We start from the raw sequence: 72,089 nt of genomic DNA, 5'->3' as shown, positions 1-72,089 counted from the left end.
AGGAAGATGAAGCTCCCCATCAAACAATGAAAATGACTCTCTGCTGTAATGAACTGTGTGTGATCTCATATTTTATCTATGCAATGAATTTTAGATTTTAAAATGTTTTATATGGCATCAAGAATTTTAATATAATGGGCTAACCAACATGCCCCCACAGTATTAGGAAGTGTAAATGTTATAGTACATTTAAAAAAACCTTTATACTGGAAAGCCGGGGGCTTAACTCGCTAGCATTTTAAAAGAGTGCATTTGAAAATTATTTTGGTGGCATTTGATTTGTTTTTTATGTGAAATTTTTAAAATAATGGAAAGCCTCACCTTCTGATCACGCCGCAACTCAACCGTGCTCCCAGCGCTGCAGATTACATGCTGACGCTGTGGGAGAGAGTTTAGTTCAGCCGCCATATTAGGGGGAGGAAAGGGTAGCGGTCCAGCTGCTGGCCGCCTCCCGCCCTCCGAGGTTACTTAAGGAACATCTCAGTGCGAACGCGCCGACTTCAGTTTGGTCTCACCCCTGAGAAGAAAGCCGGGGGGCTTAGCTCGCTAGCATTTTAAAAGAGTGCATTTGAAAATTGTTTTGGTGCATTTGATTTGTTTTTTATGTGAAATTTTTAAAATAATGGAAAGCCTCACCTTCTGATCACGCCGCAACTCAACCGTGCTCTCAGCACTGCAGATTACACGCTGACGCTGTGGGAGAGAGTTTAGTTCAGCTGCCATATTAGGGGGAGGAAAGGGTAGCGGCCCAGCTGCTGGCCGTCTCCCGCCCTCCGAGGTTACTTAAGGAACATCTCAGTGCGAACGCGCAGAGTTCAGTTTGGTCTCACCCCTGAGGCGGAAAGCCGGGGGCTTAGCTCGCTAGCATTTTAAAAGAGTGCATTTGAAAATTGTTTTGGTGGCATTTGATTTGTTTTTTATATGAAATGTTTTAAATAATGGAAAGCCTCACCTTCTGATCACGCCGCAACCCAACCGTGCTCCCAGTGCTGCAGATTACATGCTGACGCTGTGGGAGAGAGTTTAGTTCAGCCGCCATATTAGGGGGAGGAAAGGGTAGCGGCCCAGCTGCTGGCCGCCTCCCGCCCTCCGAGGTTACTTAAGGAACATTTCAGTGCGAACGCGCCGACTTCAGTTTGGTCTCACCCCTGAGGCGGAAAGCCGGGGGCTTAGCTCGCTAGCATTTTAAAAGAGTGCATTTGAAAGATGTTTTGGTGGCATTTGATTTGTTTTTTATGTGAAATTTTTAAAATAATGGAAAGCCTCACCTTCTGCCCAGCCGCAACTCAACCGTGCTCCCAGCGCTGCAGATTACACGCTGACGCTGTGGGAGAGAGTTTAGTTCAGCCGCCATATTAGGGGGAGGAAAGGGTGGCGGTCCAGCTGCTGGCCGCCTCCCGCCCTCCGAGGTTACTTAAGGAACATCTCAGTGCGAACGCGCCGAGTTCAGTTTGGTCTCACCCCTGAGGCGGAAAGCCGGGGGCTTAGCTCGCTAGCATTTTAAAAGAGTGCATTTGAAAATTGTTTTGGTGGCATTTGATTTGGTTTTTATGTGAAATTTTTAAACTAATGGAAAGCCTCACCTTCTGATCATGCCGCAACTCAACCGTGCTCCCAGCGCTGCAGATTACATGCTGACGCTGTGGGAGAGAGTTTAGTTCAGCCGCCATATTAGGGGGAGAAAAGGGTAGCGGTCCAGCTGCTGGCCGCCTCCCGCCCTCCGAGGTTACTTAAGGAACATTTCAGTGCGAACGCGCTGACTTCAGTTTGGTCTCACCCCTGAGGCGGAAAGCCGGGGGCTTAGCTCGCTAGCAATTTAAAAGAGTGCACTTGAAAATTGTTTTGGTGGCATTTGATTTGTTTTTTATGTGAAATTTTTAAAATAATGGAAAGCCTCACCTTCTGATCACGCCGCAACTCAACCGTCCTCCAAGCCCTGCAGATTACACGCTGACGCTGTGGGAGAGAGTTTAGTTCCCCTCCAATTTCCGGCCGATATCATTGCTGCCAGCTCTTGCCAAAATCTGCGAAAAGATCGCTTTCAATCAACTGGATAAGTTTGTTGAAACCACTCAGGCACTTCATCCAGCTCAATCTGGTTTCAGAGCGGCCTATAGCACCGAGACTGCCTTAGTTGAAATATCCGAGGCTATCCGGGAATGTTTGGACGGAGGTGGCAGAGCGGCTCTGATTTTATTAGACCTCTCTGCTGCCTTCGATACGGTACCCCACTCCCTTCTGCTTTCTAGACTAGCCGCTATTGGCATCACTGGTCCTGCATTTGACTGGTTGACATCATTTCTAGATAACAGGTCGCAACAAGTCTGGATGCCTCCCTTTGCTTCTTCCCCTAAGAAACTTACTACGGGAGTCCCACAGGGTTCCACTTTGAGCCCCCTGCTTTTTAACATTTTTCTTACCCCTTTAATTTACCTTGCAGAACAGTTATGGGCAAAAATTATGGCCTACGCCGACGATACCCAACTTTTGTTCACCTGGCCTAAGAACAATTTAGACACGTCGGCGGCCCAACTTTGCCTATCTTCTGTTTTCCGATGGTTAGCACTCGCCCAGCTAAAGTGTAACGAAAGTAAGTCTGAGATTTTGCTGTATGGCTCCTTTCCTGAGAATTTTAGTGACCTCCTCTGGCCTGCTGACCTGCCCTGTCCTAAATCCATTGGCGGCCCCGCAAAAAATTTAGGAGTCTAGTTCGGAAATGACCTCAAATTCGAGGATCATTTAAAAAAACTTACGGGGTCTGTTTCTCCACTTTGAAAACTCTACGTAGGTTTTTTCCCCTCCTCCCGAGAGAGGCCAAAGAGACTGTGATTCGCGCTCTGATACTCTCCAGGTTGGATTACGCGAATGGCCTGTTCTGTGGACTACCGGCCTATCTGATCCACCGTCTTCAGGTCATACAAAATGCCGCTGTGAGACTCCTGTTCAACATACCTAGGTGCTCCAGTGTTCGCCTTCTACTTCGTGACCTCCATTGGCTCCCAGTTGCCCATAGGATTATGTTTAAAATTCTTGTCCTTTCTTATCGTGCGGTTCATCAAATTGGCCCAGTTTACCTGAGGAAAAGGTTTTCCCTCTATGTCCCTAACCGCTCCCTCCGGTCGGCCAATTTGTGCCAAATGTCCGTGCCTAAATTTAAGTATTGCAGACTAGGCGGCCAATCCATCGCAGTCAGAGCCGCAAAAGCCTGGAATGTTCTCCCCCTTCACATTAAAACAGTGCCTACCATCATTGCTTTTAAGAAAGGACTGAAGACCCATCTTTTTAACAATACTCTGTAGGTCTCTTTCCTTTTTCTGTTATTCATTCCAGGAACTCCTTTCCTCTGCCTTCACTTTTCCGCGCCAGGATACTATTTTTTTAGTAATAGAGCGCGCTACAAAAGCCTTTATAATAATAATAATAGTTCAGCCGCCATATTAGTGGGAGGAAAGGGTAGCGGTCCAGCTGCTGGCCGCCTCCCGCACTCCGAGGTTACTTAAGGAACATCTTAGTGCGAACGAGCCGAGTTCAGTTTGGTCTCACCCCTAACGCGGAAAGCCGGGGGCTTAGCTCGCTAGCATTTTAAAAGAGTGCATTTGAAAATTGTTTTGGCGGCATTTGATTTGTTTTTTATGTGAAATGTTTAAAATAATGGAAAGCCTCACCTTCTGATCACGCCGCAACTCAACCGTGCTCCCAGCGCTGCAGATTACATGCTGACGCTGTGGGAGAGAGTTTAGTTCAGCCGCCATATTAGGGGGAGGAAAGGGTAGGGGTCCAGCTGCTGGGTGCCTCCCACCCTCCTCTACACCGGATATAAGGATGATGTCATCTCGCCCACGCAGCGGGCGGGCGCAGCGGGCATGCCGGCGGCAAGCCCGTCTGCGCCCGTCCGCGCCGGGACCGGGCTTAGGGCCACGATCCCTGGTCCAGGCAATACGACGACCAAGACGCCTTATTCTCACCACGACCTCATTCAGCTGAGGTCTGCCTATGGTGGTGCCTGCCCTCAGTATGAGCCGGAGACCTTTCTACGCACCACAATCCTTGGATGTCCCAGCTGCAAATCCGTCCTACCCCTCATTGATAACAAAGCTAATCTTTTAAAACGCACGAACAACAAAACCAAGAAAATTATAATGACACTTATTAATGCCCGTTCCTTGGGCAGGCATAGGCAGGATATAGTAGATCTAATCCAAAATTGGAATATAGATATACTATTCATTACAGAGACATGGATGGACGACGCGTCAGATCCAGATTTAGTGGTCGCAGTGCCGCAGGGATATAAGATACACCGACTGGACAGACAGGGAAAGAAAGGAGGCGGGCTGGCAATAATCACCCGAAATAGCTTCTCGGTAAGAATTTTCCCTATACCTTCTACCACATGCAAAGCTCTCCAATTTGCTATCATGTTGACCCCCTCGTATAATTTAAAAGGAGCACTTATATACAGACCACCTGGCCCCCGCTCTGAATTTTTATCCAATCTTAATTCATTGCTTGAATCCCTGTCAATAGAAGACTCCTTCATGGTCCTGGGTGATCTGAATTTCCATCTAGAAAAAACGGATGATACCGAAACTCAAGCCCTAATGGCTGACCTGGAAACTCTAGGGCTCGTTCAATTAATAAAAGCACCCACTCATGAAGCCGGACATACCCTGGATGGCATTTTTTCAAACATAAAAGAGATAATTATACAAGACATCCTTCCCCTTACATGGTCTGATCATTCTGCTATCTTTGGTACCATCTTGATCACAGACGTTCCCATTCCTAGACAGATTCCCTTAAGTCAAAAGCCTTTCAAAGTCTGGAAGGATATAGATAACGTAGCACTAAGAACGCTACTGGCCAGAACCCGCCCAATTATCTCTGCAGACGCAAACATAGCTGCGAAACAATTTTCTGTTTGGATAGGCAGTGCGATGCACTTATTGGTGCCATCCAAGACCATATCGAGAAACAGGACGCTGCCGTCTGCACCCTGGTTCACGGAAGAGCTAAGAATACAAAAGCAAGTTTGCAGGAAGCACGAACGACACTGGCGTAGGTCTTATGACCTGGACAGTAAACTGCGATTTAGGGAGACATTGGTCAGCTATAAAAAGATGATTATCGAGGCGAAAAAGAAGTTCTTCAGCGAACAAATTGATAATGCAAAGAACTCCCGTAAACAACTGTATGATGTTGTGAAACAACTGGCCGGGAAATCTCCAGATTTAGTTCCCGTGCCCTCTCAGGCCTTCTGTGACTCCTTAGCCAATTTCTTTTTTGACAAAGTACAAGACATCTACTCAGAGTTCTCAGCTAAGAATAAGTCTGCTATTTCCACAACTAACTTCACCCCTCCTGATTGCTCACTAATCCAATTTAAAGAAATGAAGGAGGAACATATAACGGACATCATGAAACTCATAAAAACCGGGTCGGCGCTTGACCCTTGTCCGCCTAAAGTTTTTCCTCCTGTAATGGATTCTATAAGTGAAGTCATTACACAAATTTGTAATGTGATGTTTAGATCAGGGATTTATCCGGACATGTTGAAGAACACCCATTTGAAACCACTTCTTAAAAAACTTTGTCTGGACAAAGATGTGTTGAAGAACTATCGACCAATAGCCAGCCTGCCGTTTTTAGCCAAGGTGGTTGAGAGGGCAATGAACCGTCAACTTTCTGAATACATCGAACAAAACAACTTGTTGGATGATTCACAGTTTGGGTTTCGCAAACTTCATGGTACAGAGACTGCCCTTATTAAAGCCGTTGATGATATTAGAGTCATCAAAGACCAGGGGGGGACAGCAGTGTTAATACTGCTGGACTTATCTGCGGCTTTCGACACGGTTAATCACTCTACTTTGATTGACCGTGTCGGAAATTTGGGCATCCATTCCAAAGCTAAAGACCTGCTTGCTTCCTTTCTGTCTGATAGGACACAGGCGGTAACGCTAGGACCATTTAAATCGGCCAAACTGGCGTTACCCTGTGGGGTCCCCCAAGGCTCATCCCTAAGTCCGACACTTTTTAACATCTATGTGTCGGACTTAGCAAGAGTAATTAAAACCTACCGGATGAGCCTTACCTCATACGCTGACGACACCCAGCTGGTGCTTGCCATAAATAACGATGGAACAGAGGTAGCTGCACACTTTCAAGAAGGCATGTTAGCGATTAAGGATTGGATGACCAATAATTGCCTCAGGCTTAATACTGAGAAGACGGAGGTGGTCATCTTTGGGAAAATTTCCCCTTCATGGTCGTCAGTCTGGTGGCCTCCGTCATAGGGAGCTTTACCAAGTCCCGTCAGAAAGGTCAGGAACTTGGGAGTAATTTTCGATGAAAAGCTCAATTTTGTCACCCATGCAAACCAAACAGTATTCTCTGCATTCCACAAACTTAGGCTTATAAGAAAAATAGTCCAGTTTCTTCCAGATAGTGCTGGAAAAACTGTGGTGAGTTCATTGGTGCTCTCCCCACCGGATTATTGTAACAGCCTATTTGCCAATGCCCAAGCTTGGGTGGTTGCCAAATTACAAACAATTCAGAATGCGGCGGCAAGACTGCTCTCTAGGACTCCTAAATTTAAACCGATCAGGCAAACAATCAGGAACTACCACTGGTTGACAATCAGAAATCGGATTAAATTTAAAACTCTATGCTTGACTTTTAAAGCGTTTCACAAACAAGGGCCAGAGTTTCTTAAAGAGCAGCTCATTGCCTACCATCCAACCAGACAATTCAGATCTTTGACACGGCTTCAACTTGTGGTACCGCGCACTACGACTGTCACTTGGGGAGACAGACGTTTCACGGTTACTGCAGCAAGACTTTGGAACTCTCTTCCATTAACGATCAGATCAAGTCAATCTCTTCTCCAATTCAGGAAATTGTTGAAGACATGGTTGTTTGACCAGTAACTCGTTTGCCCCTTACCACTCTTGACAGGTGTTCCATCTTCCTCCTCTGAGATATAAACTGAACTCATAGCGCCAAGACGCCCACGGGCATTCGTTGTGCTCTATAAATTGTAATAATAAATAATAATAAATAAATAAATAAATAAAGCATTGCACATGCTATTTTATCAAGTCAAATATGTGTGCATGTGATATCAAAGCGGTCAATCACTGTGGATCTGAACCGGAGGAGTTGTTCAGCATTAGTCCATCTTTTTAATTGTTCGTAGCTAACAGTAGTGGAATTATGATATTTTATAGGATTATTACTTTAATTCACAGGTCTCTTATATGTGATAGTGATCGATAGTAAAATTATTGTATATATCTGTGAAATTGATTGAGGTTTTATGGTTTTTGTAAAAATGGAATAAAGATATTTCTACTACTACTAGAGCTGGAGACTGAACGGGGTTCCAATAAGTATACATTAGAGGTCGCTCAGAATCATTGATCTCTTTTTATTACTCCATATTAAAGTCAGGAACTATTCCTCAATGATGGAACGATTTCATACTTCATCTAACATATACGCGTGACCCATAAAAACAGGCAATCAATTATTGCATCATTATAATAATTTCGCTAAACCAATCCAATAGAGGATAGAATTTAGAGTTCTAAAATAATACTTAATTCCCTTTTACATAAATTATGTGTAACTACAGACAACATTATGACCCTAACAATGTCTGCAAGACATTATTTTGGGAAAAATCTATAGTTTGCTATGTCGATTATTCATGTTTATGGGGACAAGGTAACCCAATTATAATGCTCAGGGCCAAGGTTTATATGAACCTAACACTCCATTGCAAACAAATGCGTTTTGTTTAATGAATATTGATGGCTTTTCAGTAAATGTAATTCACAACTGTCTTCTGACTTTGCTCTGCGAACTGTCCACCTCTAATTTTCTTACATTTCAGCCCAGTGCGTGTATCCTCAGCATAGCCACACCACTCTAAGAAGGCCCCCACTAAATTGATGATGAGCACACATTATACCTATCATGTGACAAGTCACATGATCATGTCCAAGTAGTATCGTCACCCACTGTAGCTGGTTCACTCACTCATCAAGTCCACCCTGACACTAAAGGTTAACCAGGTAAGCCTCCAAACTAGTGTGGGGTATGCCAGACCATGCAGCCACCCCATGCTTATTATTTCCTCCCTCCTCCACAGGTCACGGTCGTAGCTAGAGCTTGTGGCGCCCGGGGCTATCCCTCAGATTGCCGCCCCTTGGGGGGGATGCGGGGGGGACGGGGGTGCTGGAGAAAAAAGGACGGTGTGCACTTGAAAGATGTCCGAGTCTCCGAGAGACACGTAGTATTGCTGCTAATAGCTGGAAGTGTACACATACACTGATTTGTATGGATTTCTGTGGCTCATTTTTATGATCATAAGGCTCTCCTTTGTAGCTTTGTCACTAGGTCTGGGTTACATAAGAAGCATAGATGGATATTGCTTTGCAACATAGGTTTCTCACAATCAGGTCTAAAGTATCAACATGTAAGTAATTCTGCTTTATTTGTCTTCAGTGTGTGAAATAAATCTGTGCACAGGCCAGTCGAAGTCTGAAAGGGTTTATTAAAATCTCAGTTTAGGTCAATCAGGCGTCTTCCAGCAAACCATATGCGAGTGAACTCCATAAGCAAAGCATAGGCCCAAATATATGGAATTTAGTATGCAGGCCTCCAGTGAGGTCTGTGGGTACGGGATCATGAGAAAGGAAGAAGATTATCATAAGTTGCAATAACGGTATACACGTTTGCAGTCGGGTAAGCTAATCAACACTATCTCGCCTTGGGAGCCAAGATGTGAAAGAGGGCCTCAAGTGCGTCAAAGATGGGAACTTCCCGCAGGCAGCGTAGCATGAGCAAGAAAATACAGCCACTGCAGCTACATGCTACACTATGGCAATAACTTGTATTATCAAATGGGAACAGAAGATAGTGAGTTGTAGGTGTACTTTGCCACAGTTCTGGTTCTAATTATTTAACTCATTCATGCCCTATTTCATCCCTCCAATGCCTTTGTCCTAGCAAAAAAATAAAGCTCTCCATTTATTTGTGATCGTAGTGAGTGGTGAGCCTGCTCAAGACCTATTGATCCAAGGAATCTAAACCATGTACTTCAATTATTTGAAGAGTTTAAGGCTGATCACGACCCGGCTAGCGTACAGGTTGTGAGATCAGAGCTGGACCATTGGCTCACCTCTCGATCGGCTCTCCTTGTTAATCTATTGGCTCATCCATTAAGCTGTTCTTCATTGCAAATAAATCCTTATTTGAACCTACGTTTATTTGGAGCATTTTACTACACACCTCTAGTGAGAAATATAATTGTTTGTGGTTTTTCACCTTTGGGAAACTGTCATGACCACTATCTCTGTATGCCCCAGAGACCTAAATCACTTTCTCTTCATTAATACAGCTCTATTTAATCTTATATCGTCCAATGATGCAGCTGCGCCTCCTGATGAGATATCAAGTTTATTCTTAAATAATTAAACAATAATGAATTACGCACATGGCTGCATTGCATGCACAAAGCTGCTTGAGCAGATGAGAAACCTAATAAATAAAAGCTACATAACTGGAGAGAGCATGAAAGATAAACATCACATTGTATATACCCAAAATATTATCTGTCTTTGTAAGAAGCTTCACTCACACAAGTATGTTCCATATCCCGAAGTTAGCCTGCTGTGACGTCAGCTTTCAGTTACAGGGAGTATTGAATTACTTGACGCTTGACGTGTAGAATGCTCTCAGTGTGACGATTTACGTTCCCTTCGCTTGAACAGAGCCAGGAAGACAGGCAGAAGGAAATGACCTCGGGGACGAGTCTAAGAATCTTTTGGGACTCGTGGCTCCTGATGGGTCAGAATGCGACAACGATCTTCCCTCTTAGGAACCCCATTTAATGTTGCCCATCAAAACTACATACTGTAAACGTTTTAAAATGCTAGTTTTTATCTTTCACTTAACAGCAATAGAACGTATTTCTATAGCATTACCCCCAAATGCTCTGAAGTTTAAGCAATATTAGAGCTGATCCTTTTAACTGGGGCGTGGTGGTGCTCGTGCAGTTTATTTTACAAAAAATCCCAATTATGGAAGCAGTATTGCACACTGCAGGGACTGAGGAAAATACGTCTTAGTCAATCCACCCCCCTCTGGTCTATTCAACACACACACAAATATCCTCCCCCTCCTTTCCCTTATACATGTACATGCCTGGCTGCATGTGCGCTCCGGCCACGATATTATGGTGCGCTCCCACCGGCCATGAAAACAGGCCTCCCTCCGGCCAGGATAAAGTAGCCGGCCGTCTTTATTGGCTCCTTTAAACTCCTCGCGCTCCAGGAGCAGGATGTGACGTCCCTACGTCGACGTCAGGCTGCTATGATCCGCGGGATTGGATCTCCATTAATAAAATATTGTAACAGTTGAGTGAGGCTGCTCGCTGCTATCAGCTTTACTTCAGCTGGGCGCCTCAAGCCTGCTGGAGCAGCCTGCGCAACCGCAACCAAAACCGATTCTATTACAGGACCGGAGGCTTCGGATTATGCTTCTCTTTCTTATATTTGCCACTCACAGCAGCCAATGAAAAACGTTTTGTATGCAATAAAAACTACATTTCCCATGATGCTTGTACATACATCACATCCTGTATAGCCCCATAAGAGCTGCTGCATCCTGTGTCTCCTCCTCTTTCTTTGCTGCTCACGCAGACAGTTAAGTGCTCTGAACATGATCGTACTTGATTGTTGATTTATCTTGATGATGTGTCGATTATGTTTGCGCTTATATCGCGCTATGTTGCATATTATGTTTGCGCTTATATCGCGCTATATTGCATACTGGTGTTTGGTATGGGTATTGGCTGTCTAGGAGCCATTATGTTTTTTCCTTGTAAAATGCCTTGCTTTATCGAGTGGCGCTTGCTAGCGCCGTTGTTTTAGGCTATTGTTGGCTTTGGAAGCTCCCGCTGGGAGCAGTGTGATTTCGTGGGGGAACTCCCGCTGAAGCATGGTATGTGGTTACCCGGGAACCCCTCCGGCACGTTTTCACTTTCTCGAGTGCCGCTGGTGATTGAGAGGGTTCCCGCCGGGAGCGCCGTAATGGCGATGTGCTCCCGCTCTGAGCAGAGTTTGGAGCTTTCATCGTCGGCCCGTTCGGTTTTCTTTCATTTCACTCCCCGCTGCCTCTGACTGCCGCGTTGCGCTTATGGCCATTTAGACCTTTAGTGTGCGAGCGCCGCCATGTATTATTATTAACGGTGGTTTTTGCCTCTGACTGCCGCGTTGCGCTTATGGCCATTTAGACCTTTAGTGTGCGAGCGCCGCCATGTATTAATATTAACGGTGGTTTTTTTTTCGGCGGTGTACATTCAGCGCGGGTGGTCTAATCAGGCGTAGTTGTGTCCCGCTGACCTCACACCCGCGCTGCACTCGGTAGCCTTTCCCCATTGACAGGGTCCACAGACCCTCTCAGACTCCCGTGCCTTTTGGTTGCACTGAGTCTATGTGGCCGAGGGGCAAGCATATTGACTATTATCCGGAGGTTCAGGGTTCGATTCCAGGTTCTTCAGGTTGTGTTTTTCACGATCACAAAATTATTTTTAAATTACAATTAAGATTGGTATTAATTGGATGCATGTTTTCGGTGGTTGTACTGCATTTTCACTATTATCCGGAGGTTCAGGGTTCGATTCCAGGTATTCAGGTTGTTTTTCACAATTACGAAATTATTTTAAATCACAATTACGATTGGTATTAATCGGATGAAGGTTTTGGTGGTTGTACTGTAATGGTTTGTGTGCATGTGCTAGCGCTATTGGTTCCACCCACCAGAGTCCACAGTGCGATCTCCCGCGGGAGTAGCATTGTCACGCAGAAGATATCTGCGGCATGCCTGTTGGGCCTGCGCTTTCTTTTCATGACAAGGCCTGGCTTGGCCGCACACTGAATCGAACGCTCCTTCAAGAGCTGCGATAATGCGCTGGCGTCTCAACGCTACGAAATGAGTCATGGTGATTTGTGTATAGGTTTTTGGCTCAGAGATTTGGTGTTTCCATGATTATGATTGCTGACTTAACACTGTTTCTGTCACTTCCTTAGGGTTGTTCTGATCATTGCGCGGTCTCGCGCCTTCTCCGCCAAAGGCTTTCCCTAGTTGCCGAGTGCGGTTATGGAGTCATAACGCTCCGGTGTGCGTAACCCATTTGGGCACAATTTTTAGCTTACTTTGGGCACATTGGCCTACGCACGTCGCAGGCGTCCCTTGTTTGTTTTGTTTGAGGTCTCAGTGCCTCCTGCTTACCTGGACAGATTCCTGGTAGCCACCAGGCTTTAAACAATAGGCTGGCCCTCGGAGTGCGCACACGCTCCTTGTATTTTACGAAGACTCCCGACGCCCTCTGGGCTGGTATAATGACTACAGCTTTGCTGAGGAGCCGATGCATTATTCATTTCTCTGTTTTAGTGTGCACAGGGTTGGCTCCCCCTCGACTCCTCCATTGCACTGTGCCTTGCACTTTCATATATATAGTATACAGATGTCCCTTGAGGATGTTGTTGGAATATATGTATGTATATATATTTCTATATTGGAGGATGACAACTACTGATAGGAGCGCAAGAGCCTCCTGCACTGATTATGTTGACACCCAGGTTCTTCCCGTTCTTGTGTGGTCAACAGGGCCTCATGTATGACGTTACCTAACTCAGGGTGACAGGGCTTGATGGACGCCCATTTCGTTCGGCTACCACTAATCATTCAGCATGCGTTCGTTTTTTGTCTATTTACTTATTTTTTACGTTGTTAGTTATTGTCTTTATTCGTTTTTCCTCTTTTCCTAGTCGTCTCAGAAAGGGATTCCCAGATCTGACAGGCTGCACATCGATGTTGTAGCCAGTCACGCTCGGTGGTAAGCGTCGGTATGACGCCTTTGCGCCGGATCGCCCGAGAGGCGCAAAGCCGTCGTAAGGTTGGGCACCAGAGGCCCCTATGGGACAGATTTATTATCGTGGAGTGTATAAAGGGTAGACATTCTTTGCTTGTGGTCGCATTCACACTAGTGGGTCGGTTCTTTTCCATCGTGTTTCCGCAGTTTCTGGCATATGGCGTTCAGGAGAGAGTCTGGTTCTCTCCTTCCCTACGAGGGCAGTTGCTCCGATGGTGGTACTAATGGTTGATGCGAGGGATAGGCTATCCCTCCTCGGTTCCCATTACCGTCCAAGTACCGTGTTGTTTTATCTCTCAGGTTAATTGGATACATAGAGGTATGGTTGATCTATCGTAGCAGGCCTGGGCCTCACAGTTCCAGACATCGGCGGATTGATGTTGGGATTGCTCGGTTATAACCTTCAGGCATTTGGGGCCTTTAGTTTAGGTTTCCAAGTTTATCTCCATCCTATGCGTCTCAGTGGTTTTATCCCCACTTTACAATGCGAGGATGACTTTCCAATGGTATTAGTACGAGAGTTTCCCTTCGGGTGGTTGCCTTGGTAGTGGTGTGTTGGGCACCGTCATTCAATTAGTTTTTCCGACCCCTCCAGTTATTCGGGCTCTTTGTCGTACACGCCCCTGGAGGCTTACTGTTCAGCTTGCACGATATCTCGACTGCGAGTACGATCGGCGGATATGGACATATAGGTCATCTTCATAGTGGACTACTTCCAGGACTCAGGCCCTTTTGCCGACGATTTCATATTTAAATTGTTGTGGTATACCTCCATAACCTACATGGCGGTAAAGGTTTGTTCCATCTGGTTCCTGATATTTCTGACGACTGGTCGCATCTTTCGTGCGGGGCGGACTCCATTTTGGAATCCCAATGCCCCTGGGTCGGCGGAGGACGGCTCGTTCTCCCGCCTCTTTCTTGCAGTTTTCTGGTATCCTCAATGCTTTCTTGGTTCTCGAACGCGTTCTTTTTCGTATTTCTGGGACCTTTCTTTCCCTGCAGACGTTTCGGTGATAGAAGGTCGCTTGTGAATATGTGCGCCGTTTTCGCGGCTTGTGAGGACTGATTTCTTCTGCTGAATTAGTTACCAAAGAATGTACGGGGACTTCAGTAACGTTCTCCTTATAACGTCCATTTGGCCGTTTTCCTGCGGCTCTTCTCGGTTCAGGGCAGGTTGCTGAACTTGCGTCGGGTTTCTTTCGATTCCTTTGGTGGCATAAGTGTCCAAACGGGACATTAAATGTTGTCAGGCTGTGTTACGAAGCATTCCACCTTCGGGGGTTCCTAGGGCGAGGCAAGCCCGCGTTTTACAGGTATAGTATGTACTATAAGAAATTGCCCTGTCGGCGAGGTCTGAACTGCGTGTGGTCAGGGCCTTGTCACACGACTTTGCACTTTATGGGTGTTTTTCACATGCCTCATGGCTTACAACGATGATTCTCGGAATTACCATCTGCTTTTTTTGGCTATATGTTCATATGATTGTTGATGATTATTATCATTTCCTATGTGAGTACGAGGCTATTACAGCCGATGGTTGTGGGCCTTTGGCCGGAATGGGTGTCAGACCCAATGATAATACGCAGTTTGCACAAGTGCAATACTTATCATTCTTGTTTGGATAATTCCCATTGTTGTGCAGGTTTTAAATTTTCTGATGGAGTTTCTCAGACTCTATTTAAACAGTGTATTATGTACCGGTGGGAGATTTAAGACTGTAGTTGTGTTACTAAGCGTTAAACTAGCATAATCCGAAGCCTCCGGTCCTGTAATAGAATCAAAAATTAGCTAGCATTCGCGCCAAGAATTTTCAATTCTATTAAGGACACGGAGGCGAGGATTATCCCACCCGGTTTATTACAGTATTGGTAATAATTACCCACCCACATGTACTTGATATTCTGTATCAGCAGAAGTTACGGGTGTTTCCTGTCTCATTCCTTTCAGCTTCGAGTAAAGAAGAAGGAGCAGGTGTTCTTCTGGCCTGAAAGACGTGATCCTTCCAGTTGACGATGGTTCGCCATGTTCAAGAATGTTTATTGAGACTCATATCCCGTGAAAAGGACTGGATTTATTGATGTTTGTTCTTCATGTTGATGGATGTTTATTGAAACTCATATTCCGTAAAATGGACTGGATTTATTAAGGTGTGGACTGTATATGTTCGAGCAAAGAAAGAGGAGGAGACACAGGATGCAGCAGCTCTTATGGGGCTATACAGGATGTGATGTATGTACAAGCATCATGGGAAATGTAGTTTTTATTGCATACAAAACGTTTTTCATTGGCTGCTGTGAGTGGCAAATATAAGAAAGAGAAGCATAATCCTCGCCTCCGTGTCCTTAATAGAATTGAAAATTCTTGGCGCGAATGCTAGCTAATTTTTGAGTCACGGGCAAGCCACAGACTCAAACTCAAAGTTTTAATCAGTGCTTGCTGTGACAGCCAACACACAGAATATGCGTGACAAGTTGACAACGCACCAGTGCCCGCGGCTGCCGCCCACTAAGTAGTGCCGCCTGGGGCGGTCCGCCCCCCTCGCCCCCCCTAGCTACGCCAGTGCCACAGGTCATTGTGCCGTTTTCCTCTCCAGCGCTGCTGGTTCCCGATCTGGACTCGCCATCGCGGTCCAGCTAACCTATTGTGTACTAACTTGTGCTCAAACACACCCCCTTGCTTACGGCCCAATTGTTTTAATATAGTACTGATTCAGAGTCTATATTTATTCCCTCTCTCACGTATTCTCCCTGTCTGGGACAACTGTGTTTGTAACTTACCTACGCCGATTACACAGACAAATACAACTAAATTGGTAGAATTCAAACAGAATAGAAACTTCAGTCCTGCAGAGCATATGGTCTCTTCTTAAATTAATGATTGCATTATATAAAGACTCCTGGGTCAGAAATAAAGTGTCAGAATCTGGAACACTTTCGCCTAAAATTAGCATCATAGCAAGACTCAGTTGTGGGTAATTAAGCCCCATTAATGTTTATTTATTTATGTATTTATGCGTTTTTATATAGCGTGGACTTTACCCGAAGGTGTCAGAGTGCTTCACAATAGGAACAGTAGTGAAACATGAGGAAAAAGTACAAGTGAGCATGTTACAAAAGCCAACGTTATGTTACATAAGGCAATAGTGACAATTGTGCATGTAATGAGCAAACAAAATACAGGAGGTAGCAAACGATACGTTACAAGAGGAAAAAAAGTGACGTGTCTATGTTATAAAAGCGTACAACGTACAAATAGAGGTATAATACTGCACTAATTGGCAGATACTCAAGACACAAGAACAAGCGTTACTTTACATGAGGCAATGGTGGCAATTGTGCATGTATCAAAAGCAAACAAAATACAAGAGGTAGCAAACAATACAATACAAGAGGGAAAGTGACGTGTGCATGTTACAAAGGAGTATACAATACAAGTAGAAATATAATACTGCAATAAATGGCAGACTCTCAAACCACAAGAACACACTGGGAAGGCACTTCTATAGTCATGTAGAACACAATTTCCTATAATGGAAGGACCATTACCATTACCACGCATCCATTACAATGCATATGCCTTTGCCGCACACGTCTTTACCGTGCAACATTCTACAATGGATATGCCTTTACCACGAAAATGTAAGTATTTTGGAGGCAAGTATAAACTCTCTATCTATCTATGTATCTATCTATCTATCTATCTATGTATCTATCTATCTATCTATCTATCTATCTCTCTCTCTCTCTCTCTCTCTCTCTCTCTCTCTCTCTCTCTCTATATATATATATATATATATATATATATATATATATTACCTACTAGCGGTCACCAGTAGGTAGCTATAGTTAGGACATTGTTTCTATTCAAAAAGCATTTTTTCTTTTGCCGATATCTTTTGCGCCATTTGACAAATCTTTGTGAAATTTTCAAACTAATAGGGCGCTCCGGTCAGCTCCTGTCTATAAAGTTTCAGGGTGATTCGTCAAGCGGGGGCCGAGAAAAAAGGGGGGTCCCAGAACCTGTTTTTTCCATGTTAATTTCCATAGGAAACTTTAGGCAAGCCTACAGCCCGAACTGCTGAACGGAATTACACCAAATTTAGCAAAAAGGTAGGTCTTGGTTCAGAAAGCGACCTGAAGAGCACTTCTGGACCTAGTCAGAGTTATGAGCAGGGCCACTGGAATTATGTGACTGTTCGGCCACAGCGATTTTGGCATAAATATACATTTTACGCATTTGCCACATAATCCATGATCTGCAGCATATTCTGCAGATTTGAACAAAAAAAACTTGTTTCTAGCTCAAACAGCTCAAACGTTACCAAAATTCAGCAGCAAGTGTTACAGCGCAGTAAAAGGCTCTTTACAAAGCTGAAATGGTCACATGTTACTTATTACAAAAAGTGGGAATACACTGGTACTAATGGTGCACAAACCACTCTTGCTTCATTCTGTGCCTCTCTTGCCTCTTTCTGCACCCTCTTCCCTCTTTCCGCACCACTATTGGCTATTTCTGCACCTCTCTTCCCTCTGTCCGCACCTCTCTTGTTTCTTTCTGAAACTCTCTTGTCTCTTTCATCACTTCTCTTGCTTCTTTCTACACCTTTGTTGCTTGTTTCTGCACCTCTCTTTCCTCTTTCCCCAATTCTCTTGCTTATTTCTGCACCTCTATTGCTTCTTTCTGCATTTCTGTTACCTCGTAGAGTAGCATGGTATACTCCCAGGCTCAGGGAGATGTAGCAACAATGTAAATGCTTGGGGAGAAGTTGGAGGGAAGATTTTTCCACCTCCAAGAAAGTTCAATACAGAGAGATCACTATAGCATACAAGGCAGAAATTAGAATTGCTCAATCCTTGTACAATGAAAGGATTATCTCAGCCTCCAACTCTCTCCAGGAAATCTTCCAGATTGCTAAATCTCTTCTTACTCCTCCCTCTCCCTCCCCTCCCTCTGATGACATTTTAGGGTGCTGAAAGAACTTAGCAGTATTCTTTTTTTAAAAGTTCAAGATATTTATTTGGAGTTCTCCCCGACCCCAATATCCCAAAATACCCTTCTTTTGGACAACCATTCCCTAGCGAATTATGTTTCCCTAGTGGAAATCCCTCCATGGGATTTGAAACTTCTAAAAATATATCTTAACAAACTAAAATCGGGTTCTCCTAGTGATGTGGCACCCTCCTAGTATTTTAAATTAAGCTTTTTGCACAGTGTCCTCATCCATATTGGACCTTATCAATATTTCTCTCTCATCTGGACTTGTTCGCTCTCTTTGGAAACAGGCCATGGTCAAAGCCCTCCTAAAAAAAACGAATCTGGACCCAGCAAATTATCGTACGATCTCTCTACTGCCAGGGATTGCAAACATTGTTGAAAAGTATGTCAACTCGATCCTCTCTGCTTTCCTGGAGAGCAATGAATGCTTTCATCCCTCTCAAACTGGTTTTAGATCTCAACAGGGCACTGAGACCGCCCTGCTGGTGGTGGTTGAAGAAGCCAGTAAAATTCTGGATGACGGAGGTTCTGCTGCAATTGTTCATTTAGACATCAGTGCGGTCTTCGACACAGTCAATCATCCTCTACTAATTTCAAGACTCGGAGAGGTAGGAGTGACAGAAACAGCACTTAAGTAGCTGGAGTCCTTCTTGGATGATAGATCATTTCTAGTCTTTGAGGATAACTTTATCTCTGAAAGGATGCCTTTGAGATGTGGGGTTCCTCAGGGCTCTTCTGTGAGCCCCACGCTTTTCAATGTTTATATGATCCCCTTGGCTGAAATTGTGAAACCCTTTGGCATTCATATTGTCACCTATGCTGACGACACCCAGCTGATTGTCTCCCTAAACCAATCTGATAAAGCAGAAACCAATCTGGCCGCCTGTCTTGAAAGGGTTTCCTCCTGGATGGAAAGCTCATTTCTGAGACTTAATGGGGCAAAAACTGAGCTAATGTTCTTGGGTAAACCCTCCCCCCCTGGATACCAGCACACTCTGGCCTAGGTGCTTGAACTTAATGCCTCCCCCAAAGATCAGATCAAAAGTTTTGGGGTTTGACTTGACCAGAATTTGAACTTCAAGGAGCAAGCACAAAAGGTGGCAGTTTCCTACTATGGGATTTTGAAGATGATCCAAAAATCCTCCCCATACTCCCCTTCAATGCTAGGAGATTGCTGGTTCAATCATTGATTCTCTTGCAGCTTGAATATGCCAACGCTCTCTATCTAGGAGCCCCACACTCAAAGATGAAGAAATTGCAGATGGTACAAAACTGTGCTGCATACCTCCTCATGCAGGTCCCCAATCAGGAATCTTCAAGACAGTTTGTTGTCACCCTCCACTGGCTTCCGGTCACGGAAAGAGTTCAGTTCAAAGCATTGTGTATCGTCCATAAGACCGCATTTTCCGAGGCTCCACCAATTCTCTGATCCATTATCACATCATATCACCCCAATAGACCCTTACGCTCGGGAAATAAGCACCTGGCAGTTGTGCCCAGGATAAAAAGGTCCCGGAGTGGGGGGACGCGTGTTTTCCTACAATGCAGCAAAATTGTGGAACCAGTTACCAAATCACATCCTTCTTGAGGACAACTACCTGTCCTTTTAAAATCTTCTTAAAACCTTCCTGTTTCCCTGAAGTCCACTCGATGCCTTTTGAATGACTCTCCAAGCACTGGGAGGTCTTCTGGTAGCCATGCGCTATACAAATGCATATTCATTCATTCATTTATTCTTTCTGCACCCCTCTTGAGTTTTTCTCCACCCCTTTTTCCTCTTTCTGCACCTCTGTTGTTTCTTTCTGCACCTCTCTTGCAAATGTCTCCACCCCTGTTGCCTCTTTCTGGACCCCTCTTCCCTCTTTCTGCACCTCTCGTGCCTCTGTCTGTACCCCTGTTCTCTCTTTCTGCACCTATTTTGCCTGTTTCTGTAACTCTCTTGCCTCTTTCTGAAGTTCTCTTGCCTCTTTCTGCACTTCTGTTGCCTCTTTCTGCACCCCTCTTGCCACTTTCTGCACCTCTCTTGCCTCTTTCGGCACCTTTCTTTGCTCTTCTGCACTGCTCTTGCTTCTTTCTGTACCTCTCTTGCAAATTTCTGTACCTCTCTTGCCTCTTTCTGTACCCCTCTTCCCGTTAATGTTAATGTTAATAATGACTTGTAAAGCGCACATTCACCGGGTGGCTTCATGGTGCTATAAGGCTCTGAAAGCTATCGAAGAGGACATAAATTCTAGACTTGTGCAAATAGCCATGTTTTAAGGGATTTCCTGAATTTCAGCAGGTCGGTGCAGGACCGTATTTCCAGTGGGAGGGAGTTCCACAGTTTGGGGGCAAGGGTAGCAAATCCGCTGCCTGTGCCTCTCTTGACTCTGTTTGCACCACTGTTCTCTCTTTTTGCACCTCTTTTGCCTGTTTCTGCAACTTTCTTGCTTCTTTCTGTAGTTCTTTTTCCTCTTTCAGCACCTCTGTTGCTTCTTTCTGCACTTCTCTTGCCTCTTTCTGCACCCCTCTTTCCTCTTTCTGCACCTCTGTTGGTTCTTTCTGTACTTCTCTTGCTTTTTTCCGCATCTTATTTGCTTCTTTCTACACCCCTCTTACCTCTTTCTGTACCCTTATTCCCTCTATGTGTACCTCTCTTGCCTCTTTCTACACCTCTCATTCCTCTTTCTGCACATTTCCTGTCTGTTTTGGCACCACTCTTGCCTCTTTCTGTTGCTTCTTTTTGCAATTTTCTTGCCTCTTTCTGCACCCCTTCCCTCTTTTTGCACCTCTGTTGCTTCTTTCTGCACGTCTCTTGCTTCTACTTTTTTGTACACAAATTTACAGAGTATGCTGTTTGAAACACAGGTATTCAAGTATTTGTATGATCATTTTTATGTAACATGTCAGTAGGTAAAAACAGAGCCACATGCATGCATACCTTCACAAACGTGGTCAGACTTACAACAGTGATATGGTTAGGATTGCTGTTTTACAATAGGTGGGCTAACATTCCGAGCAGTCGATGAATAGTGAACCTTTAAGAGAAAAGTGAGGTTTAAGACATCTTGGGAGAAGGATTAGTGATCAGGCTACTTTGTATGAGTTTGTGAAAAAGTACAGTCGAAGTAGGCCTCTTTCTGCACCTCTGTTGCTTCTTTCTTCACCTCTCTTGCTTATTTCTGCACTTCTCTTACTTCTTTCTGAAATTAGCATTTAAAAAAAACTTAGAAATTCACTGAAAAAACCATAGGTTTCAGTGACATTTAGTATGAGCTTTTTAAAAACCTTAGAAATTCACAGAAAAAACGACAGGTTTCAGGGATGTTATAGTTAGGAATTAGCATTTAAAAAAACCTTAGATATTCACTGTTTGTTTGTTTGTTTGTTTAAACTTTATTGTTCAGTTAATTAAAACCATAACAAAATTTCCTTTGCACTTGTGACACAATATTAAAATTTAGATATTCACTGAAAAAAACAGATTTCAGGGACGTTTTAGTTTGGCTGACATTTTACTCGTACAAAAGCAGAAATTCAGGCATTATAGTTAGATGAACTAACTATAACTCGCGCACCCGCAATGCACTGCTGATGACGTCACATATTACATCACTCATGACATGGCCAGTGACATCACTGATGACATCTCAAATGACATCACTGACAACATCATTATATGAGTGTTTCTAAAAAGTTTAAGTTTATGTTATGTATATATATTCCAAGGTGTATAGAATATAGTTATAGTTAGGACCATACATAGGAAAACATTTTTTGACTTGCCTATATCTTTGACAGTGGTTGATGAATCTTCATGTCATTTGCCCAAAAAACTGTGTTGGTAATTCTAGTTGTGCATGGAATGGTTCAGGGCGATCTCTCAAGCAGGGGCCAAGTGTGTTTTCATGTTATTTCCAACAGAGACTTTAGACATACCTACAGTCCCAATCCCTGGACGATTTACACCAAATTCGGCATAACAGTAGTTTTTGTTCCGCAGCTTATACTTTTTGTTATTTGGTGTAAATCTGTTCAATAGTTTTTGAGAACTTAAAGGGAATCCAAATTTGTAAATCTACAATCGCAAAGCCGTTGCAAATAAGCACGAGCTAGTGCAGAGCTCCGATTGCCTGCCAACACTTCATCCAAGAAGTGTTGGTAGCCCTTTTGGAAATCTGATTTAGCCGAGTCACAAAACACCTCACAGAAACAAGAATAGGGTGCAGGGTACAAAAACCCTAACCCTGTATCCTTGGTCCTGCGGTCCCACAGGGACCCCACCAGGAAAATAGCATTTTGCTTAATTGCCGGCCAAAATCGCGAATATTCCTGAATATTTCCATGAATAAAAATAAAAAAATAAGTGCGCGCATCTGTTATAATTATTGCTCCCGGGTGGGCCAGGACCTGGAGGCATGCAGAGTTTCATTTAAAAAATCGAGGAGGCGCACATGGCCAACCTCTGAGGGCTTAAAATTGCCCCAGGAACCACCACCTTCCCAGGGCTAATGTTAATTTTAAGTGGGGGGCGCGGACCCCCCTGGGCCCCAGGTACCACCACCTCTCCAGGGCTATAAATAAAAAATAATTTGGGTGGGCTGTAACGACCCTGACCCCGGAGACCACCACCTCCCCAGGGCCAATTACATTTTTAGAAAGAGGGAGGGGGCGTGCAACCCCCCTCCCCGCCCATATATGGTCCAGGGAACCACCACCTCCAACGGCCAGACCATGGAGAACAAAGGACCTGGAGACCACCACCTCCCAAGGGCCAATTACATTTTTTAAAAGAGGTAGGGGGCGTGCGACCACCCCCTCCCAGTCCATATATGGCCCAGGGGACCAACACCTCCATGGGCCAGCCCATGCAGAACTAAGGACGCAGGAGACGGGGAGCCAGCTGGGACCGTTGGGGCCCTGAGGCTTCCCCCGCAGTCCCCAACATGCAAACTGGGTGCCCTGGGTGGTATCAGGGCTCCCAGGGAGACATGGCCCGGCTCAGGGGGATGGAGTCCCCAGGGCCGAAATTGGCCTGTCAAGGTGGACCATGCGGTTCTCTCCCCCATTAAGTCTTGACAAGGCCTCATGAGATGGGGTCCCCAGATCCGCAATCAGCCCTGAGAGAGGGCCTAGCGGCCACCCTCCCTCTTTAAGTTTTGGCCCTCCAAGCTCATATCCCAGAAATGAAACCTCAATGGTAGGCACTTACAAATATAAATATAGCAAGTGCTCCGCCTGCGGTGTTTGTTGAGTTTTGCCCACTTCACGCTTGAAATGCAGAGTTTGACAGAAAACTCTGCTAAATCCACCACGTGACAGAGTTTACCGCTCTGCGCCCATCTCTACCATACACCAACAATGTCAATATTAACATGCTTCATTTTCCCTGTTCTGTAATTGTCGGAGGGATAGTAATTACAAATAAGGAAAGGGGATCATCAATGCAATTACATGTTTTTATACAATTTCCCTTAAATGGGAAACATATTTGCACGTCACCTAGAAGCTGCTCATCATGGTAGCACGGTTATTGCAGAACTGCACCTTCCAGTCATAGCCTCTTCATGCGGCAGCCAGCACTCTCAAAGACTACACGTTGGAGTGAATTACACGGCAAGGAAAGAAAAAAGGCACATGAAGTTTCATAAAATGGCAAAATGTGCATTAAGGTTTTATATGTCAATTAACCTCTTTAAATACATGCATAGTGTCAAAGTCATAATGACAGAGGAGAGATGAATTGCCACTCTAGCACGCGCGCTGCAATTGAATATAAGCACAAGAGAAGAAAGCACATGTATAATTTAGAGCCTATCATTTCTTCATTATGTCCTAAAGCTGACATCGATCAGCGCTGAATGATAAATAGGTCGATTACATTAGCCAGTGACAGCAATAGCCATATTGGGTGGGACCTCACCAGATTATGGAGCTTGGAGAGTCAAAGAGAATGCTGTCAATATATGCAACACAAAAGTAACAACGAAAGCTGGGTTTATTCCGCCATCTGTCTCAATCCCTACCCTCATATGCAACCTATTTACCTTTCTTATTATTTTCTGGTCATTTTGCAAACCACAAAAGAAAAAGAAAGTATAAAAATGATCTTGGGGTTTAAACCTGGTGGCACTGCCGCTGTCCGCGCGACCCGCAGGGGAGCATGAGCGGGGCAGCGCCCTAGTCCCACACGATGCGCGAACTCAGCGCGGCAACGCCCCTTCCGGCGCCCACCACAAGATCCTAACAGGGGGAGGTCCCAATGGAGATGAGGAGGGGCGCCCCTCTAGTATTTAGGCCCACTGCGCCAGTGCTCGGCCTCTTTTCCCGTCCTTCGGCTCTCCCGGCTCTGCGCTGTTCCCACCCTGAACCCTGACCCAGCAGCAGAGCGGCGGTGCGAATTGGTGAAAGATTTAATGGTCTAGTTTTGTGTTGCAGGCGGAGTCACAGGGCGATCTGGAAGCAGACGGACAGTAAGGGTACCTCTGCGGCAGAATGGTACAGTAAGGGTACCTCTGCCTGGCACAGTAAGGGTGCCTGAGCCAAGGACCTGGAGCCGAAGGAGGTTCCGGGAAACCGCGACGGCGCCCCGTTAGTCCTTTGGGCAGTCGGGGGGCCTGAACCGACCGGGGGTGTGCCCCATCGCCCCGCCCTGACAGGGGGGGCGGGGCGGGAGTATAACAAAGTGGAATAAAGGCACCGTCAGAGCATCGTCTCGCCGTGCAAGATGGCTCCTTAGGCAAGCGGGACAGCGAGGGGCTGCCTGCTTTGGATCGCCTGTAAGATGACCCACCATAACGAACGTCATACCATACTTGTGTAGTATGAAATAAACCTGCAGCAGCTCTTTCCCATAAACATGCCTCCTGAGTTTCTGTGGGGAAATGTAAGTGTGTATTGCAAGCGGGGGGAGCGCATGGCGGTGTGGGCACTATGTTCTGCAGCTGTAACTTTCCAACTGCGGTGTGGGGACGGTAGGGGCTGGTGATTTTGTATTGGCCATGTCTGGCTCCGTCTTCTAACATTAATTCTGAGCAACTGCAGCCCATGCAAGGTTAGGTAGAAGTAAGAAAAACACAGCAATGTGCATTGCTGTCCATGCAGCCATGGGTTTGCCTCGCCCAGCCCTGCAGGCTTGTGTGGCTGTCGGAAGAAGGGCGCACAGGCACCGAGCCACAAAGAGCAGCCTGTGCTCAAATTAAAAGTACACAAGTTAAGGCATCGCTACCCATCGATGAACCCACTTGTTGATATTCTGCCGCTCTCCTGAAAAGCTTAGGGTGAGATTGATACTCAGTGTTGTTGTGTTGTCACTTCCTGTGAGATGTACGTATGCAGTGGCTGGTTACCACCAGAAGGAACCCAGAGGCAATTAGAAACTTGGAAGTGTAGGAAAGTCCGACAGTAGAGATTTGAAGCAGCCATCCAGCTATGAGATACAATGTGAAGGAGGAAGACAGCAGCGGGCACCATATCCGGTAGCATGAGGTACCAACAGCACCTTCCTAATCCTACCCACAAACAATTCATCGTGCCACTTCTAATCTGAGAATGCATCACCCTGCACCACAACACCGTCCATCATGCTATGCTTTATATATATATATCAGTTAACAACTACCACACTGGTCACACTGGTACAATAATACAGAGCCTGTGCAGACCTAATACTGTAGTAGCGGGGGCCTGGGAAGGGGGTAAAACCTGGAGGTGCGATTGATTAATCCAGTGTTCTTGAACAGCGGACTGGAATTCCGCCACTCACGGAACTCCGTTTAACGACATAGAGTTCTTAGGTAATTCCGCTGAGTACAACTATGTGAGCTCCGCCCACCCACCTAAGTCCGGGGCTTGGTGAAGGAAGTGTGTTTTCTCTGCAATTTCATATCGAAAAATAATCTTAAGTCTTTTGTGGAGGTGACTGAATCGTACATCTATTGGAACGCAATTTGTATGTGACTGTGATGAGTGGGTTCTTTGTTGTCTTGTCCTGGTAAGTGCAGATTCCATTGTTCTCCCTTTAAATTGCTATGAGTATGAAAATGTGCAAATCACTTGGAAGCTTTGCTTGTTTGGTCACACCCCCCCTTAGTAGTATACAAAGGTTTTCCGGCCTTTTGCCAGGATGATAGACAGCTAAACAAGTGACTCCCGAGGCATGTTACCTGCTGATTAGGGTTCTTGATGACGAGGAATATCAGGACATTTCAAACAAAGGAGCACTTACTTCTTATAGTTCGGAGGAGAGACCCTTGTTTGGAGATTTAACTTTTTGTAGTCTTATTGTCTTCTCTGTAGGACCATTCAAGTTACCAGCCAAAACGCACACAAGGTCATTGATGACATTTCTTCGTAGTGTAGAATACATACTGAACATTTACTCTCAAGGAGGTAGCACTTCGTAATTAACCAGTAGAGAGTACTTCACTATGGTTTGTGAAAAACTATTTACTCTTCTTGAATAATAGGGCAGGTGTGGTTCCTATGTGGCTGAGCCACTCACACAGCTACTGACACACCCACACCGATACTTAGACACTTATTCTCACACTCAGGCACTCATCCACTGACAGACCCACTCAGACTCAGATACACCCACTCAAACACTCACGCACCCACTTATAGACCAATACAGCCACTTCCAGATCAATTCAGACACTTGTGCACCCACTCGCCGACCCGATTTGACACAAACACCCACTCACAGACCTACTCAGAATCTCGTGCCCCTACTCACAGACCCAAACAGCCACTCACAGACCAACTCAGAGACTCATATACTCACTGACAGACCCACTCAAAGACTAATGCACCACTCACAAACCTACTCAGACACTCACTCACAGACTGACTCACACACCAATGGAGGCACTCACAAACCCACTCAGAGCCTCTCACACCCTCTCATAGAACCACTGAGACACTCACTCAGATACTCATTCACCTACTCAGACACTGACTGAGACACTCATGCAACCACTCATAGACCCACTCAAACCCTCACACACCCACTCACACACCCAGTGAAACACTTAAGCAGCTAGCTACTCCCAAACACACACAGACACTCACACACCCATTGAGATGCTCACACATTCACTAACACACCCACTGAGGCACTCTGCACTCACTCACACACTAACTCTCAAAGGCTACATTATACAGTTAAGAAATACAATTTTGAAAACCGTAGAAATTCATTGGGAAAATAAAAGTTACAGGGAATTTATAGTTAGGAAACCTTATTAAAAAAAGTCTTAGAAATTCACTGAAACAGAACAAAGGTTACAGGGACATTATAGTTAGGCTCAGATTTCACTCATAAAAAACTGGTAAAATTCAGCAGTTATAGTTAGCTGAGCCAACGATAATTTACACCCCCGCAATGCACAGCTTTTGACCTCACATATTACATCACTTATGACATGGTCTCCTAGCTGGGCAGTACAAGAGTTATCACATTTTAGATATGCTCCTAACACACCCCAATACTATTTCTATAGAGATTACATTCTGAGGTTTATTATGTTCGTTCACTGTCCTCATGTTCCTCCAGAAGCAAAATGATTTGCTCCTTGCCTACACATCTAACTTACTAATGCCATGAGAGTAGATCCTTTTACCATTGGCTATACAAAAGAACACAGGGCGTCCCAAAGAAGACTTTCAGTACATCCAGGCCAATTTGAAACAAATGACTGCGTCCTGCATATTCTACTGCATACTTCATTTTAGGTTTTTGGTTCCTACTTTCCCCATGAACTTTCTGGTTCAGTTGAGTAATTATTCCTTGCAGGGAAGTACCTATACATTTTCAAAAGTGTGCAAATCCCTCTCCCATACTTTTTTCTGATTTCTTATAAATCTAGAGCTTTTCTGAATCCCAAGGTGACTTTTAGAAAACCTGGTTTAAGCAAGATGCAAGACGGATGTTTGATAATATTGATGCATAGATAAAAGAGTCTGCGTGCATTTAGCGGACAAAGATAATAATAATAGAATTTTATTTCTGCATAAGAGGCGATGACAAGCAGACGGTAAAAAGGAACCCCCGAGCAAGGATTGACAGGAATAACACGAAGACATTTCCATTGACCAGATCGCTTATACAGAATTATCAGCCTAAAGATACATATCAGGCTGATTCACAGCATCCAAAAGCAGACAGAATCGACAGTTAAATTGATTTCGAAAATTTGCTATTTATACCTAAAGCGCTACATCGGTTTGGACCTAGAAAAGAAAACCCAATGCTCTAAACCACTTGGGACCTTAAAAAGAAATTACACAAGTATAAATGAATTACTGCCATCAAATCTAACTACCCCTTGAGGAATAATAAAGTGAAATACCATCCAATATCACGGATGTGTCTGTTGCACGTCACCATGTTTGTAATTTACCAATGACGGTTTCCTGATGAAGGCCCTTAGGCCGAAACGCGCGTAGTTCCATTCCACCGCATTGCCTTCCTCCACACTTCCATCGACCGAATATATCGTATAGCACTTGTTTTGTATTTAATTATTGTTTGTTTTTCTTTGCACAAGTATGTAAATATATGTATGTCATTGTTTGATTTTTATGAACAATATATCCCCTTTTTTACTACTATATTATTATTAAAAAAACAGATAAAAAGCATTATCAATGCAAAAGAAAATATAAAATTAAATAAAATGGTTTCTTACTTTTGATATAATAATGTCTCAGTCAACAATTATTTATAGTCGCACAATACTATGTGTATCATAAGGGCGGTATAAATATCATTGGTTTGCTATATATTTTTTCTGTTTCTAAATCTGTTTATGTATTCCCTACGAATAGCAAACCTCATTATATGTAGGGGTCCCCATCTTTCCAACCTGCATAAGTGGTTCCACCATTAGTCACAAAGTGCATGCCAATAAAAAATCTTAGTAAGTTAAGCACTGTCTGGTGAAATGTGCATCACAGGCTAGTGTAGTATTCCAGTAGAGCTGCCTTATTTATCTCTCCATCCTCTCGAAATCAGTAAAATCCTTACTAATAGGTTGTGTGGTAGCCATCCTTATTATATACAGCACTTAAAACCGCAAATATAAACACATTGCAGTAATACCAGTGTTTACCTTCACCCTCTATGCAAGGTCACCCCCAAACTTTTTGTCTTCACCACTCATTGGCATTAGGACTCTGTGCACGCTGCCACTGCTAACCAGTGTAAATATGCATGTGCTCTCTCTTTAAAAGATGGTATAATAGGCCTTCCCCTGATTGGCACATTGAATTTACTTACACTTAACTAGTATATGGTACTACATGTAACCAGGACGTATAAAATAAATGCTACTAGTGGGCCTGGAGCACTCCTTGTGCCACTGACTACAGTAGCACTTTAGAATACGATTCAAGCAAGCCACTGCAACCAATAGTGTAGTATTAAATTGCCAATACGACCCGGAAAAATAAACCTTTTACTTACTAAAAATATCGGGATGTTGTTTATGTTGTTTATTATTTCAATAACTAACCATGGTGTCAGTGTGGGGAACGGTTAGGGCATTAGTCTTATGAAGATGAGAACCCTCGCTCACCCAAAGGTGAAATACTTCATCATTTCATTAGGTTCCCTCATGCACACTGTGACCGCAAGGTTCACAGTGTGGGCTACAACTCTCCTGTGAGGAGAGGAGCGTGAGGTGTTAATTCATCCAATTGAAGTCGGAGTGAGTAGCAGAGTGCAAATGAAGTGAAAAATGTGTATTGAAACTAACTCAAGGGAGACAACATCTACTTTAATTGGTGTCCCCAATTGTTAGAGCTAAAAAAGCTAAGTGAAAAAATAGGGGTATAGATATTTCCTATTAAAGTAAGGTCAACATGTTTCTGGCTTGGGTGACCTGTTGGTGAATGGCATTCGTCAGGACCCACTTCTCGTCACTCTGTTATTTATGTGCAAAATAATATTATATACGTGTATAAAATACCATACTATATTGTAATGGCATCAATCAGAGTGGTACCAGCTGCAGTATGGTCCACGATCTGCAAAAAGTATACATCTTCATTAGACTTAATAAATGCTTGCTCCATTATATTTGTGTGCACACACCAATGTGCCCCCCACCGCACAACACATGTGACAAACATAATTAATGGTAATCGGTCATGCTTATGATTAAGCATCTCACCACTTGGGTACTATTAATGTACCACCACCTTTCATGGGTCCTTTACCTATAGATCTCCAAAGTCTGAAGGTATAAATATACAAACAAAAATCGTGTCATAACATAGAAATTATAATGAGCAACCCACGACCTTACTTTTCAACAACACTATCCCTCGATAGCATGGTTCACAGTCTTCCAAACAGTGTCACTTTTTCTTTGGCAATTCTAAAAGTGAGTAACCCAACTCACAATATGTCACTATATCCGATATAGTGACATATTGTGAGTTGGGTTACTGATAATTAGTGTTGCATTAGGACACTCACTTTTAGAATTGCCATAGAAAAAGTGACACTGTTTGGAAGACTGCCGTCATCAGAATAGGCAGCCGTTGGGGGCAACACGATGCATGAGCCGTTACTGGACCTAGCAAAGCGTCAACATCCGATGGCAGTACTGATGGTAGTGGAAGACAAATGTCCAACACGCATTCCTGTCCGCAAAGCAGGCATCGAAGAACATGTAAGATGCAATCTTGCCAGATTGGTCTGAACGATAGAAACCAGGTTGTGTTCAGATCTCTTAAATGAGCCAAGCCAAGAATCTGCGAAATTCTCTTAAAATACCTCATGGCAAGGAGGCATTGTTCCATGGTAGTCTGGGTGTTGTTGGTGGCCGGACTTGCCATATCGGAGCAGAAGGAATAAAAATAGAATTCCTGCTACTAGTCCCAAGATGAGAGGCAGGCCGCCGAACACAGAGTGCACGAAATTTGGAAAAATGCCGAGGACTGCTTCAAATGGTGTTAACAGTCCCGAAAAAATCGTCTTAAATACATGTGCGATGCAGTTGGTATCAGACATGTTTAAGATTTGATTTAACATTTCTGCGAAATGTACTGGGCAGTTTGTTGATAATAATGCATGTATCTCTGCAGAAGACCTTGCTACTTGCAGATCAAACGTTTCTCTAGACGAGGTCAGTGGTACATTTTTTTGTAAAAGAATGGCTTTCATTCTGCTTAAAGTATCAATTCGTATAGAAGAGATATTCAATGAAGGCCATAAAGCCGTCTCCCTTCCTGTCGCGCTTTTTGGATACAATACTTGCATACAACAAGTGACCGTGGATGACACAGTTACAAGATAACTTTTTTCTGGCAACATGCCACAACAGCTGTGATCATTGAGCATAACGTAGCTGCCATTGGATAGCTGCCTGAAAATCGGTACTATCGCTGTGGAGGGCGAACTGTGCAGATGGCAAGAGAGGTTATTTGCAGAACCTTTGCAGGCTCCGTGCAAATTAATACCCTGACACTAAAGTGTAGCACTCAGTGAGTTTTTACAATTCTTACCACTAAGGAATACTTCATGTCCCCCATTCCAACATTTGTGTGTGTATGGTAAAACCCAGGTCGACTTAATGTATTCTTTACCCAACCTTTCATACATGCCCACTGGTATATGCTCCAGACAATACTGAAACAGGAAGGACGTCACTGGTATCGTAATGGTGCCATGAATTATCCATTCAATGACAGGCTTCTCAGAAACTGTTAATTGTAATCTTTCGAGTTTTTCAATGCTTAGCACCGTATAGTCTGCTCCTCTTTGTGCCAAAGAGATTTGTTTATCTGTAAGATTAAATACAGCAAACAATGACGTGGTATTGATTAGATGCCATGGCACATAGCCTGAACGCAGATTTTGCAACCTCCAACCTAGCAGCATGATAGAACGTAATTGAGACTGGCCATGTAGTATCATTAACAAGTCTTGTTCTATGATGTCAATGGCAGATGACACGATGCTGTCCAAAGAATAAATTCTGGAGGACAGAGTCGTTCACCCATTGACCACTACAGAGAGGCTTTTTTCTAAATTTATACGATCATTTTCTCGTATTCTTTCTGCAGTTTCCATTTGCGTCACTTTCCATATTTCGTTGTATGCCACATATATTCCGGCGTATGTGAAACGTTTTTGCCGTGGTTTGCGAGGCCCCATTAAGAAATCTCGCAAATCATTGCTTTCTTTAAGTAAAGATAAATGCTGTTTAATTTCTGGAAGTGTTGATTTCTGAAGCCACTCAAGGCACAGCTTCCCCACACTATAAGTTGTTACTATCCCTGGATGTTGTCTCTGGGAAAATCTTGGATCGGTGGACAGCCATGACAACGCGGGGATTACCCCGCACTGCCATTACAACATAGGGATTACAACGAAAGTCGTTACAACGACTTTTGCTGGAGGGCGCTGTTGGATAGGGAATCGTTTAATTTTCTATCCAACACCTTCCCTACTGTCAACGTGGGCTGAAGTTGGAATAGAAAATTAAACTATTCCACTATCCAGCACCCTCCAGCGAAAGTCTTTGTAACGACTTTCGTTGTAATCCCCACGTTGTAATGGCATGCGGGGTAAATGCCCGCGTTGTAATGCCATACAACCCTTGGATCTGGCCTATTCATTTTGAACCCCTGTGTTTTGTTCAGGAATCTATCTTGACAGCTATTTGTGTCTGTGGGCCAGATTAATAATTTTTTCCAATCAGGATTAGTTCTGTTTTGTTTAATGATATATGGTACGTCTACCTCCTCATCTGAAGTGCTATTAATGTCACTTGTGGGTTCAGGTATAGACAGTTTGTTTAACTCTTTAATCTTAGCCAGGCCAAGACAAGACGTCTGTTGAACAGTGTAATTTAAAAACATTATTTGTTCTGGTATAATGCAGGCTCTGAACAGGGCTTCTAAACCTTGCACCTGCCAGTCTTTCGTGCCCCAGACAGTTTTTGTCTCAATGTTATCTTTCCAAAAGTCAAAACCTAATGCAGACAGCTGAGACTAAAAGTTTGCAGAATACATTTGTTTAGTATTGGTCAGCATTGTTTTCATACCTGTCGTCTTTATATTTTTAAAATAAAACGTTTCTGGATTGGTAACATTAAACCCTGAGAAGTACGAAAATTTTTCTTGAAATGTTTTATAGCTGCCTTTCTGTGCAGTAGGACAATGTTCCCTTGATTGTAATGAAACACATTGCTAGGGCTTGCAGATTTATGCAAATAGTGGTGACCATAAGGATTAAAACAATACATTTGTTCATATTCTGATGACCCTTCTAAATAGTCATGTTCTGTAAATTTAGCTGACATTTCTAAATCTTTCATCATATTGTTAACAGTCTCAAAGTCCCAATTATCTGAAAATTTACTGGGTGCGACAAAGTCACTCAAAGAAACCTTAAACTGCTGTGAAATCTTCAATAATTCCACCGGATCATAGATGTCATAACCAGTTCTTTACATCCTATAGGGGTGGGTTGCACTCCTGATCTCATACAATTCCTCCAACGTTCCGAAATGTTTTTCATGGCGTGCTCAATGGTAACGTGCCCAGCCTCAACGGCACGTAGTACAGTAAATCACATCAGTCTGGGACACTGGTTAGTGCCCCAAACCATGGCACAGTAGCTGCTGCTTATGCAGTTGTCATTATTCATAGTCATCCGTATTAATCCATTTTAATCACTTTTACTCCGTAATTTAACTTCTTTACACATCTTTAATCCATATGCAAGGAAATGCCATTTCCTGTGTTTTCTCATATTCAAGACGGGCCATCCGAACCTCTTCATGCAAGAATACGTACTAAAGCCAAGTTCATCAAAAAGCAGCTTATTAAAAACCCAAGGCATTTCGGGCCTCCAGGGGCCCTTCATCAGGGGTAACTGTAAAATTAATTAAACAAGCATTAACTTGCAATTCGCCACTTTGTATACTGAATGATATAATTATCAGATGCAATTCATTTAAAACAACCTACATGTAGTTCAATAATGTTGCATAAACTATATGAAAACATACTAATGTTTCCTTCTTGATGTAGTTTAATCTGTGAGTTCGATGCAGTTTTAATTGTGTAATTTTTTTAAACTTTCCTTAGTCATCACCAGATCGCCTACACACTCTTGTGCTCTCGCATCAATAATATTCACCCCTCCCTTTGTCCCCATTATCATTAACCCTCTACAACAAGCTCCCTCTCCTTACAAGTCGCATTTCTATGCCTTCCTCACCTAACGGCTATCGAAAACTTGCTTTTCATCCTCTCTCTAAACACGCCCACGCATACACCAATCATACTTATTTGCTACTCAATCTCCCGTCAATATCACACCCTTCTGCTTAAGCCTTCCGTGTCTAAATCCCGATTCATCAAAACATGATTACCGAAATATTTCCAAAACCCTGCTTGCATTGCACTTTCTCCCGCATATCAACTTTCAAACCGCCCCACGTACCTGCTCAGAAATATCCGTCTTCCTCACTGCGTGCCAAAAAGAGTTTTTTTGGCATTCGAAACGCTCAACCTTTAAACCTAACCTCCGCCCCTCCTCCCTAATAATAACAATAGTAAGTGTAGGGTCTCATTATCTGCGTATACAAATTGTCGGTACGTTTCAAAATAATGCAAAACCGAAGGCGACTGCACAAATTCCTCAAAAGTCTCATGCTTGATGTTCAAATTCCAGGTTACTTTTGACACCAACGAAAATAAACTAGCTGCGTGAACTGTGATGTTATACCTTGCACACCTTCATTAAAGGTCAGGTATGTGAACCCGCATTTCCCTGGGATGACACGGATCACGAGATTGTGCGCATTGTTGCGTGTATCTAATTGTGTTTTTGCTAACATGTCTGTTTGTACTGAACGCAAAGTTTCTGTATGTTTCTGAGTCCAATTTGTTGGTTTGAAATCAGGTTTGATTAGTTCGTAGAGAGGTTTAACCCTTTCTGCGTAATTCAGAACATAAGTTCTTCCAAAATTCAGGAAACCTAGAATTGACTGTAAGTTTTTCAGCGTCTTTGGAGGTTGGAGCAGCTCACATTTCTCAAGAAAGTTTGCTGCCAGGCTTTTGCCTTCACTTGACAACTCATATCCTAAGAATAGGACGTTGAGGTGGGCAATTTGTGATTTCTTAAAATTGAATTTTTCCCTTCAGAAGCAAACGCAAGTATTATGGTGTTCACTCTTTTCAAGTGCACGTCCAAATCATCGTCTGTAAGATATATGTCATCGACATAAGATAATGCCTCATCATCGTACATTTGTAGTATTTCTGTTACTCTGGCTGAAAATAACCCTGGACTATTCTTGAATCCCTGGGGGAGACGGCAAAATTGTCCCTGTGTCCCAAAGATTGAGAAAGCGGTCAAGTGCCTACTTTCCGGTGCAATGTTTTGACAAAAAAAAACATTTGAAATGTCCAATGTGGTTTTATATTTTTTGCGCACAATGTTATTCATCAGTGCTGCACTATGTGCATTTTGTACTGCAAAAGTTTTACAACAAGAGTTTAGGTGTCTGTAATCCAAAACTAGACGATATGAATTGTCTGGCTTGGAGACAGGAAACAAAGGATTGTTCATAGTTGAGGTGCATATTTCAATCACCCCATGGTATTCAAGTTGATCCAAGATCTCCCTAACTTGTTTTTTAGCTTCTTGCTTGACTAGATACTGCTTTTGAGCAGTAGGTTGATTTTTTAACTGGATTTTGTGGTGAGGAGAGTCCTCATCCCATCCTACGTGATTTTTATATAATGCTGGAGCCTGAGCTACTGCCCATTTCCTGGCATAGGTATATTTTTTATGAATTGGAATGTGATTTGAGAAGGCTGGCATAATTATCTCTTCGCCGTGTGGGCACTCCCTAACAACTGCAGGTGGCCAGTTTCTTTCAGCCAGAAGTATGTCATAACCCTTGGAAAGCTTGTCCCAAAAGAGAGCTCCATCCGGAGTGTTGCTACATATAACTTGTGGGGTACACTAACCCTGGTGTTAGCAGTTTCAACTTGAATGCATTCATTCAAGTCCACTGTCTCCAGATGATCCCTCAGGATCTTGCGAACTATGGTTACTTCTGCTGCGCTGTCTAGCATTGTCTGAGCCCATTCCCCGGTCTTGAGTTGTGTCCTCAGAATCCTCGGCATGTCTGATCTTTACACTTGCTAACTTCTTCTTGGTGAATTGAGTTTTCTTATTTTTTGGAACGTGCTGTTCGTCTTTGGACTTCACACGATCTTCTTTCTGTTCTGACCGTCCTCTTCTTTCTGATTTCTGCGGTGAAGTCTGAAAGGTACGAGAGGAACGTGTATCATTATATTGATATCTATCAGGTTTTCTTAAAGTATCCCTATTTCTGAGGTTGTACCTCTTTTTAGAGGCCTCCCATTGGGGAGACCTACCTCTGGACTGGGAATGCTTCTCTCTAGGAAGCGTTTGTTTAGTGTTCTCCGAATTCTTTTTAGGAGTAGTGAGATTATTTTTAATAAAAGTTTTTTCAGGATTAAATGTTAGTTGTGGTTTTAGTGGTTTTCCACCCAAACTATCTCTACCTAGTTCTTCATAGGATTTTTCAATTATTCTGGTAAGCTCATATGGTTGCTCAGTAATATCTGTTTCTTTTAGTTTTTGGCGGAGTGCCACTGATGCTGCTGCACCTCTAATGTTGGCTAATAGTATAGCCAAGACCTGTTTGAAATCTTTTAGTAATTTCATACCTAGATTTAAAGCCGGTTCTGGACCGTATTCATTTTGAATCTGTCTTAGAACGTCTGGTATTACCGCCATGGACGGAACACCATGTATTTTAGTGTATATTGAAGCAAAGACTGTGCCCCACATGTGGTGCAATCCCCATAGGTAAACAGATTGTCATAATCCTGTGTTTCTCATGAGGCGTACTATCAGCAAATACTGCCTCTATTTGAGTAATATTTTGTGCTAACCAGAACGGAATTTGTTCTCGTTTTGCTGGTAGTTTACCAATTACTGACTGTATAGTCTGTTGTGTGATTGTGTTTGTGTTCCCCTAGTGAGGGGTGTGCTGTGGAATTCTTATAGCTGGTTGGACTGTTAATGTCCGCATGACATATTGAACCAATTGTCTATGTATTTTAATTAACTGTTTTAGCTGAGCTAACAATTCTGCATCTGACATCCTTTCAATGTCTGGATGTGGTGTATAGCTGGCTAGTACCGGCCATGTTGCTCCTGGTCTACCTAGTGGACCAAGCCTGGTAATGTGATTTTGATGTTGTAGGGCGCCTTTAAACCAGAGCTGATGCTCTTGGTAAGTTAATGGAATTTCAATGTCCTCGAAAGGAATGTATTCCGCTGGAGGTTCCTCTGCTTTGTAGTAGTGGAACTCACGTGTTCCCGCATTAGCTGCTGGAAACTGAGTCCATGAATAGAATACCTCTGTCTGCCGATATTCATGTGCCTCTATGACAAACATTACTCTACCATCTCTTGCTGATACTCCATTGTATATTAATTTGTAGGTTATACTTTTCCTTACATTTACCGGGAGCAGTATAGCATCCGTATAATTTTCTATGATATTAGCATCATCTAAGACAGCTTGAGCTGCTGCTGCAGCTCTCTCCAATTTTGTATCACTATATGCCATTTTAGTCGGCTGAGAGTTTGCAGAACAAGTTTCAGGGAAACACAGATTAGGAGCACAATATTTTGGAACACTGTATCTTTCAACGTTGAACAAACCAAAAACTAATACATAGGATTTTTCGTCCTACTCAGTTTTGGCGGATATTATCCTTTCACCCACTCCAGACGTCTTTTGGAGTTTTTACAGGAGAAAAGGGGTCTGTGTGAAAAGCACGACTGAGTTACTTTAGTATCTAGCGTTAAATTATCGCCTTACCACACGTTGGGCGCCATGTAGTGTAGTTCCTATATTCCCAATAGGCTCTGCGCATTGGAATAATATATCCTGCAGCTTAGACGTAGGACTTAAGTCTACTAGGTCTCTGCCAAATATATTAGACTTAATTGTGAGTGCCAGCTAGCTTAGAGGTCACTAGAAACGTTCTTGAAAGTACAAGAAGGGATTAGTCTCTGACAACCATATAACATGACAACTTTGTTTCCCCAGAATGAAACGTATCTCTAGAGTCGCAGAAACAATAGACGGCTATTTCACTCAGTCAGATGTGCATGCTTCGTTTTTCATCAGAGTTGCTTAGAAATAGAGAGACAGGCGTTTTCAATAAAAGTATTTTATTGAACATTCTTATTTCTTAAGCATAAGAAATGCACTGCTACAATTGAAATGCTAGTTAAGAAGTACAATGCATATAATACGAATAGTATTATAAAATAGTACTGTAAGAGCATGATATGGTTTCTAAGCCATAAAACATAGAATACATAAAATGCATAAAATACATACAGTGATAAAATAGTGGCTAAAAGTACTCAACTGGTGCTTCTAAAATACGCCTACCCCGGTGTACCTAACCTAAGTCTATTACGAGGGAGGAGTAAGGGTGGTGTAGCTTAAGTCTACTAATTGCCTGCCAAGAATCTGTTCCAAGAATTCCCTAAGGGTCTAATCAGCTCCGTACCTTGGTTTCAGAATGATAGAGGTCTTGTATCTCTCTCTCAGGACTCGATCTCCCAGCAACCCTCAAGGGTGGCCTGGAAACACCGGAGCTGGATTTCTGGGCAAGAGAAAAGACAGCGTCTTCTCAGTGCGTCAGTTGGAGGGTAGGCTTCCTTCGGCACTTGCAGCAGCAGGGCGTCGGGCAAGTAGTTAATCGATCTGCTACTGAACCACTGTGTGTTTGAGCGGGCAAATGTAGGCATATTTATACTTTGAAGGTGCTGAGTTTGACGTAAGATAGGACATAATATCGTCACTAGTGCCTCAGTTCCTTGAAAACTCCAGGAGTTCTTGGAGAAATTAGTATTCAAGCAGGGGGAAGTCCCTGACTGCTGAAGGCTGGTTTTTCCAAGAAATCGTTGTGGAAGTAGCCATGCTGTATTTGGGCTGCACAGGTTAAGACTAAATAAGGTAATGATTCCTATGCCTATACAAGGATTGGGTGAATTATACCTATATATGGGCATGAATCGAGAAAATTTCACTAGGGTCCTAGATTCCCACATAACAAGGCCCCACTTTGGTTTCTTTGGGTTTTCCCTGATCCCCTCACCGCTCCCAGGGTGGGCCGCCCCTGAAAAGGCTTGTAAATGATGGGCAAACTACTAGCCATAAAGACTTTCTTGCTGAATTTTACCGGGCCCATAGTGTGTTGCCATAAATCTGTGTCCTGCTCCCCCCATTGTGCGCCTGGGTCCACCCCCATGTGTGCCCTAAACTCCTCTTTGTACTGGACCCACGAATAGCCCCCGTAGTTTAACTGGGCTTCTCTTATTATGACCGACCTCTCCTAATATCTCTCACAGTACAGACTTGCAAATATGAAAAACGCCGGTGTCCTGTTTTCTATAGTCATCTGCACTCTTGACCGCTTTGAGAGCTTTAGCTCCTCTTCCTTAGACCTCAGTTCTGTATGGGGGAGCTTCATCATCTCAACATTCTCCCCTTTCCAAATCGACTCCTTCATTGCCTCCACCAGGTGGGTCCCCAAAGGCTTAGCTGTCACCAGGTACGGCAGCTTCTTAAACTTGATCTCTTTACTCTCTAACTTGTCCCCAGACACGTCTTGTGTGTCTGTCTTCGTCTCACCCCAATCCCCACCCCTTTGGCGTCCTCTCTGACCACTGACGCCCCCTGTTTTTCCCATCTCTTGTCTCTCTTCTGGCATGTGAAATTACCTGTGTACACCATGGGGTCCTGTGTACACACTCTGGTGTCATGCACATACCTCCCTTTCCAAAAGCAGGACTCCCTGCTGTCCTGAGGCTCCCATGCCTCTGTCCCAATCGACACCATTGTTGTGCAGGCCTCACCGCTTATCATGCGTCTCCTTGCAGCCTGCCCCACTGCGGGTAATTTTATTTCGGGCCTCCAGTCCTCCTCAGATAACCTCTTCATGCAAGCCACCCTGCTCCTGCACATCGCTAGCTGCGCCCCTTGAATAACCCACCAGGGGGGCGTCCGACCATACTTCGGAATCTTACCTGGCACCAAGGTCAGTACCCACTCGGGCCCACTGCTTCGCCATCGCCTGCTGTCTCCAAAAACGTATGCGATCACCCTTGTCCCGCTGGGCCTTTGTGTCCTGTAACATACTCGGTGCAAATGGGTAGATGACCCCCCACTGCACCCTCTCGCCACCAGTTATGCACCTCTAATTGGCCATTGCCATCATCTCTCAATTCCCCCTCTTCAAGATTGCCTTGACCATAGTCTAGTAACATATCCTCTGTCTGCGCCAAATCCCCCAGCACCCCTCTATTCCGCCAATTGGGCATTAACTGTATAGAGAACATTGACTGAACGTGTTCCAATGTACTGAGCGGGCGTACCTTGCCCTCCCCACCTCTCGACAGAAGCAGGACACATAGTTACATATTCCGGTTGGAAGTCGGGCACCCTCGGCCTTTCTCGAGGTTGCACTGCCGAGGTCACGCTAGACCTTAGGGATAGTAGCTAGCACGCTAGCAGCATGGGGATTCGCTGACTCTTCACCTCTGCTCTGATGGGCTGCACTAGGCTCTCCCAAACCTGGCCCCCAACCAACATACTGACCTAGAAAACTCAGACAGGGTCCAGGTGCTGAGGTCTAACTCCCCCTGCTCCCACACTCCTTGTGAACGACGCTTCCTGTGTCCCTAACCTGCTGTGGGCCCTTCATCCTCCCTGACAAGCCATCCATAAACCCTGCCCAGGCGCCTCACTGCCAGTACACTGTTTCCGCTCCCCTGGACCCGGCCACCTCCTGCCCGCCCCCAAGTATCCCCTCCCCCTCCCTGTCACTCTGCACCAATTCCGCCACTGTTGACCTGCCTTTACATGAGGAAAGGTAGGCCACGCCCATCATCCATCTCCCCTTTGATCCCTCAAGTGTATCACCCCTTCCAGTCCCCCCATGCTGCCCTCATTCTTGTCAGTGCCTGCTCGATCTAAGTATCATTACCCCAGTCAATGGTGTTCCAGTAACCGGGTTGGGGGGCAAGCCTTCCTCCCCCTCCACCTGCTCCTCTGCAGCCTCCCCCGTCACCCACTCTTTGTAAACCTCCCTGAAATCCACAAGATCTAGTTCTGCCTGACTGCAGAACTATCCCTCATTCAGCTGTGGCCGCTGCAGGTAAGAGCGGTGGGGCCGGCTGGGGGGTATATTGAGAGACGGCCACAAGGGAAAGTTAAATAAATAATATATTTTCCCTTGTGGTCGTCTCTCGAAATCCCACCCCAGCCAACCCCACCACCCCAACCTTACCTGCACCAGCTACGGCTGCCCTCATTAACCTAATCATCTCTTCCAGCTCTCCCTCCACCCTTTCCCTGCCCTCTGCCCAGTGATGTCGAGTTGGGTATTCTGTGCCACTGCGTGAGGAAGCCCGGCCCTCTCCTTCCCTCTGCTAGAGGCCCTGCGGCCATCGGCAGAGGCCCCACCACAATCAAAAGTGTGAGGCCCTGTCCTGTTTGGAGGGGCCACACATCACTTGTATGCCCTTCCAAACCCCATCCTGCCCTTTTTAAGCCGCTGGGGACATACTCCTTGTTCCCTGCCCCTCCCTTTCCCCTCTCGGGCCGCTCTGATGTCTGAAGTGGCCCTGTCCCCTTAGACAACTTGCTGCAAGACCTTGCGAGAGATATCCGGGGCCCCGCTCCATGCTTCCACTGCAGCTGGGGACCTAGCCTTGCCTTCTTTACCCACCCCTCCTCCCCGCAGGACCGCACTGATGACCACAGCGGCCCCACCTAGTTGGAAAGTTTGCAAAGCCTCGTCAGAGCTATTGGAGGGGCTGTGCCAATCATCCACACCTGACCATGGCCTACTCTTCCTTTCCCTTCTCTCCTCCCCATGGGGCAAGATATCGTACACGGTGGCCCTGCGCCTTTTCAAGACTTGCGAGGCTTCGCCAGAATTTGGCAGAGGTTTCGCGCACCACACCCGCAACAAGGCATCACCCCCACACCGCACTTGGGACCAGAGGAGAGGAAAATCCACAATCCTCTAGTCCCCACTGGACCCGCACCTCACTTCTTCCCAGGGCCACTCTCTGAGTACGGGAGCATTGCCTCCTACCTACCTGGAGGATCAGCGCTGACGACTGGCGTGGAGATCCACAGGCTAGAACCACGGCTGTGACCCCGTCAGCAGCCCTACGTACTGGGCGGTCTCCTGGAACCAGGGCCACTCAACTGAGGAGGTCAAGTCGTACAGCCTCCGACAGGAGCTGCACCCCCTGGGCCACCTTATCACTGACGCCTGCCATCCCCGTCAGTACCTCTCTACCTCAAATGCCTAAACTACATAGAGCAAAAATGTGTAGCAAAAATGAGCGACCTGCCTAGAGACCTGCCACCATGTCACCAAGACAAAATGATGGCTGGTGCCCTAAAATGGAGACTATATATACTTTGGGCTACAAAGTAGCCCAATATTTGCCCAAAAAACCCTGGTGGGGTCCCTGGATGGCACCAACTTCCCCAAACACCCCGCTGGCAGACCTACCTGTGGTCGCCTGACCCCCCTCCATCCCCCCAGTCCCCATTGTCATAAATCTGACATGGAAAGGGAGCACCTGTTTACATTATTTATCTCTGCACATTGCACATTAATTTGGCTAATGTCTTGGTCCTTAGCTGACTTTTTTAATCCTGTACTATTATATGCTGTATGGTTATGTCATATTAGAAATGCATATTTTCTGCCACATTCACTATTTTTTAGGTCTCGCTGAGTCGTCGGCATGCGCTGCTCGGAGAGACATTTAGTAGGCGCTTTGGGAAGTGCTTCCAAAGAGGCAACCAGCTTGCTAGAACGCGCAACAAGCATGCACGTTGCTACGCTTGCATCCCTTGCATTCTTTTAGCGTGTCATCGCGATCACTTTCGCTTTCACAGTGATCGTGATCGCGATGACTTTCGTGGCCAATGCTTGTTGAAGTTGACGTTTTGTGTTCTGAAAGTGCTCGAGAGCAGTGTTTGTGTATTCTGTAGCGTGACGACTTGCTTTGTGCTGCTGGTAAACAAAACTATACATTAATAAACTATTTCGAGTGATACTAGAAGACCGCGCATGCCTCGTTTCCAATTGCACAGACTCAGATTTCTAAATCTTTCCCTCACAGATTTAGAATAGTGATTGTGACTATTGGGCATTCTGTTTAGGGTGAAGTGATTAACTGCAGATTACCACAACCCTCGGATCTCTTTCGTGGGTTTTAGGCTTAAGGAGGACTTGATTAGTTTTGTTCTTGGCAGCTGTGGATCTGTAATACAATTGCATGATCTCTTCTGTGTAACTGGGGACTCCTGCAGACAATATTTTTACAGGTAATCAGTCCATGCGCAGCTTCGCATAGCTTTTCTTGATGTTTCTTAATTTAATGCAAGTTTCTGATTTACCGAGGTTCGGCGTATTTACTCTATGTTAACTAACGCTTTGGCCGGGCTATCCATTCCCGCTACTTGCCTGCAATTGTTTTAGGGCCGAAAATTCAATGGTTGTGAAGAGCACAGTCTGTAGGAAATTCCGTGAAAAAATAGCTAGTGTTGAAGAAGTGTTTTGTTACACCCTGGCTTACTTAAGTGGCAGAAAACAGTAGGCGTTACACCGTGCGGGGGTTGTGGTTGAAAGTGTATTGCCTCAGTATTAAGCCTGTTTGAGAAGCGTTGTCGTGTTGTGCGTGTCCAGAGAGGATCTCCGTGTTGGATGAGGAGACAAGAGACACAGCTGTGCAGTTTATGAATGTGTAGTCCGACTGGAGTCTCTGATTAAACTCCACAGGCCCCATTTTTATCTTCACCATATTTTTATATTCTTTTGTAAACCGCCCTAACACCTTTGGGTAATGTTCACTCCATATACAAATACGTATATAAATAAATGCACGTTCATACTTCTGAATGTAGCCGGAAGTTGCCCGCTCTTGGGGATCTGGGACTTGAGTTGTTGCTGCATATGAAAGGAATCCAGAGACCAGATGCCAGGATGGACGGGCGTACAGACATCTCTTATGTGACTATACGGTGTCAAGTAATAGAAAATAAAGCGATGTGGGTCCTGCTGGCGTTGACTATATTGGGTTCCTCCAGTAGCCAGTCACGTTTACAGATCTCTTTGAATATGCTGTTGGTGGGCTGTAGTTCCAGTTATTATTTCGGTGCGATTTTTCTGGACAAACAAAGATAAAATGCAAGCACTTCAAACGTGATTGCAGATATGCAATGTCTGTAAGACGATAGTTTAGGCGCACATATGGCGTGCTTCCTGTGCACACTGCCTGTCCGGCTCTATGACACAGCACCCTGTTCGCTGTCTCTACTCTCTGCCCCTTCCCCCCCTCTCGTCCCGTGTTTCCAGTACCTTCTGCCTGCTTAGCTCTGTGCCACAGCACCCTGCCTCTACTCTCTGCCCCCCCTCACTGTTGAGTTATGTTTTATATTATCGTATGTGAAAGTTTTAACACATTTATTACAACTTTCACATACAATAATATAAAGCATAACTGAAAACTTAAAAGATCCCGAAGGCGAGACCTATTGACTATGCCAATGCTTGTTCATTTTATATTCACATTGACTTTGCATTTCACAAACGTTGTGTAGTAAGTAGGAAAACCGTAATATTAAAATGTAAGAAATAAAGCATTCGAGTTAAAGTTTACCACTGAGCTCGGTTGTCTGTTGTTCTTTTTCTTCAGCCTCTCTGGTTAATTGAAAGCTGAGGTAACCTGTGCAAGCGCTGTGTAAACTAGGGCTCGCGTTTCACTGACGAGCCATGACTCAGCATTTGAGCGAGTGCATTCCAATCCTTGCTTGAAGTACCTTCCGGGCTTTTTTGACATACCGGTTTGGCTGCCTGAGCAGGGGCGTATCTTCTTGGGCCGTAAGATTGGGGGAGGTGGTGTGAGCTTCAAATTTTCCAACAATTACCCTAGCATATGTTGAAGCATATTATATGACAAGCAGGGCACATGAGCGAATGCATATTGGTAGGGGCACTGATTGAGAGAAAACAATATTTTGTAAAATAATCAACATTGATGATGGCTTTCAAAGTACAGAGGGGAGAGCATGTCTGTGCATTTTTGTCTGTGTTCATGTAAGAATTCCTGGTGAAAGTCAGCAGACACCTCACCATACCCGACTGAAAGTACCTGTACCTAACTATATACATAAAATACAATTATTAGGGGGTGGTGTGTAACACCCCGATCACCCCCCTGAAGCTACACCCTTGTGTCTGTCCTTCACATTTTTGGTAGGCACTTCTGTGTTTGCATGTTTGCACGTCTTTAATCTAGAACCAAATTCATAAACTGCGCCAGAGGTGTAAATTAGAAGGCATCTGTGTTATAACTTATTGAAAGCAGTGAGCATTGTTGTGAAGTTTATGACTGCTTTTGGATTCGTTTCACTTAACTGTTAGAGAGCTTTAAATGATTACTCGTCTCATACGTTTCCATATTTAGAATTATTACACTGAGCCAGCTGGTAGAGAAGGGGGGGCCAATCGGCCCCCACGCAAGCATGGCGGGGCCCGGCCCCTCCCACACCCCGTTCCTTTCGGGGTCGCTTGCCCCGCGCCCTCACCCCGGAAGTAATTGTGCACTTCCGGGATGAGGGGGCGGTGCCGCGGCGGCGAAAGGGTTAAAAGCCTGGGGAGCGCGGGAAGCGGCCTCTTTGTGCCCGCGCTCCCAGGCTCGCTCCTCGCCCCACCGTGGGGCTGTGTAATTTTCTCTTTTTTCCTCCTCTGCAGGTGCTCACCGGTGGGAGACGCGATCGGCAGTTGTGTCGAGAGGAGACCAGTGATTTTCGGGACATAAGGACGGTCGACCGTGTTCTTTGTATCCCCTTTACAGATTCTCGGGAATGGCACAGCGAGCTGCCGGAGGCGACCAGAGGCGGTGTTCGGCGTTTCAGCGCGGAGCATTTGTGGGGGACACCATCGCGACGTGAAGGAGAGGCACGGACCATTTGCTGGGCGCGAGTGAAAGGCGGTGTTCAGTTTCGTTGACGGAGCGGATACGTGTAGGTGCGTGACACGAGGTATTGTGCGAAGCGGGTGGGGCTCGATTAGCGGTTCAGGAATCGGCCTCACGCAGCAGGGGTTGCATGCGGTATACGGGCAACGTTGCTACGAAGCTAAGCAGGGCCAGCTATGGCAGTGAGCGGATGGGAGACCAAAGGGTGTTTTTGCATAACAAAATCGAGCACTGAACAATTTCAGGGGTATTTTGCTATTGAGAAGGCACATGTATATCGTGGTGTGGACTAGCAGATAGAATAGCATGCTTGTGAACCGGGGTATTTATCTTGCAGGGTGTTTTGTAGCAATACAGCTGTATGCTCACACAAGTGGGATAGATGAGGGTTTAAATGTCAAGTTAATGCTATTTATATACCCTGTATGGGTGTTGTCTAGCAGTGCTTTCTTTATGCTGTTACACTGGCCTTCAATGTTAAACGTATAATATTTACATATTCTTCCAGGGCTTCTCCTATTTCTCGGGGTACACCTATAGTTGTATACATTTTGCACTGGTACGGTATGCCCAGTATCTTTGGCCATGACATATGTTTTGCTTGATACACCATCCACACAGAATTTACAGTAGGTGTTGGTGTTGCTCATGACCATATTGTGTTTTCCTTCGTTGGCACTCGTGCCCAAGTTCGTATTTATTTTTAATGACTAGAGGGAAATTGCATGTCTGCGGTACAGCAGTTACAGGCTATGCCTATGATAGGGAACATTTTAGTTGCAACGTGTCTCTCAATGAGATTCAACATCGTGTTCCACAGGGCTGTTAATCCGGATTGGTGTATGTATTCACAACTGTATCTCTCACACACACACACGTGCGCAAGCGCGCACAGCCTTTCTCGCCTCGGAAGGTTTATGATCATTGAATCTCCAAACAGACTTCTTCTATAGAGGGAGAGACGGACAGGCATATCTCGGGCTACGTGTGTTTTTTATTTACAGATATATCACCCAGGCATAAGTTGCTGGTTTGTAGCACATTATTGAATTGTGTCATTACAGATCGCTGGGAGGGTTCCCACTGTGGCGCCTTCTTAGACTTCTTTTATCGCACACAGAACATACTTGTCACGTCTGGACATGTACGCACACACCCGGAAGCCATGCTATAATTATTATAATTCCAACCAATCATCTTTTCAATGACCAATAACGCGCAGTGATTCATGCCGGCGCGCCGAGTGTAAGGGTTTAGGTTTGAGGGTACTCCCTGTTACTTGGGTATCTTCTTGGTTAATAGAGCCGCCCGTAGCCTACTGACTGGAGATGTGTGCAGGTATGCGTTGCTTGTGCACACCTGTGTAAAGTATGTATGCTCATGTATTGTGTTGCATCTAAATGCAATGTGAGGGCCTTTTAGAATTATGAGGGTTATCAAAGTTCAAGCTAAGCAGCTCGTGCTGCTGCCCTAGGACCCTGGATACTCAGGCTTGAATCCTAGCCTTGGCGATAGACAACATTGTGTGATTCTGGGCAAATCACTTGATCGCTATGTGTATAATTATGTGTAAAAGGTATGTTGTGTAATCCCCAGGTGATGTACACGATCTTGTAGATGTGCAGTGCCTTTTTTGCTTCACAGTTAGGTTTGCGCTGTATAAAGAAAATTCCTACATTCATAAAACAAGTATTGCAAAGCGAGATCGACTGGCTTTGCCGGTGCCTGTTACTAATGCCAGGAAGCAGAGAGGTTAAGCTGGCTTTGATGATGCCAGTCTGGACTTGTGGCCCATAACACTGCGTTTATAATTGTTTAAACCGAATTGTCTCTGCAAGGGCCAGGTGCGCCTCACAAACATCATTGTCATGCGCAGGCAGGGCTGTTGGGCAGAGGCGAACGAGAACCCTCTAACCACCTAATATTGCTATACGAGTACTGGTAGCTTGCAGACAGCAGGGCATGAGTTGAATGGTGCAGTAGGTGCGTCTTGTATAAGTTAAAAACAGATCTGCTCTGAATACACAACTTAAAGTAATCCGACGAGGGTTAATGCTCAAGGAGTTTGATGCATAGAGCACTGCCTATGGACAGGATGAGAAATGCACAGTGTGATGTTAATGTCCTCTTCCCCTATCAGTGTCCTTACATTGCCATGATTCTTACCCTTTAACTATTGCGATCCTGTAGCGCTTTGGTATATGATATCGCCGTGATTATAATAGATTGAGCCAAGGACACCATTTAAATGTTAAGTTCCCCGCCTTCCTCATGCGGGTGTAAGGAGGTTGGGCAGATATATGCTATGAGGTTGATCTATGGGTTAGGGACTGTCATTTAGGCCCCCACCCTTCCTTTCTCATCGGTATGGAATAGCATTCTGCCGTGGAGTGTTAGTTAGTAGAATTTTACGAACTACAACAGCAGCAAGTCCATGGTTTTCTTTTCTTGCTCCGTTTACTGGATGGGACTGGCCCAAAGCTCAGGATGGCTCTTGTATTCATAGTCGAATGTGGCTCATTCCTAGGGTGGGTGCGTCATGTGGTTATCTCATGAACATCCAACTCTTCTCTTCTGAACCTTATGCATTACTGAATGCAACGAATCTCAGGTGATTATGACTTCCAGGGCTTGGCCACTGGGACCGAAAAGGGAGTCCTCAAGTGGATTCTTTAGTGAATCTTGAGTGAAAATTTGGGGTGTTGCCACTCTTGTGGCCGGCATTGCTTACATTTTGTTTGAAGTGTTCCTCCTTTTCCTTGAGAGGATTTGTAGGTGGTCCAGAAGGCCTTTAAACATTGATCTAGCCAGATCAGGGAGCCAAATTATGTGAGCATAGTGCGAGAGAGTTGACTGATATTATAGGGGGCGCACTGCACCAGTCTAGACGACCCTTATTGACGGTAGGTTAAAGACAACCTTATTAGAAAGCTATCCTAGTGGTAGCTGTGGAGAGCAGCCGTCAGGCTCAGGCGGCTAGGGAGGTAAAGCAGCTGGTTTTACCAGTCTAAAAATTCTCACGAGTGAGGAAATTAAAGTAGTACCACACCAGGTGGATATAGATATAGATATAGGTATTTATTCTAAACACTTTCCTCGGGTCCCTTTAGGAGGCTACGAGGCAAAGAACCCTGTTTTGTCTGAATTACTTACAATTGGTTTATAGTGGTACTCCTTTTCATTGAGATGCTCTGTAGATGGTGCTAACTGCTTTAAACATTGACCTAGCCAGATCTAGGAAATGTGTAGCACGAGTTACCAGGCACAGTGCGATTTAAGCCTGGTTACAGTGGTAGAAAACCTTTGACGCCCCCGGACCAAGGTAATGCTACTTACCAACGGTAACATGGTAAAGTGGCCATGTAAGGGATATATCTATCGGGAATATTGACAATGCTAGTTCTGGGTCCCCTGTGTGCACTTTCGTGTTTACTTAACAGCATGTGGCACTTAATTCTTCCCCCCCTGTTTTATTGCCTAAGTAAGTCAGCCGTACCAAATGTCAGCCAGGAAATTGCCATTCCATAGTATGCCTGTTAGTTTCAAGCAATTTTCTCAGAGGACATATAGCACGCAAAGGACTCACTATAGTAGAGTGGATCTAAAGAGGAAGGTCGTGACCATGCCTAAATCCCATCTTTGATACTGCTGGTGCTCTTATATGGGCAGGAGGGTCGGACAGATTTGCATATGACCAGGGCTGAACTGGGGGAGGCAGAATGGTTTAAGGAACGGTAACACATTAAACCCTGAGCTGTTGAAACTAATGTTGCGTCATGATTTACAATAGGTGGCGGTATACTATGAATGGATTGGAAAACCATGTGTGGCAGCTGGAGGGCCACCTGTTACATGCAACTTGTTAAGGGAATGATGCTCAGTTTGGTATCATAAGAATAATATATATAGGTTATGGTTGCCCCTTAGTTATATTACGCGTTACCACTGTCAGCCACGGTCGAAGCCATTACATGCAACTTGTTAAGGGAATGAAGCCATTACATGCAACTTGTTAAGGGAATGATGCTCAGTTTGGTATCATAAGAATAATATATATAGGTTATGGTTGCCCCTTAGTTATATTACGCGTTACCACTGTCAGCCACGGTCGAAGCCAACAGTCAGGCGCGAGGGGTTCGATACTTAGAATACGTATATCTCATCAAGTTGTGATTGGGTGGGTGCTAATCCAAACAGATTGTTCCTTTTAAACTGATATCCTAATGATCCTTAAGGAGTCATGAGGGCGCTATGGTATTCACTGGGGACTCCAGGCTTTGTGTCACTGCACTGCACACTGGGTAGTATTTGTTAACGAAGGCCATTTTACAGGGCACTCTTCATAACACTAATCCAGTCACGCTACAGGGGACACAAACTGAGGCTATGCTCAACACTTAGTCGGAAGTGTTTAAGAGTATGCATCTGACGCTAAATCGTATCTCAAACGTAGCAAGTGATGGCAATGTAAGATTAGCACGTGTACAGCAGTTATCGCCAGAAACACTAATGGTTTGTGTTTATCTTTTCCATTTATGTATGGCCGGGTCCATGGTGGATATCTGGAGTGCTCCACATCACAACAGCTGCGACAGGTGGACAGCCCAAGGGATGCTTACGTCAGGTAGAAGATGGCAAGCAACAACGCAAGTGTGATGGGCGAGCGATCAAAAGACGCAGGAGGTGCCAACACAGAGTTGATTGTTTTGGTGTGTGAGCCCTTAATTGGGCTGGCGGCAGTAATGTAGCAGGATGTTGCTTCACAAAAAATGGCAGTATTTGCCTTAACAGGAAATTGCATACCTACAGTAACGGCGCCTGTGCACGCAGGGCCACCAGTGTCAGCATGGTATATGCATAGATCACCAATTGGTAGTGACAACGGTAGAGATGGGACAGTACACAAGGGTGTGCATTCCTGGCCTCGGCAACCCCGGGAATGATAGGCCTATGCAACGCCTCATTTCCCCTGTTCAGGAAGCGGGGACTTCCATAGTAAAAGTAGTACCATACACTTAACACTTTCCAGAGCGTAGTGGCTAGGTGTGGATGGTTAGCAGACTGTACAGTATGCCAGTGGGAGGGGTAGAATGATAGTACCAGGATACCCCCGGTCACAGCATCTGCAGGGATCCTCGATAGGCGTGCCCCCACACCCTCATGCATTATAGGACATGGGGTAACGATGATAGGTCCCAGACGGCACCATAAGGGGGCAGTTTTTTCCCCAGGCTGCACGTACAAGGGGGGGGGGACTAGGCGAGTGCACGGTGTCACTCGGTGAAGAATCACTCGATAAAGAGGATCAACACTTGGTTTGAGGAATTAGTTCAAACACCTTAATTGCCAGTCAGCTGATAATGAAGAGTGGACAATTATTGGAGGGGTTGTCTCTACTCACAGGGTGGGGGGTCCAGTTGACAGTCAAGGAATGTCCTAAGGATAGGGAACAAACTAGCAGGGGTAGAGTGTTTCTTGATTAGGAAGATATGACCTTTCAAGGTAGGCGGTTGGGGGGGGCCAGATAGTCGGTCAACTACCTGGCCTGTGGCGGTAAGGTCATTAATCGGTGAGCAGCATTTTAAGGTCCTTACGGGGGGGCGGACCCATTCACGAAAGGGGCCGCCCGCGGGAGGGGCCATTGGTCTCTCTCAGAACTTCAGGGGCAGGATATGATATCCCGTATTTTAAAGGGTGCGGGGGAGGGAGTCTACGCTTTCCTCAGGCTGGTAGCCACCCCTCACAACACTATGACGTCACTAAGGTGCGCGAGTGTCTGGGCCCTCCTGTTATGGTTAAATGGAGTTCAGGGAGCGCACGTGGGCGAAACGTGCCCTGGGTTGCGCATGCGCATCTCGAACGTGAGAGCGCAGCTGTAAAAGGATCTGACACCGGTTGGCGACCTTGCCGTACGACTTTATTATTAGAATGCAGTTTAATTTTCAGGATGTTTAGATTCGGTTAGGAAACACGCTGTACTAGATATTTGTTAAGGTTAGCCCATCATACCATGTCGAAACGGATGTCAATCTAATGTTCTGAAATGTGCATTTTAATAATTGTCAGAAATGTTTATTTTATTAAAATTTTTGATTTGTTTTTATATCTTAATAAATACGGCCAGGGGGGGGCCCTGTACCCCCTGACTTCCAAAGACCCCCATGTGTTGACTGGTTGAATTGGGTAATTCAGTCAGTGTGTTAAGGGGGGAGGTGGCCGGCAGTCCAAGACCATGAGAGAAGGGGGGGCCAATCGGCCCCCACGCAAGCATGGCGGGGCCCGGCCCCTCCCACACCCCGTTCCTTTCGGGGTCGCTTGCCCCGCGCCCTCACCCCGGAAGTAATTGTGCACTTCCGGGGTGAGGGGGCGGGGCCGCGGCGGCGAAAGGGTTAAAAGCCTGGGGAGCGCGGAAAGCGGCCTCTTTGTGCCCGCGCTCCCAGGCTCGCTCCTCGCCCCACCGTGGGGCTGTGTAATTTTCCCCGCCCTCCATCCCCTTTGTTAGCAGACCTTGGGGCCGGCCAATGGTAGGTATAATGTTTTGGCAATGTGCCGGATTATAGGAATAGGATGATTGATCCAGTAGGCCTTTTTTCCCGTTTACTGGAAGGTTGAGCAGATGTAAATGTTTTGTGCATTGCTGTGATATTATAACTAATTTTCTCCTTAGGCCTTTTTTCCGCTTACAGGAATATCTGTATATGTATATGTGTTGTGCTTTGCTGTGTATTGACAAATTTCTCCTTAGGCCTTTTTTCCCTTTTAGTATAGCAATGTCGTATTTATTATGTGTGTCTGGCGGTAAGGTCATTAATCGGTGAGCAGCATTTTAAGGTCCTTACGGGGGGGCGGACCCATTCACGAAAGGGGCCGCCGCGGGAGGGGCCATTGGTCTCTCTCAGAACTTCAGGGGCAGGATATGATATCCCGTATTTTAAAGGGTGCGGGGGAGGGAGTCTACGCTTTCCTCAGGCTGGTAGCCACCCCTCACAACACTATGACGTCACTAAGGTGCGCGAGTGTCTGGGCCCTCCTGTTATGGTTAAATGGAGTTCAGGGAGCGCACGTGGGCGAAACGTGCCCTGGGTTGCGCATGCGCATCTCGAACGTGAGAGCGCAGCTGTAAAAGGATCTGACACCGGTTGGCGACCTTGCCGTACGACTTTATTATTAGAATGCAGTTTAATTTTCAGGATGTTTCGATTCGGTTAGGAAACACGCTGTACTAGATATTTGTTAAGGTTAGCCCATCATACCATGTCGAAACGGATGTCAATCTAATGTCCTGAAATGTGCATTTTAATAATTGTCAGAAATGTTTATTTTATTAAAATTTTTGATTTGTTTTTATATTTTAATAAATACGGCCAGGGGGGGGCCCTGTACCCCCTGACTTCCAAAGACCCCCATGTGTTGACTGGTTGAATTGGGTAATTCAGTCAGTGTGTTAAGGGGGGAGGTGGCCGGCAGTCCAAGACCATGGTACAATTTACAGGAAGCCAGCGCAATATTGTCTTCTTGGTGACTGACAACTTAATCTTTTTATTTGATTATTCGAAATGCATTCGTTTTTTGTGCTAGAATTCTAAACCTGGGAGGACAAAAATCATTGCAAACATATTAACACTCGCCCAATTAGAGTCCAGATGCATTGGCTTTATATTGCTGAGAATTGTTTTGTAAATTTAGGTGCACTGCAGCAGAAAGCACAGTTACAGAAGTACCACCTTAGCGTTATAAAGCTATGCCTCGTATATAATGTATAGTCAAAGAAAAACATGTAAATAATGTACATTGCAGCAAGAACACTATCCGGCTAGCTTACAGTAATTACAATTAATGGTTGTGAAAGTTATATACTTTCGAACGAATTACAAAGCCTAACGATTTTTTTTACTGTACAGTTACACACTTGTGGCAAATTTCTGACTTTTAAGGGATTTAAAAAAGATACCGGAAGTACACTAGGGGCTATATTATATCAAAAGTGCCCTGGGCGACGCAAAACCTAAATGAGATTTATCAAGCCTCGTAAGGTTACCTTGCAGCTGCGGTGCGACCATTGGGGCGTAGGGGCGTTGCCCCTCCAGCCACCATGGACTCGCATCGCGGCTGCCGGCCGTATCTCCAAATAAAATACATTGCGCTGAATTGCGCAGGGGGGTTGGCCTGCTGCAGCTTGAGTGACAGTCCACACACTCAGGCTGCAGCAGACCGTAGTGCGCAGTCCCGCTGGGGAACTTACAGTGCGCATGCTTGAGAAAGTTGGCAACTTTCTCAAGCATGCGCACTGTAAGTTCCCCAGTGGGACCCAGGGGTTCTTCACCGTAATATTCGCCTGCCACAGCCCGGGTTTCCTAAGGGCGACAGGGCGAGCAGCAAATGTGCCCCCCCTAGCCAATCCTGGTGCTGCATGCAGCGCCAGGATTGGCTGGTCCACCGGCGCAGCATCCCATTGGATGCCGCGCGTGGGGGTGGCCCGGCATTCGTCTCAGGAGCAGCAAGCCAAGGAGGACTGGTCGGTGGCGGTACCCGATCGTGTAGCCTGCTTCTGTTCCTGTGTGTAGGCGCCAACGGACCCGAGGCGGCGCGGACCTGGTCAGGTAGGATCTGTTATTTTTTTCATTTTAAAGCTCCCCCCAGGCCCCCAACCCTGCGAGACACCCCCCTCCCGCGAGCCACGACTGTTGTCGCTCCACAGTGAAGCCTCGTAGCATATAAAAATCTTGATTTTCTAATGCCATTTCTTATGGCTCACATGTCTCTCCTAAGTGGAGCCCTCAGGCCGTCTTATAGCCGGTTTGGTTATGCCTGTTCTCGTGCGTTTTTCAAGTGTGAGCTTCTAAGACCATTCCTGAGCCTGATTTTATAATACCCACTCGGTTGCTTCCTGACACTCCTGGTTGAACACTGCATTCCCTGAAGTGGTGCACTGGCAGACGGGCAGCATGCTGCCCGTCTGCCAGTGCACCACTTCAGGGAATGCAGTTCTATATAAAGGCAACTACAACTCGAATACGTGCTGTTTAGCCTACTGAAGTGGATCAACGCGCTCTCCCAGGTCCCTTTGCATGGGCTGTAACTTTTTATTTGGGTGTATTCTGGCTCTGGCTCGAACTCTAGGAACACGAGCATCAGCCCTTTAGCCGCCCTCACCATCCACTGTCCTCAGAAGTGATTGGCCGCTCCAGGGGGAGAGGACGGACAGGCTGCGTCAGTAGCGCTCTGCCTAACGATGGGACAGGCAGATCATCCCGGGGGGGACAGTTAATTGTGAGCTTGGATGTGGCATCTTGTCAGCAGAGATGAGTTGACGATCAACTACAAACTTAGGGGTCTAGTTAGGGATCCAAAAGAAATCCTCTACTCATAGTAACCTTATCAATAGTACAAGGGTACGATGACAGTAACACTAACAAACCAGATCACAAGATGTGAAGAACCAGTAACGTAAGTCACCCCTGATTTAGGATTCCCATCAACGGTCTTGTAATGATCAATATTATCATTTGGTAATCCTTATCGGGTATTGTGTCTCTAGATCATTGAGACCGGCATACCCAGATAACCAGATTAGGGGTAGCGACCCACAATCACTCGGTACTACCACATGATGTTGATATGATGGGAAGTGCAGTGTAAAATAAAAATAAGTGGTGGTCTAAAAAAGGATAGGGAGCTCAACCAAGGATACTTTTAATAATTGTTGGCCCCTTCCCTAATAAAAACAAGAACAGTGTAGTATCGTCATCGCAGTCCACACAAATAGCTGCGAGGAGACCAACATGTTTCAGCCACTAAAGGTTAACTCCTCAGGCTTTCGTCAGGGTCTCTGTTCTATAAATATACTACTGCATTAAATGTGAATAAAGTGTGAAAAAATATCCAAAAAAACACACAAGTGAAAACCAGTAAAGGATATAATGTTCCTTCAACTGTATCAACTCCTCTCTTCGGCACCTGGTTGGATATATACTGTGTAGAGAGGACAAACGTACAGGAAGATCACAATCAGCTACACTGGTCTGTAGTAAACATAATAAATTGTTTCACAAAAATAAATCAGCTTGCTTACTCACCCAGAGTGTCCGGGGAGTGGACCTCACCTCTTCCTGGACCTGGCTCAGGATATGTGAGACCCCGCTCTACAATAACAGAAACCGACTGCGTAAATTACAAAGACCGAGAGGTCAGACATTAATCTACTCTGGCGATGTACGTGCTACGTAATCTAAGGTCTTCTGTATATGGAGCTTATTAACAACCATCAAGAGATTCACTAATCCACCCTCTCTCCACTTCACTGCAAACTAAAGGCTAAACAAACAGTAGTGTTCTAACCTACTTCAATCCAGCGTATGGCTGGCAGAATGAAAAAATGCCTGGTGTAAGGCTAGTAAAGAAGGTAGAACTATATTCCTACCTGTCCGTCGTTGTCTCAAGCCGTGACTGAGTCAGGGGGAGGCACAGTCACTCCTATACTCTGACTACTTCACTGTTCTGGTAAATGACAGACACCCAATCGGTACCTGTGGGGGAGGGGCTGACCCGGTCGCCGCCTACACAGGAATAGCTGTCCAGATCTGCCAGGGTGACTCCTCTAGAGCTTTTGTTATCAGTAGTGCCCACCGCTATTGTCAGGACTTGTATCTTGCTCCGTCTTTGCAACTGATCAGTCCATAACTCATTACCGGCCTCGCGCTCGTAATCTCGCGAGACTCGCCGGTATGAAACTACAACATGACATCACGTCACCCGTTTGTGTAGTTTCTAGTTGTAACTTCCGCCTTTCGATCTTTGCCGAGTTCCCTGGCAAAGAACAATGCCTAACAGATGACGCAAGCCTGCGTCAATCGGTAGTTATGCCGAGATATAACCCACCTCCACCAAAAAGGGGTTTTATCATCCAGTACCCAAATTAAAATGAAGACCCTGGGCTGAGGTCGATTCATACCGGGACTAGATGAAATATGTTGGTCATTTAAAGGACCCGAATAATCTAACAAGTTTTATTAGCAATGCCCATCTCCCAGGGTGACCAGGCTCAGATTAATACGAGCCAGGAGGCGCTAAGAGTGTCTCCAAATCACCCTGCCCTGAGAGCATAACAGGGAATAGATATTACAGGTTTAATTCTTTAGTCCAAAATCAAAATCAAAAGTTCAATTCAAACAGCCATTACATAATGGGCTTAGGATGGTAGCAAGCCTCCAGAAACCTCATGTATTTACCGTATGTGCATAATGGAAGGAATACTGTTATGTACAAGGTCAGATCATGACTGATAATTAACTCTGTCAAGTGTATATCACACGAATGACCCCATACTCACACCTGTATTACAGAGATATCAGGACAAGGCGAACCACGGAATGTCATCGTTCAACCCTTGTCTGTCTGTCCCCAATTTGAAAACCCACTTTTGTTCACGAATGAAGATGTATCTAGACACATCACTCACATGTGGTGGAATGTATGGTTTCTCCAAAACATGCCACTTGAAGTCTGTTTCGGCATGATTGTGTGTGATAAAGTGCTTAGTGAGTTTAGAGATGTCTTTCTTGCAGCGAAAAGTACTTTTATGCTCCTGCATCCTCACACGCACCTTTCTCGTGGTCATGCCCACATATCGTTCATTGCACGTGCAAGTGATGAGGTAGATCAAATTGGTGCTATTGCAGTTTGTAAACTGCCGCAGTTCCCATGGCCTATCTGTACCAATGTCCACACTAGTGATTTTAGTAGTTAGAGGGCAAATCGAGCAGCCTCCACACGGATGGTGCCCTACCACGGGAGGGAGATCCCATAGCGTGCCTATCTCTCTCCTGGGTGTAACTTTAGGTCGAGTGTGTACCAAACGATCCCTCAAGTTGGCTGAGCGTTTGAAAGCGAAGAGTGGGAAAGGAATTTTTTCTTTACCACTGTTCAGAATTTTCCAATGCTTTTTAATCACTTTCTGAACATAGTTCGATTTAGTGTTAAATGTGCTCACTAATGTTAATCGATCCAGTGGTGGTTTCTCTACACGTGGTTCCAGAAGGGCAGCACGATGATTATTTGCTGCTCGTTTATATGAGCGCTGGACCAATTTTTTAGGGTAATGTCTCTCACTCAACTGCTTAGAAAGATCATCTGCATGACGTTTGAAAGTTTCTGGGGTAGAACAGTTCCGATGAACTCGAAGAAACTGTCCAAAGGGCAGATTATCCCTCAGTGACTTGGGGTTTTGACTTTCGTACAGGAGAAGGGAATTCCTTGCCATCGGCTTCCTGTACAGTTCACTCTCCAAACCCCTTGTGGTGCTGTAAATCGAGAGGTCCAAGAATGGAAGTCTCTCTTTACTCATTTCCATAGTAAACCGGAGATAGTTATTCTGACTGTTAAGCCATTGGTGAAACAGTAAGACCGATTCACTAGTCCCTCTCCACACCATCAGGATGTCGTCAATGTATCTTTTCCACCAAATTATAGATGGAAAAAAGGGGTTGGTGGGGTGCAATACTGTGGTCTGTTCAAATTCATGGACGTATAAGTTCGCCAGCGAAGGGGCAAAAATACTGCCCATGCTGGTCCAAGAGACTTGGTGGTATATCTGGTCCTCGTACATGAAAAAGTTTTCTTTCATGGCTATGGTAGCCAAAGCCATAATGAACGGTACTGGGGTGATGGAGTCCAATTCCGATGCCCCCAGGATGGATCTGATAGTATCCAAAGTCGCATCCTGGGGGATGGAGGTATACAGGGACTCAACATCGAGAGAGACTAGATAATCAGTCTCTCGATCAAAAACTATATCTGGAATCACTCTCAGGACATCGGTGGTGTCCTTGAGAAACGTGGGCATCGTGTTGACCAATGGTTTGAGAAAGTAGTCAGCAAAAGCTGAAAGGGGTTCAAGGAGTGAACCCTGGCCTGAAATTATAGGCCTCCCTGGAGGCGGTCTCTGTGGTTTGTGCACCTTTGGTAAGGTGTAAAAATAAGGCATGGTAGGATGTTTAACCTGCAGGAATTGTGCCTCTGCGGGAGTGATCCAGCCTTCTCCTAAGGCTTCTTCGACTAGGACTTTAATTTCACTCATCAATCTCGGAGTCGGATCAATAGTCAGTGGACGGTAAGCATTGCAGTTGCTCAATTGGCGGAGACACTCTGCCCTGTAAGTTTCTACATTTTGGACCACAATGGAGCCCCCTTTAACAGCGGGCTTCACAATAATAGTACCGTCTTGGGTCAAGGTTTTGAGACCCTGTCTCTCTGCAGTGGTAAGGTTGTTGTACCGTGATCTAGAACTATACTGTATAAGATCCATATCATTCTTGACAGCCAGTTCAAAAGTTAGTACTTGAGTTGGTATGGCATGTAAGGGAGGTGAGAAAGTAGATTTAATCCTCAAACCAGTGTTAGTATCCCTGTCATTCCCTGATTCCTCAATATTCTTGTTCTTAAAGAAATAATGGAGCCTTAGTTTCCGGAAAAACTGTGCTAGTTCCGTTTGTAGGACAAATGGATCACCCTCATCTGTAGTCACGAACCCTAAACCCTTATTCAGCACAGCTTCCTCAATGTCTGATAAAGTTCTTTGACTAAGATTGACCACCAAGCTCTTTTCTGATCTATTTATTGTTCTTGAGCATTCCTTCTCGTGTGACTCCGAGTTCCTGCATGGGGGCCTGTCGTGTCCTCCCATTGGACCTGCGGTTGTCCTTGTGCCGGTCTTCTTTTGCCCCGTGACCGTCTGGGGCCACGGGCCAAAAAAGGCTGGCTATTGAAGTTTTGAAAACCAGGGAAAGGGCCCATCGGTGGCGCAAAATTACCTAGATAACCCCAGGGTCCTGGTGGCCACCAAGATTGGCCGGGCATGTTGTACTGGCCCCTGTAGTTTTGCGATCTACCTCCTCTGCCTCGATTGTTTCCGGCATTGGATGGCTGATTACTGGCCTCAGAATCGCTTCCTGTCTCTGAACTTGATCCTGAGTAGTTGGATCCATACATCCTCCCTCGCTTGTTAAAGTCTGGAGCTTTGTAATTGTCGCTGGTGTAGGGATAGACAGTTTCCAAATTAAACTTGGCCAGATCTTTCTTGAACTTCTCTAGTTTAGTCTGAAGTATCGAATCAGCAAATTCTTTGTTGGTTTTATCTGATTCGTCTTTGTTTTTTTTGAAAGTGGCCCTGATGGTAGCCTTAATTTTGCCCTCCAGGACCTGTATTTCTACTAAAATCGCGTCTGCTACCCGTTTGGCTGTACTGATAATCAGAATAAGCCAATCACGGGTGCAGCGCCAAGCAATCATTGACCAATCCTTCAGGAATGGTTTGTCGCTCAAAAATAATCGTGGAGCATTGGTTACTATAAGCCCGGGAGGTGCGCAACTAGCTCGCATGTACTCTGCCATGATAATCCCGTGAGTCTGAGTCCGAGAGTGCGACTTTTTCAATGCTAGGACTTTAGTCCAATCATCCGTTGCATTGACTGTAGGTGTGGGTAGTGTTTCTAAAATGCTCGGCATATTATCTAAGATAGAATGATACATGGAGTCATCATAAGCCAAACCATGGCTTTCAGCCATTATAGCTATACAGTGGAAAGGACAAACAGGTGTAAGAAACCTCAAGACAAATGTCAATATAATGACCACTTCTTACTATTAGAAAGGAAATGATCACTGTTAATTTGATCAGAACATAATAGCCCGCAGCTGCACGCTGCTCTAAAAATGGAAAAACACACTCTATTGCAGGGCTAGAGGGATGTTTATAGACCAAGCCTAAGTATTATCCCCCATGAGAATCAACGATCAACTACAAACTTAGGGGTCTAGTTAGGGATCCAAAAGTAATCCTCTACTCATAGTAACCTTATCAATAGTACAAGGGTACGATGACAGTAACACTAACAAACCAGATCACAAGATGTGAAGAACCAGTAACGTAAGTCACCCCTGATTTAGGATTCCCATCAACGGTCTTGTAATGATCAATATTATCATTTGGTAATCCTTATCGGGTATTGTGTCTCTAGATCATTGAGACCGGCATACCCAGATAACCAGATTAGGGGTAGCGACCCACAATCACTCGGTACTACCACATGATGTTGATATGATGGGAAGTGCAGTGTAAAATAAAAATAAGTGGTGGTCTAAAAAAGGATAGGGAGCTCAACCAAGGATACTTTTAATAATTGTTGGCCCCTTCCCTAATAAAAACAAGAACAGTGTAGTATCGTCATCGCAGTCCACACAAATAGCTGCGAGGAGACCAACATGTTTCAGCCACTAAAGGTTAACTCCTCAGGCTTTCGTCAGGGTCTCTGTTCTATAAATATACTACTGCATTAAATGTGAATAAAGTGTGAAAAAATATGCAAAAAAACACACAAGTGAAAACCAGTAAAGGATATAATGTTCCTTCAACTGTATCGACTCCTCTCTTCGGCACCTGGTTGGATATATACTGTGTAGAGAGGACAAACGTACAGGAAGATCACAATCAGCTACACTGGTCTGTAGTAAACATAATAAATTGTTTCACAAAAATAAATCAGCTTGCTTACTCAACCAGAGTGTCCGGGGAGTGGACCTCACCTCTTCCTGGACCTGGCTCAGGATATGTGAGACCCCGCTCTACAATAACAGAAACCGACTGCGTAAATTACAAAGACCGAGAGGTCAGACATTAATCTACTCTGGCGATGTACGTGCTACGTAATCTAAGGTCTTCTGTATATGGAGCTTATTAACAACCATCAAGAGATTCACTAATCCACCCTCTCTCCACTTCACTGCAAACTAAAGGCTAAACAAACAGTAGTGTTCTAACCTACTTCAATCCAGCCTATGGCTGGCAGAATGAAAAAATGCCTGGTGTAAGGCTAGTAAAGAAGGTAGAACTATATTCCTACCTGTCCGTCGTTGTCTCAAGCCGTGACTGAGTCAGGGGGACGCACAGTCACTCCTATACTCTGACTACTTCACTGTTCTGGTAAATGACAGACACCCAATCGGTACCTGTGGGGGAGGGGCTGACCCGGTCGCCGCCTACACAGGAATAGCTGTCCAGATCTGCCAGGGTGACTCCTCTAGAGCTTTCGTTATCAGTAGTGCCCACCGCTATTGTCAGGACTTGTATCTTGCTCCGTCTTTGCAACTGATCAGTCCATAACTCATTACCGGCCTCGCGCTCGTAATCTCGCGAGACTCGCCGGTATGAAACTACAACATGACATCACGTCACCCGTTTGTGTAGTTTCTAGTTGTAACTTCCGCCTTTCGATCTTTGCCGAGTTCCCTGGCAAAGAACAATGCCTAACAGATGACGCAAGCCTGCGTCAATCGGTAGTTATGCCGAGATATAACCCACCTCCACCAAAAAGGGGTTTTATCATCCAGTACCCAAATTAAAATGAAGACCCTGGGCTGAGGTCGATTCATACCGGGACTAGATGAAATATGTTGGTCATTTAAAGGACCCGAATAATCTAACAAGTTTTATTAGCAATGCCCATCTCCCAGGGTGACCAGGCTCAGATTAATACGAGCCAGGAGGCGCTAAGAGTGTCTCCAAATCACCCTGCCCTGAGAGCATAACAGGGAATAGATATTACAGGTTTAATTCTTTAGTCCAAAATCAAAATCAAAAGTTCAATTCAAACAGCCATTACATAATGGGCTTAGGATGGTAGCAAGCCTCCAGAAACCTCATGTATTTACCGTATGTGCATAATGGAAGGAATACTGTTATGTACAAGGTCAGATCATGACTGATAATTAACTCTGTCAAGTGTATATCACACGAATGACCCCATACTCACACCTGTATTACAGAGATATCAGGACAAGGCGAACCACGGAATGTCATCGTTCAACCCTTGTCTGTCTGTCCCCAATTTGAAAACCCACTTTTGTTCACGAATGAAGAGGTATCTAGACACATCACTCACATGTGGTGGAATGTATGGTTTCTCCAAAACATGCCACTTGAAGTCTGTTTCGGCATGATTGTGTGTGATAAAGTGCTTAGTGAGTTTAGAGATGTCTTTCTTGCAGCGAAAAGTACTTTTATGCTCCTGCATCCTCACACGCACCTTTCTCGTGGTCATGCCCACATATCGTTCATTGCACGTGCAAGTGATGAGGTAGATCAAATTGGTGCTATTGCAGTTTGTAAACTGCCGCAGTTCCCATGGCCTATCTGTACCAATGTCCACACTAGTGATTTTAGTAGTTAGAGGGCAAATCGAGCAGCCTCCACACGGATGGTGCCCTACCACCGGAGGGAGATCCCATAGCGTGCCTATCTCTCTCCTGGGTGTAACTTTAGGTCGAGTGTGTACCAAACGATCCCTCAAGTTGGCTGAGCGTTTGAAAGCGAAGAGTGGGAAAGGAATTTTTTCTTTACCACTGTTCAGAATTTTCCAATGCTTTTAATCACTTTCTGAACATAGTTCGATTTAGTGTTAAATGTGCTCACTAATGTTAATCGATCCAGTGGTGGTTTCTCTACACGTGGTTCCAGAAGGGCAGCACGATGATTATTTGCTGCTCGTTTATATGAGCGCTGGACCAATTTTTTAGGGTAATGTCTCTCACTCAACTGCTTAGAAAGATCATCTGCATGACGTTTGAAAGTTTCTGGGGTAGAACAGTTCCGATGAACTCGAAGAAACTGTCCAAAGGGCAGATTATCCCTCAGTGACTTGGGGTGTTGACTTTCGTACAGGAGAAGGGAATTCCTTGCCATCGGCTTCCTGTACAGTTCACTCTCCAAACCCCTCGTGGTGCTGTAAGAGATGAGTTGTCACGTTTTCCACTTGAGCTGAAACGAAATGATTGTAAAATAGGTTAGATGTCCTTTGGCCTGTCTGCCAGAATGATGGCTGGGCCTGTGCGACTGGCCCATCCGTCTCCAGCAGCCGGCCTGGTATTTATGAGACGGGAATGTTATTTTATTCCCCCTCTAGTCATCCTCGTCAGCCTCGCCTGCGTGAAAAGTGAAAGTGCTCGCTGGACTCGTACGTCAAGCTCTGCTGCTTGGAGAGCCGGCAGATTGGTGCTATTATCACTGGCGTTATGGATGTGTATTTTGGGGGGACTGTGCGTGTGCAGCAGCACTGATGCTGTCCAGGACCGGTCTGGGAACCAAAAGCAGCCCGAGCAAAAATGTTTAGGCCAATCAGTTAACTTCCTCTCTGCTGCTTGTCCCTTCCCATCCATTTTTTCTCTCTCCGCTCTGTCTCGAGCTCTCAGAGCCCAGCAGGGCCTGCTGCAATTATTGTTGGGTGGCTGGAGAAATTGACAGATGCATCAGCAGTGGCCCCAGACCTACAAAAAAACAGCCTCCCGTGACCCCAGCCTTCCAATAAAGTTCCCTATCTCCAAGTGGTCATTCCGGTTCTATTTCGGGCGTGTACACAGAACACAGCTTTTAAAATCGGTCCAAGGGCCGGCCAGGACCATTCCTGCCTGCTGTCTCTTACCTGGTAATGGTCTCTTTCGTTGCTTCTGCCTGTTCTCGACCTCGCTCTCTATCGCACTCCCATCTCTCTGCCTTGCCATTCAGCCTTGGAATCCCACTGTTGCTAACTCTACTTAGCATTTCACCTTCCTTGACTCGGATACTACCCTCTGAGTTCCTACCTTGGCACTGCTGTCACACTGCCTATGTATGCCAGCCCTTTGTTTCATTGTCTTTGCTCTAGCCCTCTGCTCTCACCTCTCGGCTCCTTCTCTATTCCAATCCCGCACTCCTTTCTTACTTCTTAGGGCCTAGTAATGCTCCTTCTCACAGCGTTAGATTTGGTACTCCTGCCTTGATAGTCCCATCTGTTGCTAACTCAGTCCTGGCACTCCCGTCTCTATGGCCTTGCACCGATGTTGCTTATTGCCATCTTTAATAGGCTCTCTCCTGGTCACACCAGTTCACCAGATCATGCTAAGTAGTATCATTATCTGCCATTGCCTTTTCTAGTCTCTGTCCCAGGGCCATAGATACTATCACATATAAAAATTAGCCAAGTGTCCCATTGTTTCCTTGACTCTGCAGTGATAGCTGTCTGGATTCTCCTGCAAAGCAGCACATATGTTGTTATACTTAAGGTACACATAGAATAATGAAACAGGAAAAAAAAAGAAAAACAAGCAGTGGCTCTGTGTTGAGTAATGTAGTCTTTTTAAACCATACTGCTCACGGTTCACAGGATATAAGCAATACACCGTGATACTGGTCCCCCCAGGGATCTGTAGTGGTGCTTAAAGTTTCAGTAAAAAACACTTTTGAGTTCTGAATAATAATTATAAAAGTGTTAAGGTAGCCATGTTGTTCTACTTACATTTCATATGCTTTACTTAATCTTGCATCCATATGAGGGTTTCCTTTTTCCAAGAAGGTACTTTTTTCCAGGCAGCATATCACTCTTGTGCATAATTTGAATTGAGCCGCATCCAGGTATATGTAGCAGCCTAGCAGGGCACAACTGGGTTGTAGCTGAAGGCAGTGTGGGTGTCTCAGTTGGATAATATGGTGTTCATTGGGGGATGAGGCACTACGCCAGAGCTGCCGAATTTTGTTCTGGGGAACTAGGTTCAGCCTTCATGAACAGTCCGCCAGACCACTCTCCTGGATTCCTGGAGTGCCTCTGACTTCGTTCTGTTTCTTTACTTTTTGTGACTGTTGGTCCTGCGGGGAAACATTTTCAATTTATGTTGTCTTGTTTACTGGGAGCATTGCTTTTATTTTCCTTTAGTGTAATAGGCTGGCTGGTGAGGTGCACTTCCCATAGTGTGCAGTCACTTCAATTTGCCTTTAGGTGACTACATGGCTTGATGGTGGTTTTCTATTTGATTTCATGTAACTCCTTGTCTTGATGAGTGCATTGGTTTTAGTTTGTTTGAGGTAACTGCTTCACATGCTGGTTTTATCACACAGCTGACACCCACCCTGAGAAAGCCAGAGCTGCCCTGTTAGTGGTATCCACACCAGTGCGCTTAGGTTCCTTACAGCTCCTTCTCTTGAAGTGGGTTACCACCTACCCGTTACTTTTTGTATCCTACTCGTACCAAGTCAGATCCAGACCCAGACCAGGCCCCACAGTTGCTCCGGATTAAGGGACATTGTGATGTCATCTCAGGCGCGATGTAAAGACTCCCAGTGAGCTGAGGACTCTTTTGGCTCAAGAACCAACTAGCTGGAGACCCTTGTGGTTGTTTAAAGATTTAAGATCAGCCTTTAACTCAGTCTTGAGCTGGGTGGGTGACCTCGATTACAAAGTGGCTGTGCCAGATGTCCCATTATGACCCCTTTTGCCTGTCTCCCCTTCAGACGCAGAGGGCATAAAACTGGGGGGTGCTCAACCCTGCCAAAAAACTGAGGGGTGACCCTAAGAGCACAGCTGCCATCCAATCAGGGGTGGGAGGCTTTGGTGTGCTGGTCTGGTTTTCTGGGTGCATTGGCTCAAGTTTTTCCCATTTAATTGATTGGGTGTCTTGGTAAGTTGCTTTTATGTGAATGTCTGACTTATGACTGCGCATTCCTTTCAGTGTGCACTTGCTTCAGTTTACTTTTTGAGTCACTGTCTAGTTTGCTGGATGTATTGCTTTCATTTTTCTTTCATTAAACTGTTTGACTTGCTTGGTACTTTTATGTTGGTGCCTGCATGCTGAAGTGTACTCTTCTTCAGTTTAAATGTATGTGACTGGCCTGTTGACTAGCACCCTGTTTTCAAAGTGAAGGTTCACAGGTTCACACTTGCTTTAGTTTACTTTTGTATGGTTGACTGCATGCACTGTTTTGCTGAATGCATTGCTTTAAGTTACTACTTGATGCATTGCTTTCAGTTTGCTTTCAAGTAATTGCCTCTCATTTTCCTAATGCTTTGTGAAGGCTGTTTCCCAACTGCTGTGCAACTTCTTCTACTCTTAGAGCTGAGATTTTCATGAAAGTCTCATAGTCTGAATTCAGCACCTGAGCGTAATAGGACGAAATGTATGAAGCTCTGTGGTTATACTGAATAAGCAGCTACCTATGTTATGCCATCTATTAATGTAATAACTGCACTTTCACAATTGCTTTATTAACCTTCCTGCTTTCTCAAATTTGCTTGAAAATGCACGATTTTTCTTTTTTTTTTCCAAAATTTTCTTGGGGGGGTAACCCCCGAACTCCCCTTTTGGGGTTCGGACTCGCTCGCTGCACTCGCTCGCTACGGTGCTGTATGCAAATCACTTTGCGCCCACCACTTTGAAATGTCACCCACCGCCCCTGTCACCTTGTCTGACCCCGAGTGGTTTGATAAATCTAAAGTAATGCAAGGCCGCACTAATCGATGGCTTGAGTTACTCTGACGCAGAGAGGCGTGCCATTGGTGGAGCGTGGGTGTTCTTGGCATCCATCAATGCATTCTGACACATTCTCAGTTTTACCAACAGTGGTAGACCTGCGGATGTGTCACAATTGTAGGCTTCCCCATTAGAGACACAACAAGGAAAAATATCATTGTTTCCCCTCGTTGTTTCCCTCTTTCTATTTGGGCTGCATACTACAGGACTTGGGGTTGGGTGGGGGGGTCGTTTTTGTGTAGGAAGATATTGTTAAAAAACTGGAACTAGTAGGGTTGAGACCCTACAGTCTCCTGCAGAAGTGATTTTCCTCTCGCTGGATGTTCAGACAGCTAGGAGACCGCCAGTTGGCGGCACCATATAACAACACAGGAACGAATTTCATTCTGTATATTTGCAGTAGCGGTCAATGCAAACTAAAAACAGGAATCCACACATTTGATTGAATCCCAGACATTGGTTTGCGAGACAAGGTACCCAGTTATTATGTTGGACAAAGGAAACCCCTAAAAAAGGAAAAGCAGCCACTCTTGTAATGACATTCCCCTTGATGGTGTTGGGTCTGGTTTTAGAGGTCTGCCTGCTAACCTTCATTGAGACATTAAAAAGCGTGCAAAATTATATTCCACATTTGCTTTTTAGTTCATAAAAAACTCTTCCGACGAATGAAGTGACCTGTTTAGGGTCACCCGGGTCACTAATTACCACCTCTCAGCTTTCTATAGCAAATGAAGAGTCGGTCAAACAGTAGAGAATACAAACCAATAACTCTTTATTCATTTACACTCAGAGTGGAGCCCAGTCTGCCCAGCCACTAGGAGTGCTGCAGAGGGGACTGAAATCGTCAAGCATAAAGATAAAGATCCATTATGTACATTTTGTAAATCGGCTAAAACACGCCCACAGTGGAATTTTCCAGGAAGGTGCAGCTAAACAGTGGCATTCAAAAAAACGGTTTCAGCGCTTCTATCTTTCAAAAAGTATCTCAATTCCAATGCCGTTCTATTCGGACCCGTCAGCAGACTAGTGGGAGAAAGCCTCTATCTAGTGAGAAAGGTATGCGCTAATAGGAACAGTGTACTCATTACAGGAACAAGTCTAACATGGTAGAAATTAAACTTATAGTGGAGCATTTCTCGGAATTAAACGGGATCAGTTTTGAACAGCCTAAAATGACGCCTGAACAGAAAATGGCGCAGTAAATGCAAACTTACATAGGGTAATGCGCAAACGTGAACCTTTCTAATCTAACAAGGATGTGAGAAAAGTTTCAAATAGAGGGGACAAGCTTAAGTGAGTCAGAAGAAAAAATGTCTGTATTGTATTGTACTTTTTCATCTGTATAGCGCTTCATACCATTGATGAGGCTAAGAAGCTCTTTGGTTTTCATCGGCTCCTGGTAGTCTATTTGGAGTGCTTGTTTGGTAAGGTGTTGGGTGTAGATTGACCTAAATGGGAGATAAGGGTAGAGGTGTATGGGGCTCAGAGACATGCTTCAAACATGGTGCAGTGGTCGTCGCAGTGCCTATACATATATTACTGCGGTGTGCATGAGGACAGAGTATCCCTATTTAATTATTTGTATTGACCATACTCTGGGTATTGTGGCTACAGTGTTTGAAAGACTCTAAGGCTTTCAGAATTGAAAATGGGTGACCTTTTTAAAACAGGGGTCAAGTTCTAAAGTTTGGCAGTATGTATGCAGAAGAGGATCCTGAGCAGTTTAAATTGCTGGGTCCCCATGATATAATTTGTTGTTATCAGATATCAACAGGTAGCAGATAAATTAATATATGTTCCCCTTCATTCGCCTGCATGCCTCCTTCGTTAGTCAACCAGCACCTCTGGGCTGCCTTCATCAAATAGTTGGTCATTGTATGACGGAGAAAATAAACCCTCGGATGTATCCACTACATTCAGATGTAGTGTTGAAACACGGATCAAGTGGTATATTTCATACTACACTCGCCGTGCCAGAGACAATGTGGTTTGTTGGAAAGAGTGAGGCCCGCCCAGTGGTTTACCACATAGCAGTATTAAGGCAATTAAAAGCACTGCTTGCAGGAATGCCATTTTTTTTTAGATTTCAAAACTCTGTAGAAGCATATTCACTAGACACTGTTCATCAAGTGTTCACATGCATGTTCATTGAAAGCAGCTGTTCAGAGAAGCTGGCCAGAAATATGGTTACAGTACATTGTGTAGGTGCTGAACACTAGAGTCATTTTCATTTTCATTTCATGAAGCTTTATTCGGTTCATAACAATTGATGACCATAAAAGCACATAGCAAAAATGCAACAAGATAAAATACAGGTAAATTAACAGTAATGTTTAAAAGATCATACTTTTCCTAAAAGCCATAGATTTACAGATAAAACTCGCAGCATAAAACATATATAGGGACAGTCCATGTTATATAATAAACACATTGCATCCTCCACAGTAAGAATACCATACTTAAGAAATATTGGTTTTATATATGTGATCCTTACATTCTGGAACAACGTACAAATGAGCATAAAGTGCAAAGTGCTTTGTTTAGAATGCCCATCGCAGGGACAAGGGCCAACCGGGTGCTTTTTTTGATGTGGAAAGGCCACCAAAGCATGAGCAATTCCAGCACTTAATCTAGTCAATACAAATCTGTGCGCAGGCCTAGTTACCATGCTCAGGTAATTCTGGAATCCCTCGGTAACAATATACTTATTATAAAGATTAACAGTAACGAGAGAATTGATCACAGCTGAGCGTTTTTGAGCTCTATAAAACTTAAAAGAATTTTTCATGTCCTGCTTGGCAAGACCTCTAGGAGGGCAATGATCTAGCAGCAGGTTAATATCATAGATACTTAAGTAGCAATCCACAACATATTTAAGCCATGGTATCATCAAACAGTTCTCTAAACCAAGGCAGTCCCTAATTACAAGTTGATTAAACTCAGTCTCCTCCTTGAGCCAAATAGCTCGATTGAGTAGTAGAGGCCTAAGTAAAGCAAGGTCGCCCAAATAAGCAAGCCCTACCTCTTTATGGATCAACTCTGTTGAGGCAGATTTAGGGAGGCACAGTAATTTCTTTAGGAAGTTATTTACTTCCCTCTGCAGGCACTCAATATTGCAGTTGCCCCAAAGCCCCGCCCCATAAAGGGCGATGGATACACTACGCGCCTTGTAGATCTCCATCATATCTTTGATTCGCCTATCCCCCAGCTTAGAGGCAAATTTAAAAATGCCATAGGAGCTTTTACTTATTTTGCTCCTAACATTGGTTAATTCTTGCCCCCAACTGCCATCTCTGGAAAAGGTTACCCCCAGGTAGCAAAAACTATTGACATGCTGTACTTTTACCCCTTCTATAAAAAAGGCACGATTTTTCCCAGTCTTTGTCCCGCAGGTCATAGTGTGGGTTTTATTTTTATTAATCAGCAGTCTCCTACTCCCAATAAAATCAGTGAACCTGTCCATCAAGCGCTGCAGGCCAACAGGTGTTCGGGACAGGAGCACCTCGTCATCTGCATAAAGCAGAACTGGAACACTATTCCCAGCAACCTGTGGGGCATCAGCTTTGACAGTTTTCAGGGCTGAACACTAGAGTCAACAAACAGCGCTGTCAAGTGCAATTAGCAGTAGCCTATGAGCCTTCAGTGTGCTGGTAATTCTTCTTTAGAAGAGATACTACATGCATGGTTGGTTGTCAACATTATGAGACCATTGGCGGAATGTAAGCTGTTTTTGCTTGAATAAATCAGGCATTGGAAGTTTTTACGACTGTCGCTCAACGTGAAGAAGATTTAATTGTTCCCCAGTTGAAGAAGGCAGGGCCACACATTTTCTCATACCAAGGTATCTCCTGTTGATATCTCCATCCTGCTTGTTTTGAACGATAGCAGATCTTGGGCTGGTCTCTCACCCATGTTATATCTGCAGACAGAAAGAACTGCAATGCTTAATATGAGACGGTTTTTACAGGTGGGGCCCACCGGCAGTCAATTTTAGGGACCCCGAAACATTTTTCATCAGCAGAATTGGACCCAGAACAAGAAATAAAGGCAGAAAAGGAGAAAAGAACAAGCATTTGCAATGCAATAGGTCTCGCATTTGGGAGAGTTAGAGCTATTGGCGTCATAAATGACAGTCTTTCACCCATGTGTTTTGGAGTGTAGTGGATGTATGTGGGGTGGAGTGGAATCATGTGGGTTGTATTTGAATTTTTAGTTCTGGAATTGTGTGTGGTGGTATTGTATGGTGTATTTGTGCAGTGTAGTTATGTAGCATGGTGAATCGATAGGGGTGAGAGCTGCACAGAACAGATAGAAAGAAAGATAGACAGGGATAGGTAGTTTTAGCTGGAACTGGTGAATAAACTTGAGACAGAGTAGCAGAAAGAATGTTTGAGAAGGAGAGAAAAATGGGAAGAGCAGCCACAGACACATAAATAGGGAGGACCTGAGTAGAGGAGGAGAGTGTGGGTCTGAGGGATGAAAATCTTGAAAAGGTACGGGAAAGAAATTGTGCTTAATATGTATGAGCAGGCAATATAGAGAGGAGATAGGGAGTGTGAGGGAGTGGTAATAGGGGCAGTGGGACTGTGAGATTGAGAGGTGGTAGAGGCAGTGTGAGGGAGACATAAGAGGGGCAGTGGGTGTGTCAGGGAGAGTTGACAGGCTTGGTGGAAGTGCAAGGGAGAGATGTGTTGGATTGGAATTGTTTTTGGGGGAATTGTGTGGCGTGGAAATATGTGATGT

The sequence above is a fragment of the Lissotriton helveticus genome, chromosome 3_1 (assembly GCF_964261635.1).
Source record: "Lissotriton helveticus chromosome 3_1, aLisHel1.1, whole genome shotgun sequence".
Classification (NCBI taxonomy): domain Eukaryota; kingdom Metazoa; phylum Chordata; class Amphibia; order Caudata; family Salamandridae; genus Lissotriton; species Lissotriton helveticus.
This window is presented reverse-complemented; position numbering follows the sequence as displayed.